A 72,089-nucleotide genomic window follows, 5' to 3' on the forward strand; every position below is an offset into this window, starting at 1 on the left:
CGTCAATCCGAGGTCTAGAATGAGAGTTATGCTAAATAGCGCAATTAAAGTAAACTTTTGTAATAAACGGCGCGATTAGCATAACGCCTATCTAAACCAAGATTTCGTCACCAAAACTTTTACCCACTGTATTAAAATAATATTTTGGGAATTTTAAAGATTTTTAATAATTTTTACCTCGCTCATAACCTGCGGTTATGGCTACGGTTCGGTAAATACCAAATATGCCCTTTTTGGCCAAAACATGAGTTCTACAAGGTCTTTTGACCCGATTCCAGTTGCTACTGGTTCCAAATAATAAATAAAGTATTTTAAGCTTTATAAGCTGTTCGGGAAACTCAGATTTCCTGTAGGACTCGAAAAGCTCTTTAAAAGTCTTTAAAATGACCGAAAAACCCCTACGGGGCGTGATATTAACTTAAAACTCGTTACGGGCATCACGGAAGGTATCCTACTGATACCACAACCTCTTAAGGCATATTGACTTAGAAAATAAGCGTAAGACTCTCATGGTTAACCATTTCGCCTATTTGCGCGCACGGTTCGGCTTATGAAAGTAGTTTTCATAAATTAGCCGATACGGGTCAAATTATATTATTTGAACCCCAAATTCCAGAGTGTGAACCATAAACCCATATAAAACAAGTCTCTGAACTTGTTGGGTCAGAATCACACTCCATTCTCGGTTTTCGCCTTTTCGCGCGATTTAACCATATCTATATATATCGGAACCAACCGGTCTAAGCTACCGCTAATATAAGGACCCGTTAGGATTCTAAGAGGTTAATTAAAACCTTCGTTCCAGATTAGGAGCCCCGGTAAAAGCTATCGGCGATTTAATCGAACTAAGGATATATACTTGCAAAGGTAAATACTTTAACTTATTTCCCCTATATGGGCTTGGGTTACGGTATATTAATACCGCTTGATTGAGCATTATATTCTTCCATCGCTTAGGTGGTTAATTAAATAATTTGATCGGCTCATTTAAACAGTTTTGTTTCTTAAAAGCCTTTGGGGGGTTTAATGACCGTTGTCCCGGATATCCTTGGCATCATTTTACGAAATAGCCACGACCATCGACATCCCGGTGTAGGCGTACACCCGGTATACATTGTCGACATTAAATTTAAAAGACGTAGCCGTTGGTTTTTATACTACGGTTTTACGCAATGTGGTGTGTCTATAAATCTTTAACCCGACACGACCCGGGCTACTGAACGCATAAAAGAACATGTAAAACGTTCACAAGATTTTAATAATTTTCCCAAGTTATAAAAGAGTTTGTGCCTTGTGCATTCAAATCAATTTTAATAAACATTTTCAAATGTGTCAGTTGAATGTATTTACCAGTGTAAACTGACGTATTTTCCCCAAAAAGATTAAGTGCAGGTACTATACGAAATGGGCTGGTATAGGCGTCCTAAGCATCGTACATAGTCTCGCAAACTCGATGCTGCATCTGAATGAACAATAATTTATTATTATTTTGATCCGCTGTGGATATATTCGACTTCTGTAATACATTTGATATTACAACCAGAGGTTGAAGTATATATTTATCTTAAGCTTCCGCTGTGCATTTATATAATTGTGTGGTTTGACTATATTGTTGCCAACATCGTCACGGTAATCCCCCACCGGGCCCACTGGTGAGACACGTGGAAATCGGGGTGTGACAGGTTGGTATCAGAGCCAACATTGAGTGAATTAAACACTATCCTAATGTGTTTAATCTCAATGACACAATTGCACATACTTGAGTCTAGACAAGAACTTAGGACAAATTCGAATTGTTATTCCAATTTTGTCTTTTTCTTTTATTATTGGTATTTAAAGTTTTATAAAGCAGGAAAAATGCCACCTGTTATATTCCGAGGAAGAGGAAGGGGAAGAAGAGGCAGAGGAGATGTCGTGACACATCACGATAACGAAGCTGGACCATCAGGTACAAGACATCCTTCAATGACACGGAGCGAAGAACCACAACGACGAAGAGATCTTTACGAACCCGCGAGGCATTCCACCTCGCACAGCTCGACGCCATCTTATCGGCACTCCTTTGGGCCAAACTCAGAGAATGATCCCAACAACCCACAGCCTTCCTTCATACCTCTACAACGTTCGGTATCGCACCGAAATTACGACGACCCTACTCCATACTTCATAGGTCAGTTTAATCCGGCTGACTACATACAGGAACCTTCAGGTTTTGTTCCACTAGGGCCACAAGATCACTTCTCCGAGGACCATATGGATGAAGATACTGATCCAACTGAACCTGCTCGTGGTACGCCCACGCATCCGATAGAAGTCTCGGATGGGTCATCCTTCCATGGCACACCCTATCAGGGGCCAGACAGTTTCCAAGCGTTGTTTGACCGACATGAGTGGTACTACACGCCACCTCAACAGTCATCACAACAACCGCGACATCCACAGGATCCCTCTGAGGATTCACGCTTTGAGGCAGTTACGCCACCACCTCCGCCACCGGCGCAACCAGTAATGCCTGATCCGCCAAGGCGTAGGAGGACAAATGCTCGTATGTCCACACGAGGAGGAGTGGGTATCCACTTCAGCACCCCTCGACACTCTAGTAGTAGCCACTATCCGCCACTACAAGAAGAAGGACCTTCAAGTCCTATACAGGAGGCGAACTCCGCACCGGCTGCACCAAATTCGCCACCATTTGGGTATGACCAACCCATACCTGCTTACACAGGTCCAACGGCTTACAACCCGTTCGAACCGTCGCAAGCACAATATAACTACAATTATGAGCGCGACCCGTATGTGGTGTCGGCTAGATATAATGCGCGCTACCCCGACGGAGCTCATGGGAACATGGGACCACCGGACTACTCAGCTCATGGGTATCCAATACCTCCCAGACCCCCAGCTCCGCAACACGCGCCACAACCACGATTTTCTCCTCCTGAACAGGAAGAGATACTCCATCGACTAGATCGTGTGGAGAGAGAGTTCGAAGAAGAGAAAAAGAGCCACCGAGGATTTCTCAAAGGCTTGGCGAACCTACTAAAGGGCAAAAAGAAGAAACGTGACCATTAGCCCTTAATAGTTGTACTAATGTAATTTCTATTTTGAAATAAGTCCCTGCGTGGACACTTATCGTATTTCAGTCCCTACGTGGACTTATTTTTAGTCCTTGCATGGACACCTATCTTGTATTAGTCCCTGCGTGGACTTGTCACTTATTTTAAAACCTCTATGGAGGTATGTACTATTTGAAAGACCCGTTTAGGGCAATATGTAATTGTATTTAAGATTATGGAATGTATGTTATGAGTTTTGTTTTAATATGTAGGAAATAAATCAAAACCATTCCTTTTAAATTGATCTGCCTAAATAAGGAATCTTATGAGTGAAACCTAGCCTGGTGTCTTTTAAGATCCGGTCAAGATGGTAGGACTTAATTAAAAGATTCAGATTCCTTGTTAACCGCTGCAAGCATGTTAACAACCATGGCAGATGTGATTCGTTAAAATCACGCGCGTCATTCTTATACAATAATCCTTTAAGGATTTCAAAGCCCAACTAAATGATTTATAAATCGTGGGTTAAATCACCTATGCAAGTGATCAATCTTATTAAAACATCCATTAGTGATGTAGTGCCTGCGGGCCAACCTTATTAAAACATCCATTAGTGATGTAGTGCCTACGGGCCAATCTTATTAAAACATCCATTAGTGATGTAGTGCCTACGGGCCAACCATATTGAAACATCCATTAGAGGTGTAGTGCCTATGGGCCATAATAATTGTCTTATAAAGACAAAAGGCAGTGGTAGTCTATGACTCTCTGTCAGAAAGAGATAAAAAGAACTACGGTTCAAATCTCTATGCCTTTGATTCTCTGAAATCTCGGCTAATAATATAAAACATCCTCGTGATTAGGCTTTATGCCGCCAATATTATTGATATAGCTGAAAGAGGATATATTCAAATCCTAATATCTAGTGAAGTAATAAGTTAACCAAATATGGTCTCTATTACCATGGTTGACAAATTGTCATAAAAGACAATTATATAATAATCTCCCGAATAAAATTTTGTTATCTTCTGTAGCAGATTCAAGTTACAATGGCGGATCCCAATGGAGAGAACAGCCATACAAATGAAGATGACTATGACAATGCGCCAGTGCATCTGACAGGCGCACAGCTAAAGGCTCTGATTGACAATGCTGTTCAGGCAGCTCTTGATCGTCAATATACTGAGTCCCAAGGCAGAACCGTATCAAAACCACCTTCTAAACCAAAGACACACTCCAAACCACCCTCTCAACCCAAGAAAGATGACGACAAACACTCGTCCACTGAGAACAGCGTTCATCGCGATAGAGAATATACTGATGCATCCAATGCTAAGGGTTGCACCTACAAATACTTTGTATCTTGTAAGCCCCGGGAATTTACAGGGGAGAAAGGTGCTGTGGATTGTATCACCTGGCTAGATGAAATGGACACTATTGTGGACATCAGCGGGTGTGCAGAGAGGGATGTGGTGAAGTATGTGTCCCAGTCATTTAAGGGCGAGGCCCTGGCATGGTGGAGGGCGTTGGTGCAGGCTTCTGGTAAGTCTGCTTTATACAAAATGACGTGGGAGGAATTTATTGCTCTCATTAAGGAAAACTACTGCCCTCAGCATGAGGTTGAGAAAATCGAGGCTGACTTTGTGTCACTAGTAATGACGAACCTGGACTGCCAGGCATATTTGACGAGTTTCAATACAATGTCTCGTCTGGTCCCATACCTTGTGACACCAGAACCCCGAAGAATCGCCCGTTTTATTGGGGGCTTGGAGCCCGCAATAAAGGCGAGTGTAAAGGCCTCTCGGCCGACGACCTTCAGGTCAGTTACTGACCTCTCCTTGTCTCTCACCTTAGACGCTGTCCGTCTGAGGACACTAAGGAGCAAGGAGGCTGAGAAGAGAAAACGTGAGGATGATACCTCACGAAGATTAGGATAGAAGCACCGTGGAAACGGTGAAGGCAAAAGAGGGTCGGAGGCAAAGAAAGATGGGCAAGCTGGTGAAAGGCCCAACTGCAAAATCTGCAAGAAACCCCACTCTGGGAAATGTAGATTTGCATCGAACTCACAGTCGCAATCAAAGACTCCTTCCTGTGGACTATGCAAGTCCAAGGATCATAAGACCGTGGAGTGCAAAAAGATCAAGGATGCAACCTGCTATGGTTGTAATGAAAAGGGGCACATCAAGAGTAACTGCCCTAAGTATGCCAAGAAGGCGGAAGAGACCAAGAAGTCAAATGCGAGAGTTTTTCGCATGGATGCAAAGGAAGCGGTCCAGAACGACAACGTGCTTACAGGTACTTTTCTCGTAAATAATACATTTGCAAGAGTACTATTCGATTCTGGCGCTGATAAATCCTTTGTAGACCAGAAATTTTACCAACTACTAAATATGCCTATCAAAACCCTTGATGTGAAATACGAAGTAGAGTTAGCAGACGGCACGATAGAAACCGTCTCAACTGTTCTAGAGGGATGTGAAATATCCATTAAGAACCATTCTTTTCCTCTATCTCTACTTCCCTTCAAACTAGCGGGTTTCGACATTGTGCTAGGCATGGACTGGTTATCCCATAATCAGGCCCAAATCATTTGCGGCAAAAGGCAGATAGTTTTAAAGACTCTGAGTGGTGAATCTCTTACCATTCGAGGAGATACGCAGTACGGGTTACCCGAGGACGTATCTATGCTCAAAGCTTCAAGGTGTTTGAACAGAGGCTGCGTAATTTACATGGCTCAGGTGATAATAGAAGAACCTAAGCCGAAGATCGAGGATCTTCCTGTCATTTCTGAATACCCCGAAGTTTTTCCTGAAGAACTACCTGGGTTGCCACCAGATAGACAAGTGGAGTTCAGAATAGACATCATCCCTGGAGCGGCTCCGATAGCAAGAGCACCTTACAGGCTAGCTCCAACGGAAATGAAAGAACTGAGGACCCAGTTGGATGAACTGCTAACGAAAGGTTTTTTCAGACCTAGTTCATCTCCCTGGGGAGCACCAGTCCTACTTGTAAAGAAGAAGAACGGATCGATGCGGTTGTGCATCGACTATCGAGAGCTAAATAAAGTGACCATAAAGAATAGATATCCTTTACCAAGGATCGATGATCTATTCGATCAGCTGCAAGGAACAAGCTATTTCTCGAAGATCGACTTGAGGTCGGGCTATCATCAGCTAAGGGTCAGAGATGAGGATGTACATAAGACAGCATTTCGGACTCGCTATGGTCATTATGAGTTCCTAGTGATGCCTTTTGGTCTCACAAATGCACCGGCTGCGTTCATGGATCTCATGAATCGCGTCTGCAAGCCGTATTTAGACAAATTTGTCATAGTCTTCATCGACGATATCCTTATATATTCCAAGAACCAAGCTGACCACGAGAAGCACCTCCGTTGCATTCTCGAATTACTACAGCGTGAGAAACTCTACGCCAAATTCTCGAAATGTGAATTCTGGCTACGAGAGGTTCAGTTTTTAGGTCACGTTGTGAGTGAGCGTGGTATCCAAGTGGATCCCGCTAAGGTAGAGGCAGTCATGAACTGGCAAGAGCCAAAGACGCCTACCGAAATCAGTAGTTTCCTGGGGTTAGCAGGGTACTACAGGAGGTTTATTGAGATTTTTTCGAGGATTGCTGCGCCCTTGACTTCCCTGACCAAGAAGAAGGAAAAGTTTATTTGGGGTCCGAAGCAGCAAGAGTCCTTCGAAATACTGAAGCAAAAGCTAAGCAACGCACCTGTGCTGACATTACCGGAAGGTACAGATGAATTCGTAATTTACTGCGATGCATCACACACAGGCATGGGGTGTGTGCTTATGCAGAAGGGCAAGGTTATTGCCTACGCTTCACGACAATTAAAGGTGCACGAAAAGAATTACACCACCCATGATTTGGAGTTGGGTGCCGTTGTATTTGCACTAAAATTGTGGAGGCACTACCTTTATGGTATTAAATTTGTGATTTATTCTGATCACAAAAGCCTCCAGCACCTGTTCAACCAGAAGGAGTTGAACATGAGGCAGCGCCGTTGGATGGAAACCTTGAATGACTATGATTGCGAGATCAGGTACCATCCCGGCAAAGCGAAGGTGGTTGCTGATGCCTTAAGCAGGAAAGAAAGGGTAAAACCTATTCGAATCAATGCCAAGAGCATTGAGGTCAAGAACAATTTAATTGAAAGGATTTTAGCTGCACAGCGAGAGGCTGTGTTGGAAGCTAATTATCCTAATGAAAAGTTAGGAGTAACTGAGGAGCAGTTGACTCTTAGCAAGGATGGAATCCTTAGACTGAACGGACGTATATGGGTTCCGATTTATGGAGGACTACGAGATGTTATCCTCCAGGAAGCCCATAGTTCCAAATACTTAGTCCATCCTGGTGCTGACAAGATGTATCAAGATTTGAAGGCAAACTATTGGTGGATAGGCTTGAAAAAGTCTGTGGCCGCCCACGTAGCAAAGTGCTTGACTTGTGCTCAAGTCAAAGCCGAGCACCAAAAGCCATCTGGCTTGCTACAACAGCCTGAGCTTCCCGAGTGGAAGTGGGAATGCGTAACTATGGACTTCATAACCAAGTTACCCAAAACCAGGAAAGGAAACGATACAATATGGGTCATAGTCGATAGGCTGACTAAATCAGCTCATTTTCTACCCATCAAGGAGACGTATAGCTCCGATATGTTAGCCCAACTTTATGTTGATAAGATTGTAGCTTTGCACGGCATACCTGTGACTATTATCTCCGACAGGGATACCAGGTACACGTCTCACTTCTGGAAGAGTTTCCAGCAATCTTTGGGCACGCGGTTGAACTTTAGTACAGCTTACCATCCACAGACGGACGGTCAGAGTGAGCGTACCATTCAAACGCTAGAAGACATGCTTCGTGCATGCGCGATCGATTTAGGTGGTAACTGGGATAAGAACCTACCCCTAATCGAATTCTCCTACAATAATAGCTACCACACCAGCATAAAGGCTGCGCCTTTCGAGGCATTATACGGTAGGAAATGTAGATCGCCTGTTTGTTGGGCGGAAGTAGGAGAGGTCCAATTATCAGGACCAGAGATTGTTTTCCAGACAACGGACAAGATTGTCCAGATCCGGGAACGTCTCAAGGCTGCCCGCGATAGGCAGAAAAGCTACGCTGATCCAAAACGTAAGGATCTTCACTTCGAAGTAGGTGAAAAAGTGTTGCTTAAGGTATCACCCTGGAAGGGGGTGATGCGTTTCGGCAAGAAAGGCAAACTGAGTCCGAGATACATAGGACCTTTTGAGGTCATTGAACGGGTCGGGTCAGTCGCCTATAAGTTGAACTTGCCTGAAGAGCTCAATGGAATTCACAATGTGTTCCACATCTGCAATCTCAAAAAGTGCTTCGCCGATGAATCATTGGTGATTCCACACACAGATGTGCATATAGATGAGAGCTTAAAATTTATAGAAAAACCTTTGTCGATTGAAGATCGACAGGTGAAGAAGCTTCGAAGAAAGCACGTACCGATTGTAAAAGTCAAATGGGATGCTCGTAGAGGTCCCGAATATACGTGGGAAGTCGAAGACACAATGAAAGAAAAGTACCCCTATTTATTTGAGTAAATCTCGGGTCGAGGTTTATTTTAAGGGGGTGAGGATGTAACACCTCGAATTTTTGTGTCCAATGATGTGTTAACACGTGTCATTTGATTACACGTGCCATCCATATTAAATAAAGGACTAATTTTGACAAACCTTGAAAGTATATAAATTCGAGGGTTATAAATGTCAACAAGGGTAAATATACTATATAGTAACCCTAAATAATGCTTGAACCTTCAAACGAATAAATCATAGATCGTACAGAAGCGAAACGCGAAAGAAAGTGACAGATTACAAGCTACAGGGGTTAACCGTGTCAACATGTTTAATTATACCTCTGAGTGACCCTTTGACGTTCCCAAGGCTTGTAACGGTATTATACACTCACTAAAATATAATATATATAAATTTCGCGAAGTTTCGTTATGAAACGAGAAAGTTACGATCGAATTCGTAGGAGAAGGGTTAAAAGCGTAAATAATGAAAGTTAAGGCTTTCTGAATAATTAATAAACTAACCGGGGACTTAACAACGCGGGTAAATAACACGAGGTCCTTAGTTGTAATTAACCGAGGGCCAAACCGCAAAGTTACCCCCTTCAAACCCGAAAGGTCAGGTAAATCATTACGAAAGATTTCGTTATTAATTACCGGATTCTGATAATCATTACAAAAGATATTAAAAATCTGAAAAACAGGCCTCTCGCGACCCGAGTGATGTTTTGGCCTAAGTTGAGGCGGGCCGCGAGCCTCCTCTTTTACGCGCCTGATATTTGAAACTCAGGCGACCCGCATTAAAAGTGCATGGAACTCCCATGCGGGCCGCGTGGGACGCCCAGATGCAGAAAACTTGTAACTACTTGCCTCTTGGAGCCTTTGAACGACCAACAACCAATAAATGAGGCATGGGCACCCTATGCTGGACCCATATCACTTAGGGACACCTGCCCATGATCCATGATCAAATGTAGACTGAGTTGTGATGATCTTGAGGTCTTTTGAACACTATAAATAGCCACACTTGGCTCATAAGTTCACCACACTTCAAACACACTCAACTGATCATTCCAAGAGCTCTCTAGCATTCCTCTGTGTTCTTAAGTCTTCTCTCAAGCTTCTGTAAGTGATCTAACCCTTTGTGGTTTCACATTTCCTTAGTAGATAGCTAAAAACCAAACCGTCATAAATACGGTTTGACTTTAAAATAAAGCAGTGATGGTTCAGTCTTATGACGAATCAAAAGTAGTTTTGAGTTGGTATTTATGTGGGTAATAAACCCCTAAAAGGGTTCCCTCTGATCACCACTCTAACTATGTCAAATATCGGGTCAAACGCGCACTTAAAAAGTCAACAGAAAGTCATTTTGCCGTTTTCTACATAATCTGTAATGTATATGCAATGGAACCTGTTTTGATAATCATAAAACATGATAATAAGTATATAAACTTGTTTGCGCTCGTTTGAATCGACCGTTTGCTATATTGACCCGGTTCGGAGCCGAATGTCGCAAAAGTTTGACTTTTGCTTTGATTTCAGTTCTGACCCGTTTTAGTAAGGTATAGATATACCTTAGGACTCTCTTAGGACCAGATTACATGATGGTATAAACCTCTGTGATCGGTTCATGAGTTATCCGAGTCTTTTGCACATTTCCGTTAATCGCCTAAAAGTTGACCGTAACGCCATTTTGAAAATAAAACGAGTATTCCGGGCACGTGAACGGACCAGAACCTTGCTTATTAAATTATAAGCATGTCCTTAAAGTTTCACGTCAATCCGAGGTCTAGAATGAGAGTTATGCTAAATAGCGCAATTAAAGTAAACTTTTGTAATAAACGGCGCGATTAGCATAACGCCTATCTAAACCAAGATTTCGTCACCAAAACTTTTACCCACTGTATTAAAATAATATTTTGGGAATTTTAAAGATTTTTAATAATTTTTACCTCGCTCATAACCTGCGGTTATGGCTACGGTTCGGTAAATACCGAATATGCCTTTTTTGGCCAAAACATGAGTTCTACAAGGTCTTTTGACCCGATTCCAGTTGCTACTGGTTCCAAATAATAAATAAAGTATTTTAAGCTTTATAAGCTGTTCGGGAAACTCAGATTTCCTGTAGGACTCGAAAAGCTCTTTAAAAGTCTTTAAAATGACCGAAAAACCCCTACGGGGCGTGATATTAACTTAAAACTCGTTACGGGCATCACGGAAGGTATCCTACTGATACCACAACCTCTTAAGGCATATTGACTTAGAAAATAAGCGTAAGACTCTCATGGTTAACCGTTTCGCCTATTTGCGCGCACGGTTCGGCTTATGAAAGTAGTTTTCATAAATTAGCCGATACGGGTCAAATTATATTATTTGAACCCCAAATTCCAGAGTGTGAACCATAAACCCATATAAAACAAGTCTCTGAACTTGTTGGGTCAGAATCACACTCCATTCTCGGTTTTCGCCTTTTCGCGCGATTTAACCATATCTATATATATCGGAACCAACCGGTCTAAGCTACGGCTAATATAAGGACCCGTTAGGATTCTAAGAGGTTAATTAAAACCTTCGTTCCAGATTAGGAGCCCCGGTAAAAGCTATCGGCGATTTAATCGAACTAAGGATATATACTTGCAAAGGTAAATACTTTAACTTATTTCCCCTATATGGGCTTGGGTTACGGTATATTAATACCACTTGATTGAGCATTATATTCTTCCATCGCTTAGGTGGTTAATTAAATAATATGATCGGCTCATTTAAACAGTTTTGTTTCTTAAAAGCCTTTGGGGGGTTTAATGACCGTTGTCCCGGATATCCTTGGCATCATTTTACGAAATGGCCACGACCATCGACATCCCGGTGTAGGCGTACACCCGGTATACATTGTCGACATTAAATTTAAAAGATGTAGCCGTTGGTTTTTATACTACGGTTTTACGAAATGTGGTGTGTCTATAAATCTTTAACCCGGCACGACCCGGGCTACTGAACGCATAAAAGAACATGTAAAACGTTCACAAGATTTTAATAATTTTCCCAAGTTATAAAAGAGTTTGTGCCTTGTGCATTCAAATCAATTTTAATAAACATTTTCAAATGTGTCAGTTGAATGTATTTACCAGTGTAAACTGACGTATTTTCCCCAAAAAGATTAAGTGCAGGTACTATACAAAATGGGCTGGTATAGGCGTCCTAAGCATCGTACATAGTCTCGCAAACTCGATGCTGCATCTGAATGAACAATAATTTATTATTATTTTGATCCGCTGTGGATATATTCGACTTCTGTAATACATTTGATATTACAACCAGAGGTTGAAGTATATATTTATCTTAAGCTTCCGCTGTGCATTTATATAATTGTGTGGTTTGACTATATTGTTGCCAACATCGTCACGGTAATCCCCCACCGGGCCCACTGGTGAGACACGTGGAAATCGGGGTGTGACACAATTTCTGGTTCAAACACGAGTGGTGAAGTCCTTTCATAAAAACGGGTACGCATGCACTACCTGTTATCTATAAAAACAACACACCCTGCATAATAAGAGATATAGAAAATCGCAATATAAACCAAAATTTATATAGTTATCAACTCATAATTCTATTCATGATTTAAATATTGAATACAAAGAGGTTTATATATATTCTACTAGTTACAATAATAACCATCTAACTTATGACAATTAAATATTTTGCTTAACATTCCCCCGCAAGTTGAGGGCGGGTAACGACCTGCAACATGGATCTTAAAAATTCAAATCTTTGAGTTGATAACGGCTTCGTGAAGATGTCGGAAATTTGATCATCTGTTTTAATAAATTGAACCTTCAGATTTCCTTGACTGAGTTGCTCACGAACAAAATGAAAATCTACCTCCACATGTTTAGTTCTAGCATGAAACACCGGGTTTGCTGAAAGATACGTAGCTCCAAGATTATCACACCAAAGAGTGGGTTTATTCAACTTAACTCCCAGTTCTTGTAGAAGAGACTTTAGCCAGATTAGTTCAGCAACCGTATCAGCAATAGCCTTGTATTCAGATTCAGTAGACGACATAGAGACAATTTTCTGCTTGCGAGCTGACCATGATACTAAGTTTGAACCCAAGAAGATAGCATAGCCCCCCGTGGATCGATGGTCGACCGGGCAACCAGCCCAATCGGAATCCGAATATGCTGTAATAGTAACCAACCGCTCACCCCAATGTGAATCAGCAAAGGCATGTAATGTAGACGTTGAGTTCGATGTAAAACGAAGGCCCAGTTGAGACGTTCCCTTGAGATAGCGAATTATACGTTTGACAGCCGTCCAATGGGATTCGTGAGGTTCATGCATGAACTGACAGACCCTGTTGACAGCGTAGGCAATGTCGGGCCAAGATAAAGTAGCATACTGAAGTGCTCCAACACAATGACGATATCTTGTAGGATCGGGCATAAGTGGGTCGTCCTTGGTTATCGTATCTGCTTTGGCATTTGTAGGTGTTGCAAGTGGTTTCGAATCTTTTAACCCGGCTCGATCAATAAGCAAGCTCCTGAATGTACTTCCGTTGAGATAGGATAAGACCCGAAGAGGTGTGAATAACTTCAATACCAAGAAAGTAAGTAAGATGACCCATGTCAGTGAGAGACACCTGCTGACCAAGTGAGGCAATGATGCGATTAACTGTGTTGGGATCGTTGCCCGTAATGATGATGTCGTCCACGTAAACGAGTAGATAAACCTGTGTACCCAAGTGTTTAAGGATAAATAATGATGGATCAGTTTTGGAACCATGAAAACCAAGATGCTGTAAGACGTTTGAGAGTTTGGTGAACCATGCCCTGGGCGACTGTTTTAAGCCATAAAGGGATTTGTGCAACTTGCAAACATGATGAGGATGTTTACAAACCTCGAAGCCCGATGGTTGATGCATGTAAACCGTTTCATGTAGATCACCGTGTAAAAACACATTTTGCACATCAAGTTGTTTGGGAGACCAATTGTTAGAGACGACAAGAGAAAGAACCGTGCGGATGGTAGCTGGTTTGACCACGGGGCTGAACGTCTCATGATAATCAATGCTAGACTGCTGTAAAAAACCCTTTGCTACCAATCGAGCCTTGTGTCTAGTCAGGTTCCCATGCTGGTCAGTTTTCAACCTGTAAACCTACTTGCAATTAATAACATTAGAATTTGGAACCGTATGAACTAACGACCATGTTCTGTTTCTGTGTAGTGCGTGCAACTCGGCTGGCATGGCTTGACGCCACTCCACGGATTCGTTGGCAAGAGTAAAGGAAGTCGGTTCAGAAGGAACAGTAGTGGTAGTGGCGATATTGGCTGAAGGGTAAAAATTTTTTCAGGGTTTAGGATGTGGCCGAAGGTGAGGAGGTCGGTAACGGGGCGTGGATGGTTGCGAAGGAGAGGAAGTAGGTTGGGTGGTGGTGGTCTATGGAATAGGGGCGGTTTGGACATGTTCGGAAATAGGAGGGGTGGGTAGCGATGGTTCGGTTGTAGGAGTGGATGGGTTATCGAAAATGGTTAATGGCGGATCAGGAATTGTAGAAAAGGAAGTGGCGGTTGTGGAGGATGAAGGAGGGTCGATGGAGGGTTCAGTAAGGGATGGAAAAACATGCTCGTTAAATCGAACATGGCGAGCAATGTAGATTCGATGAGTAGTATGATCAAGGCATTGATATCCATGATGAGACAGGCTATAACCGAGAAATATACATGGAGTAGAACGAAAATCAATTTTGTGTTGGTTATATGGACGTAAGTAAGGAAAACAAAGACATCCGAAGACTCGAAGGAATGAGTAATCGAGAGGACGTTGGAAAACTAGTTGATATGGGGATTTGTTTGAGGAAAGACGAAAAAGTAGACGATTGATGATGTAGACGGTGGTTTGAAAAGCGAATGACCAAAATGTTTGAGGTAGTTTGGATTGGGCTAGTAAGGTGAGACCGGTTTCCACGACATGGCGGTGGCGACGCTCGACAATGCCATTCTGTTCACTCGTATGAGGACACGAGCGACGATGTAAAATACCATGGGATGTAAAAAACTGAGTAAGGTTCCGAAACTCGCCACCCCAATCAGTTTGAACACTTCTTAGTTTGGTGTTAAATTGGCGTTCAACTAGGCGAACAAAATTTGTAAAGGTGGTAAAAACGTCAGATTTTTGCATGAGCGGGAAATACCACATATAGCGGGTATGATGGTCAACACATAACAAAAAATAACGATAACCGTCAAAGGACGTGGTAGTATGGCCCCAGACATCACAATAAACCAAATCAAGTATGTTTTTACTACAAAAAGATGAAATAGGCAAAGTAAGTTTGGATATTTTTCCCAATTGACAAGAAGTACACAAAGATGAACAAAGTTTGTCAGAAACAGGTAAAGAAAATGTTTTAACAATATGTTGAAAAACTCGAAAGTGAGGATGCCCAAGTCGTTGATGCCACATAGTAGATGGAGCTCGAAAAGCAGTGAACGCCATCTTGGAAACCGGTTGAAAAGAAGGTAGGCGAATGGTGTAGAGACCCTGGTTACTAGGGTCCGTGAGGAGGATAGCCCTGGTAGCCTCGTCCTTCACAACAAAAAAAAAGAAGTGTGAAATTCAAAGAAAACGTTATTATCTTTGCAAAATTTGTGAACGGAAAGTAGATTGCGTTGTAGGCCTGGGACATGAAGTATGTGGTTAAGTTGTAAGTTTTTGTTTGAGGTAAAAAAGGATTTTGAATCGACATGAAGAATTGGAAGAGAGTTACCGTTACCAACATAGAGGGAGTCATTACCGTAATAGACGTCCGAGTTGTCCATACTAGCAAGATCAGGAGTACCATGGGAATTAGCGCATGTATCCGAGTCCAAGTAGTATATGAGCCCGCCTCACAGTTAGCATAATTCGCTTGTGGTGATCCACAAGAAGAGCCAGTGTGATCTGGGCACTGTGAGGGAATATGACCAATGCCACACCTATTGCAATGACCGTAAACCATATTTTGAGTGGACGCCTAAGCAAACTGGCGAGAGCCTTGTAAACCACCACGACCACAGCCCCCGCGAGAAAACGCACGGCCCCGACCGCATCCACGGGTCGGTCTTGAAGAAACAGACCGATTAGCATAGTTTGCCTGAGGAGCTGATGGTGATGCCGACGGTTGAGTTGTGGAAGCAAGTTGGTTTGCCAAAAGTTGAAGGTTGGTAATCTGCTGCTGAATCGAGGCCAAATCGGGGGCCTGAGAAGTAGTTGTTGCGGCAGTGGTAACATTGAAGACTTGTGGAGAGGCCGATGATGAAGAAATAGTGGACCGAGTGATATATTCATGATCACCAATCAGGCTATGAAGCTCGTTAAATTGAACCGGTGGGGAGCGGGCAAGAAGGTTGCTTTTCAAACCATGGTATTCCTCACGTAAACCGGCTATAGTAAGCATGACGAGATCTTTGTCTTTGACGGGTTCACCAATATTTGCAAGAGCCATTGCATATGAAATCTTTAAAAGCTGCGTTTTTAGTGTGAACTCATGAGATGAATTCGAAGGAGCATATGCACGTGCTAGACTTAACCACATTTCCTGAGCCGTGTCTCCTTGGATGTGTTGAAACGAAGACTCGGAAACGGTGGATATAATGATCATGCGGACATGTGCATCATTAGCAATCCAGTTTGTAAAATTAGGGTTTGTAGTAGTAGCATTCCCGGTTGTAATTTTCTCTTCCGGGTAAGATAACGTGTTGTCAACATAACAATATAATCCATTGGCCTTTAAAAACGGTTCCGTCATGGCTTTCCAGTAGCCATAATTGTTTGGTGTAAGATTGAATGCAAACTTGTAGGAATTATGAGATACACGTTCTTGAATACTAAAAGCAATAATCGTTGTCATGATGAGTAAAATAGTGATTTTGATACCTGCAAGTCGATGGTTGGCTGATGGTTCATTGGTTCGTCGATGGCAAAGGAGATATTATTCTTCCTTTGAGGGATTATTTACAATATTTAATTGGACCTTCAAAAGAATGTTACAGCATAGTGGGGGCAATATTTAATTGGGAGGCAATATATAATTGGACGGCAAATCAACAGTTGACACGGCAGGCAAATCAACAGTTGACGGCAATATTTGAACCTTCAAAGAAAGAATGTTACGGCAGCTATTATTGTTGGGGTTGTTTAGGGTTTACAAGTTGATAGGCTCTGATACCATATCAACTCATAATTCTATTCATGATTTCAATATTGAATACAAAGAGGTTTATATATATTCTACTAGTTACAATAATAACCCTCTAACTTATAACAATTAAATATTTTGCTTAACAATAGTTAATCATAAATACTCAATTGGTCTCAAAACACTAAGCGGTCTCAAAACACTAAGCGCACGAACTCCCCGAAAATGGAGTGAAAATTTGATCTGACGCACGCTGAGGGTCCTGTCACAGAAATACTTTTAGAGTGTTCCTTAGTACCTTCTGTTTTTGAGTAAAAGATGAGGAGGGGGAGGGTGATGAACAAGTGAATTGTGTAAATAAAATAATTGAAGACTGTGGTTTTTACAAGAACTTGGGTGGCTCAGCTGTTTAAGACTCTCGCTTACATCCCAGAGGTCTTGAGTTTGAATCCTGTTGGTGATTTTTGCCATACTAGACCCCGCCTGAACCCGTCTGAACCATGCTGAACGCCATCACTAGTTTACAGATATAGTTTAACTAGGATCTTTAACTTACTAAGATCTGTTACCCTAAACTCTCTGGCTCCTACGGTGAGGAAGAAATCAGTTAACGGCGTAACACTTCTTTGACTGACTAAGATCGGTTTACATATAGTTTAACTAGGATCTAATAAAGAACTACTGTAAGGGTTCTTTGATTGAGAGCAACACTAGAAAACTTTATATGAATGAAAACTCAAACAGTACCTGAAAAGGACGTATATAATCATTTAATCAAACCGAGCATCATGTTTACATATTACAATTTACAAATCCCTTAAATAAATGAGATAAAATAAAATATGACGACCACACCAAAACACTAGTGATAACGTCCTGAAGAATTTTCATTGCATTTGAACCCAAATGCCAGGACTCGGGATCTCTTTGTGAACCACAAACATAAGATAGTTCCCTGCCGGAGCAATGTTACCAGAGGGTGGAGCCCTTACAACAACCTGGTATCTTGACCTCCCAATAATCTTGGAAGCAGCTCCACCATCGAGTACCAGCAACCTTTGGTTCATTGAAAAGGAATGTGTGTTGAATGAAGGTGCCACCATTGTTACAGAGACGGAGCTTAGATCCACAACGCCCGAAACAGTAAACACAACAACCAATTGTTTGCCATATCGGATTCTACTGTTTGTTACAGGCAAGATTATTTTCGGGCGTAATCCAGAAGAGTTTGAATCCAAGTAAGAAGGAGAGAACGTCTCCAAGCTAAGTTCAGTTGGGTAAAGGACGTTTGAAAATTCATATTTATCATGAGGATTACTTCCACCAACAAGAACACGTCCGTCTCGTAAAAGAACTGTTGTGGAATGGTAAACTCTAGGAATGGTGCTTGGATTTTGCACCTCAAATCGAGAGCCTACTTGGTTATCAGGTCGGTATGCTACTGGGCTTAGAACTGGGTTCCTCCCAAGTTCCCACCCGGCAACCCCTGCTGATGCTCCATTGATGATCAAAACATGGCCATTGGGTAGCAACAACATGTCACCCATGACGCGAGCCAGAGGCATGGTCTCCATGAACCATTGGGGGTTAGGGTCAGATATTTTGATCCGCCCGCAAGTGTCCAATGCCCCATCAAATATCCCCTTATTCGCATTAGCAAATGCTCCTTTTGGTGCACCTCCACAAACCAACACTTCAACCTCATTTACGGTTTCACCTTTTATCCGTAAAGGGAGTAGTACCGCGGATCCCGTGCTTGGGTAACTCCGTGGTTGACCACCGGGCATTGTTGGGTATGTCTTCAGAACAAGGTTCTTTGAGTAGTCAAACAAAATAGCACGATTGTTGGCAAAAATGAAGAGATTGCCATCAGGAAAGAGAAATACAAATGGATATAAGTTATTCTCAGCTTGAGGATCATTTGTTTCAACCAAAAAAGGCAAACTAGGAGTGCTCTCACTTGTAGACATTTTCGGATAGAACTCATAGTTAAACGCTTTACGGCCACCAATGATGATTTGCCTTCCATCAGGCAATAAATGATTGCTTGCGTACCATCTTGATTTACTCAAGCCATTTGGCTTCTCTTGCCAATCGCATGTATCACATGATTTGTAAGTTCGGACAACACGATAACCATCATCAAAACCACCGGTTTGGACTAAGCTTCCATCTCGCATTAAAGTTCCTGAGGAACACCACACGTTTGTGAGCACCATGAGTGGGCGGACGGAATTCAATGCAACATCGTACTCGACAGAATGCGCGGAGCAGTCAGTTGAGTTGGGACGGCATTTGCCTTCTGGAAGAGAGATATTTGATGTTCCAAAGTCAGTGCGGTCATACATGACCACACGATCGTTGGGAAGTAGTTGCATGTGCATGGCGGAGATGCCTATGCTTGGCAGGAGGATGGACCAAGATCCACCTGACCTGCGGCTGGACAGGGCTGGGCATGGAGGAAAATGAGAAAGAGAAAGAGGAGATGATGATAGGCCGGAATGTAAGTAGAAAGAGCCATTAGATTGATTTTGTGTGCTCTTCTTAGTGTTTGCTTTGGTTGTGGTGGTTTTGAATGTGGTGATGGTGGATTAAATAGTAGTGGACGAAGTGAGACACCGTTAATTTTAGAAATTGTGGTCTGAATTTAAAAATCCTTTAATTAGTCAACCTCAATATTATATAAATTCCATTCAATCATGTAACAACAATGAAATATCTTGTCTTAATATTTTAACAATAGAATAGAAAATTAGATGTGGATCCTTTATGTTATCTTGCTTCATTCTCATGTTCATCAATCTTATTAGTTCTCAAGTCTTAAAGTTTAGAATTTACTGTTATATCTATGAGGGATGTTGATCAATCTTATCAGTTCTCAAGGCTTAATGTTTGGGATTTATAGTTATATCTATGAGGACAGCTTGTTCTCGAAGTTTGATTATTACTTGGTGACTTGTATCCTTGAGAAACAATTTGGAGATTTAGCAACAAATTTTCTTGTCTTTATAGAACTTTAAATGTTTGTCAATTCTGTCCTTTCATGGATTTACTAACATTAACGGGATCTACAATTTGGATCCTCTAGATATCTAGAATAAACCCCAATCACTGAAAGAAAACACGTACATGCAGCATAATAATCACAAGAGTAGTTATGATGTCTGGTAGTGTTTGACATTCCATTAATCAACTGATTCTTTTATCCATTCTATTTTATATATTAATTAGTTTAAAACCCTCATTTGCTCTAGATGCAAAGAACTAACCCCTTGAAGAGGAAGTACATACCATATAATTAAACTTTTTGTTTGATAAATCGAGTCAATGATTAATTACTGTTGTAATAACTGGAACAAATCAAACATCTTAATAAAACTGTTGGGATCCACATATATTATTATACTAGGTTATAGACCCATGTATTACATGGGTTGAACAAATAAAATATTTTACATAAGTTAAAGATGATAAATCTCAAACAAAAATTACTTAAGTTAAATCACCCATAATCAAGAAAATGTCGGTTTTTTCTTTGAAATTAAAAAAAAATGCAATAATTTTGAAATAAATTTACACATATTAAAAAGCCAATATATAATGGATAACTATTGCTTAATCAAGAAAATGTCGGTTTTTTCTATGAAATTAAAAAAATGCAATAATTTTGAAATAAATTTACACATATTAAAAAGCCAATATATAATGGATAACTATTGGTAATTATCATTAAAAAAACATAAGGTAAACCATGTAATTTAAACACCTTGAATTATAAATAATTTGATATGGAACGCTAACATAAATAATATGTTAGTACTTCTATAAGTTAAACACTTAAACATCAGCTTGAGTATAGATTTCATTAACGGTTTTTACTTTAGTATAATGTTTTCTTTTCTTTTGTGTTTTTGTGACAAGAATATTTAAGTTTAAACATTTTTAAAATGATCATAAAATTTTTATACTCTGAAGTTTAACGACTTTATTTCTTTATTTTTTTCTTTTCATAATTATACAGAGTGTCATTACCGTAATGAACCAAACTCACATCGTTGGAAATTGATTTCCCACTTAATCGCACAGGGGATTAATAAAACTGGAACAAACAAATCAAACATCTTAATAAAACTGTTGGGATCCACATATATTATTATATACTAGAGAGAACCCTCTCGTCGTGGCTTAGTGGTCAATTTAACGAAAATAATAAAATTTAATAAGATTCAAAAATTAAAAGATATAATATGATGTGTCGGTTATCAGGTTAAACAGTGGCTACATTGAAGGGAAAGAGATGATTGGTTTTTAGGTTAGAATGATAGAAAATTAAATTTTAAACTTTCACTTTATGATTATTTTATGTCTTAGGGTCTGTTTGGTATGGGGTAATGGAATAGACGGGGGAATAGAATGATTGGAATGGATGCGGTAATGGAATTGATCATTAGCATTTCATGTCTTGTTTGGTTACCATGTGCAAATGGAATGAACAATTACCTTTTGTTGTTTGGTATGAGAAAAAAGACGAAGGAATAAAATTAGATGGCGGTGGTCAGTGATGAGCGATGATGGTGCGTGGTGCTAGGTGTCAGTTGTGGCGGCGGCGGTGATTGGCGGTGGTGGTGGTGGTGGATGACGGTGGAGGTAGGTGGCGGCGGTGGCGATGGTGGTGGTGATTGGAGGTCGCAATGGCAATGGTGGCGGCGATGATCGAAGGTGGCAGTGACGACGGTGGGTGGCGGGGACGGAGGTGGGTGGTGGCGGTAGGTGGTGGCAGCGGCAGTGGCGGGTGGCGGCGGAGGTGGGTGACGGCGGCGGATGATGATGGTGGTGGTGGTGGGTGGTGGTGGTAGTAACGTTGGTGGGTTGTGGTGTTGATAATGAAAGATGAAGAGGGAATGAAATGGAAAAAAAAACAAGGGAGACGGAATGAATGATTTTGAGGGAATGAAATGCATTTTGGAATGGACGATTCTATTCCATCGACCAACCAAACACTCTTTTTTTCATTCCCTCACAATGGTCCATTCCATTCCACCACTCATTCCTTTATACAAAACACTACCTTGGTATCCCGCGTTTTAATATCATCTTTATATCTCGTGGAAAGTACTTTTTTTATACCAAATAATAATAATAATAATAATAATAATAATAATAATAATAATAATAATAATAATAATAATAATTATATATATATATATTGTTGATAAACTATGATGAATAATAACTTTATTTTTATAATAATATATAGCTTTTTGTTATTGTTTTTATTTAATATATTATTGTTATTGTTTTTATTTAATATATTATAATAGTTTATTGTTATATTTACTTTTAATAACACATTTTTATTTTCTTCCTTTGTTTTAAATCATATATTTTCTTTACCATTTTTTAATAATTCTTTTTTTAGAACATATTGTTAATGAACTATGATGAATAGTAACTTTATTTTTATAATAATATATAGCTTTTTGTTATTGTTTTTATTTAATATATTATAATAGTTTATTGTTATATTTACTTTTAATAACATATTTTTATTTTCTTCCTTTGTTTAAAATCATATATTTTCTATACCATTTTTTAATAATTCTTTTTTTAAAACATATATTAATGTATCAATTAATTTGATATTTCTTTAATAATTTACGTTTATAACCTTTTTTCTAAAAACTTAAGTACGTGGTTGTTCTTCATTTTTTTATCTTTTTTTTTCTTCCTTTTTTTAAAATCATATATTTTCTTTACCTTTTTTTTAATAATTCTTTATTTTCTTTTTTTAGATCAAATATTAATTTATCAATTAATTTGATATTTTTTTAATAATTTATGTTTATAACTTTTTTCTAAAAAATTTAGTATGTAGTTGTGCTTATTTTTTATCTCGACATCCCGTTATAAGTTTTGTTAAAAACGAAGTTGTACTCAAAATAACGTATTTATTTGGTATTATAAAACAGTATGATGATAAGCTAAACCGTTTTAATGGTTTGACTTTCTAAACAACATGCTTTATTTCAAATTACGTTTGTTTTACCTTATCATTTGCTCGGTTTTTCGCCGCAACGCGCAAAGTCCAAAAAAAAAAACTAGTAATAATAATAATAGTTTTAATCAAGCAAATTGTTAGTTGTATTAATGCTTTGTGTTACATTTGTTTTAATATATAATGTGTATTTACAAATTTTCATCTAAAATACATTATACTTATACAATGTATACAAATATTCTTCGTTCTCATGTCTTATACCTTGTATGTAAACAAACCAATAATAGGGCCTTTTCTCATTCAGAAACTTAAGGATATCTCTCGTACGTTGAGTTGAAATTAATTTCTCGGGGGATTTTACTCTAAAAATCTTAAAATATACGCATCTCGTAGCTAGCTTAAAAAATATGAACTGTTTAAGGCGTTATATATAAAAAATGTGAACTGTTAAAGGTGTTGTGTATTTAAGAAGACCAACACAACTAAGAAATTTCCGTAAGGTCATATATTTGCAATCATTTTCTAAACAAAAAACCACGTACATGCATCTATATACATCTATACAGTACTCATCAAGATTATCCCCATTTATATTATCATCGATCATTTTGTGACAAAAAATTATCAAGAACACAAACTTTGTAATTGCCCTTTTTCGTTTGGAATAATATTTGGACCCGAAAAAAAAACACAAACTTATAACTTATTATTAATATATCTCATACAAATGTCATATCCGGTCATACATAATAATGTTTGCAACCCCATTTTCTTTTTAAAATTTTTAGTATTTGGGATGGTTTTGAGTTTTGATTTTACTATTATTGATTCATTAGTTTTTATTTTGAACTTACTTTTTGAGGATTTTAAACGTTAAGACGTTAACAAAAATTAGAGATTAGTATGCGACAGACTTGGATACAAGAAAGAAAAAGAAATGAAAAAGGAAACGAAGTATGCTAGGTACGTGGTTGTTCATAGACACAATGCAAGGAATGAGAAATATAATAAAAAAATGATAGTGTTTTTAACGATCGGAATTGATTAATTGGAGCTAGAACTACATCTAATCATTGGCGGGAGGAAGCAACCTAAATTTTAATGTTGTTCTATGGACCAAGTATTGTAGGTCCGGCTAGGAGGATCTAGTCGCCTAATCCTTGTGTACAAACCAACCCGGTTGTGCGGAATCCAACCGGAAAGGCAAACCGAGATAGAACACGCAAATACACGACACACAATATTCACCGATTAACACCTCTGTATTAATACGTATGAAAGGTTCAGTTACAAAGCAATGTTTACAAATGTATTTTGCAAACTCTCTCAAACTCTCGTGTGTGTGTGTGCTCTCAACTATGTGCTCTATCTGTTCTATGTGATATCAGACTATTTATAGCAACATACACCACGAAACAGACTCTTGGCGAAACAGGTCTTGGTGAAACAGCTCTTGGTGAAACACATTTGATGAAACACAATTGAGGTTGACGAAACAGACTTGTTTCGTCAACTATACATATGTTTCATCAATGTTGGGCTTGGGCCCAAAGGGTGTTTCGCCAAACAGTGTAAGCCCAATCATTGATTCCTTGTTTCATCGTCTTGCATTCAGCCCATGGACTAATGTTCATGTTCTTTTGATTGTTTGGCCTGTTCTTGCTTTTGATGTATATGACGGAGGAAAGTCGGGTCATCAACCAAGTCTCGTTGCGCGAGTCACGTCCACAAATAATGTATCAACAAACTCCCCCTTGGACACTACTCGCGAGATTCGCCTTTCATGTCTTTTATGTCGGAGGATCTTGAAAGTCTTCACGTCTTTGAAAGCAGAAAGTGTATCAACAAACTCCCCGTATCATGTAGGAAGTGTGTTGACAAACTCCCCCTTAACGTAAGTTCCCCCTTGAGTTATGCTCGTGAAAGACTTGATCTTCAGTGCTTGAGATCCTTGTGGTGTTGATGATGGTCAGCGGCAACTCGATCATCTTCATCTTTTGAGTGCCTTCACGTCGTGTCTTCATTCCAAAGCTTGCCATCGACCATGTTCTCCTTGCCTTTAGAATTTGCACATGCAAGAAATCTAAACGCGTAATGAGAACAACTGCTTGGAATATAGTTAGCATAAACAAATGACACACGTATGACCATGTTTCAATCAAACACCGTTCGACAGCTTGAAAGTTTAATAAATTTGTCAATTTCAGTTATCAACTTTCAAAAACTTGCAAATTTCGACCGTTTATGAAGATTTAGTCAATTCGGTTTTCGTTCAGGTTTTAGGTAACGAAGACTCGAGCTCCAACATCGTACGATCGAAAATAAAATAGAAATAAAATCTTTTTGGCTTTTATAAAGTTTATATTAAAACACACCTAAAATCTTTTTGGTATTTTTGAATATTTCGAAATGTAAAGACTGAAAGCAGTAAATAAATATTTACATACATTCTTTTTGCGAGTTTCGAGGGTAAGAGAATCATATCAGTGTACGGTCATGCCAAAACGCTCTTGTTGTTCAATTAGTTAATATTAAGATAAGCATCCTATAACAATTATCGGTATTGTTGTCCACATAAACTCAACTTATCAGATGTAATCATGGCGAGGGGATACGTTAAGGTATGATTTATACTTACCGACCGGTGTTCATCCACATCACAACACATTCCCGTATCAAGGTATGCACGAGGGTTCATCTTACCGGTGAGTATACCGATTATCATCTGTTTGACCGTATATGATGTGAGATTCTCACTTATTTTGATTTGAAAACAAGCCCTTTGTGATAGAATCACTTATTGATGAGGAACTTGATTTTCATATGCATGAGGGCACAGGAGCAAGTCCGTAAACAGGTCAGTACTTTCGTACAGCAGAGAGACGAACTTGACTCCCGGATAAATGTGATATTTTATCACTTATTTGTTTGGACATGTGATTGTTAATCACTTATTGAGGTCGAATGCAATATGTACACGTATGTATAGTATCATGGAAGATCTAGACTTGCGTCCTCGTTATTTTTCGGTAAAAGATACAACCATGATACCCAGATGATAAGCAGCATAAAGACCGAATATCTCAGAACCTCGGCAATCTATCAAACGAAATTTCGGTACTAAGACCATATGCCAATGAATGGTTCCCACCTGGTCTTCAGTCGATTTAAGATTTATATCACCCTGCACACTTTAAAACTGATTGTGAGCCTACCGATACATCTTATATAGAGCTACTTATCGTTTTTCATTTAAGGTTTAAAGAGGTTTGGATAGACCACTGATGTACTATCATTTTCTCTTTTTCTCGCCAGGAAACTCATTTTTGATTTTCTATTGTTTTTTGTGTTTTTCAAATTTTTCGATGTTTTTGGATTTTCAAATTTTGATTTACTCCCCCTTAAAATCAATAAACTAAGACAAATTTAAAACACAAAGATATTTACAAAAATGATTTTCCGATGTTGGTTTTACTCTTGCTTGACCTTAATGCCGTTTACCAATAATAAAAAGTCAAATCTTGATTTGTCAAATGCTTTGGTAAAAAGGTCGGCACGTTGGTCATCAGTGTGGACCTTAACAACATTGATGAGTTTCATATTGAAACGATCACGTGTGAGGTGATATTAAAGTTCAACATGTCAGGTCAAAGAGTGCTGTATGAGATGACAATAATTCATAAAGCAGCTTAAAAATCAACAAGTATAGGAGAGATTAGAAATTTAAAAACCGTATCCTGCAACTGCTTCATGCATTGCAAGGAATCTGAGCACTCTCCCAAACTGGATATCCACCCGGTGTGGACTTCAAAGTCGATTTTGTAGCTACTGAAAAATCTCTTCACAGCAACACGATCAAAAACCTCCGGGTCCGGCTGGTCTTACACATTGCACCAGCGAAGGCCTTTGTCTTTCTCTTTGAGAAGTAGTGTGCGGTTGTTCAATCCATGCCAAGGCATCCGCACATATTTCATTGGAAGCTTTCCAGAGGACCCGATCAAAAACCATAACAACCAAATTTTGGCACATTTTTCATCTGGTCGAATTTTGCAACTTCATTCAACCACATTCTTTCACCAACATATTCTTCTTCTTTTTCTTTTTCTTTCCTCTCTCTCTCCATCAATGGCAACAACATTTTCCTAGATATAACAATATTTCGGAGCCTTATGTCGCCAATCTTGTGCATGGACGCTCCACTATCAACAATCCTAAGACTATCAATAGTTCCTCCTGGAACATCCTGCACACTCATTCAGAGATTAGTTGGAGAGGGGGACCCAAACCATTGTGGTCTTGGGTCTTCCATTTTCATCAACAACAATAACTTCTTTTCTTTGATGATTTGTGAATTGTGATGGTCCCCCTGATTCAGTAACCGTTTTTGGTTTCCAGGTCTGTTTTGTTTTACCGGTGTTGTTCTTTAAAATTTTAACTTCATGGTTGTCAGAAGTTTTTGAATTGTCTGGTTTTACAGAAACAGATGTTTTGTTAACCACATCGGTTTTAATCGCCTTTTCAATTTTCTTGACCTGTTGGCGTTTGTGTTTCTTTTCCCTTTCTTTTACAAGACGGGGATCTTGTTTTACAGAAACAGATCGCTTACGGTCAGTTTGGTCACGGGGAACATCAACTTTTCCTTTTTGTTTATGAAGGTATGGACAATTTCGAATTACATGTCCAAATGTTCCACACTCAAAACATGATCTTCGTTCAACAAACCCCGAAGTATCATGTGATCGTCTTGCTGATGATGATGAACTTTGTGATCCCGAGGTACTAGGTTTCGAACTGTTTGATTCATTTCTTTTCAACACAGTTGCTTGTTTAACAAAATCTAAGTTAGATTTGTTCTCAAAGGTTTCGATTTTGTCCGTTCCGTTAGATTTCACAAAGTTCACATCCTTGTTCTTTTTCTGATTCGGCTTCTTTTGAGCTTGAGCCGGTGATTTTCCTTTGGGTTTGGTATGATTTTGCTGTTTTTGCACTGTTGGTAATTTCTGATTGCCAAATTGTTTTCGAACTTCAGCCTTTGGAATAGGAGGACATTGTGTTACTGTAACACGTGATCTTGTCTTTCCCAAAAACTTACTTGTTGAATTTTCAAAGACTTTACTTATTAAAGATTGATTAACATTCTTAATAGGAAAATCTTTGTCTGAATAAATCTTATCATCACCAACAAGAGTGTACAGCAAGTTCACACTCTCCGACTCTTTTTCAGACAAGGACTCGATTGCAACAGTCTTAGCGGGTTTTTGCAGGAGGATCACATACAAATGTAATTCTCAAGAGGTATGTCCTCATCTTTGATTACCGCATCAGACTTTGCTGGGATAGCATTATCAGATTCATCATCAGAAGAATCAGCATCCTCAATAATGACTTGAGGATCCTGATTCAGTTCAGCAGAAGACACACATGTATCTGCTGACACATCTGAATCGGATGATACTTCTTTCTTGTATCCGAGTCCTGTTGCAAATTCTTTAACATCTAGAGGAACAGATGGTTCAAAGAAAGTTCTGTCTTCCTCGTCAGGCATTGCATCATAATTGTGTCTCACAGGTGGTGTTCATTTCTTGTAACCTATGCATGTGACATCCCGTTTTTCTTTCTGAACGTCAATGATGTGATCCAACACATAGCTAGAGCTCAAATAACTGTCTAGCTTAAGTTGGATTGCCTCACTTTCGGTTCTCACACAAGCCATCTCTTTTTGCATTATCTCGAGGCGAGTTATATACAAATTAATATCAGTTTGTTTTCTGGAAACCATTTTTGTTAACTCGGTTTTATCTTTCTTTAATTTCTCAATTACCGATTTAAACTCTTTCTCATGGTTTTCATAAAACATGTTGGCTTCAGTGCACTTTGAAAGATCCACGGTCAACTTCTGGTTGTGGATAAATGTCACACCATATTTCTCTTGCAAAGTCTCGTGTTTGCTTTGCAACTCACACCACTTATCATTCAATGTAACATGTTTGTCTTGCAAGTCAAACAAACTAGCTTGTAAAGCATCATGTTTGCCTTGCAACTCAGACATGTTTGCCTCTAAATCAGCACATTTAGCACTCAAATTATCACAATTATCACAGATAACAGCAGTGGGTTCATCGACACATACCTGACTTGATGAACTGTCGACATTAGCCATAAAAGCTGAATGGAGAGAAGACGAAGAATAAGCAGCTTGATCCACCAAAATAGATCTTCTATCAGTTCCTGCTGCAGCTTCATCCAAAAGCTCATCGATATCTGCATCAACTGACGCACTAGATGTCTCACCCACATTATCATCGCCTGAACTCGAGGATTCTTCATCAGAACTTCTGCTGTAACCAGAAGAGTCTTCATCCTCAGAAGATTCACCACCATTGGCGGAAGATTCTCCACCACTGGTGTGAGTTAAATCCTTAACAACTTCAGCAAAACATGGTGTTCCATCTGGAGCATCACCACTTAGCTGGATTGGCCAGTCACAACCTTCATCTACTTGAACCACAAGTTCCTGGTTGGCATTTGATGGTCCTGCTTGACTCTGGTTGTTGACAGGTATCAATGTACGCTCATTGTTCCTGTTCTGGTTCTGCTGGTTGCCTTGATTTCTGAAGGGATTCTGGTTCGCATGCTGTGCCGACCTTGTACATTCCCTTTTGAAGTGACCCCGTTCACCACAGTTGAAGCACTTCACTGCTTGTTTATCAAACCCATACTTGGTGTCTTTCTTGCTTTCCAAGCTGGTTCTGCCCATTCTCTCCATGAAATCCTTTGCCCTCCTCACAGCACTAGCAAAGGCCCACTTGATGTCCATCATCTCCATCTCTTCCTTGTCAATCTGCTGATAGTCTTCCTGTGTCAGATTAATGTTCCCAATCTGACCTTCCACTAACCCACAGTACGCGCTCACTAAGGTGTTAAGCAGCTCCATGTGTTCCTTTGCTACTTCCACACCGACCTTTGAAAAGCTTGAAGTGTCGAGCCGTACTGTATTTGGCTTAGATTGCTGACCAGCAGATGATGTACTTCCATAACATGCCTGTTGTTGAGCAGGAAGTGGATTCCCATACAAGTCTGTGGTGGGAGCTGGCTTAACATGAACTTGTATCTGATTGCCATACAAGTCGGTGCTTGTGACAAACGCCGTTTGAAGTGGAGCATGTGAACCGGGTCTTGCAGACGAAGAACTGGAAGTTCCATAATACATCTCAGGATTGCATGGCACAATGGATTTTGCAGAAGAAGTACTCGAAGTTCCATAATACATTTCAGGATTGTGTGGCACAATAGGTCTTGCAGAAGAAGTACTGGAAGTTCCATAATACATTTCAGGATTTTGTGGCACTGGAACTCTTTTTGCTTTTAAGGTTTCCTCCTGATCCTTGTTCTCTAAAAGCTGCACGAAGTCGTTGATGTTTGTAGTAGCCAAAACCCCGTTATACTTCAAAATCTCCAAGAAACTATTCCATTGGGGAGGCAACGCATCAGCAAACTTCTTCACCACCTCTGCTGGAGTTGTTACTACCCCAAAATTACCCAACTCAGTAAGAAAATGATTAAACCGACTTGTCATGTCTCCCAAAGATTCTTTATCCATACACGTGAAGCCATCGAATTCTTTCTTTAGTAGATCGTGTCGCAATTGATGTGTTGCTTCATTCCCTACCCCTCTGGTCTTCAACGCGTCCCATAATTTCTTCGTTGTCTTGAAACTGACAAACTGATGGTAGATATCTTTGCTTAACACCTGAGTAAGAATGGCGTATGCTTTCTTTTCCAGATCATACGTCTTCTTTTGATCTTCTGGAAGATCGGCAAACGTAGCGGCAGATGAAGCGGCAACCTCTATCGCTTGATCGAAATATGTGGTGAAACGTAACCACAATTCTGTATTTTGCCCAAGCACGTATGTGTTGAACCTCTCTGCCCATCCTGGATATTCATTTAAGTGCATCAACTTTGGAGGTCGATTCAAACTTCCGGTTTCACTCTCGCTCAATAAGATACTTTGAATGCTAGGAGTTTGATTTGATACGAATGCCCATTGACCGGTTGATATGGCATTGGCTTGTGAAGATGTCGATACGGGAGATTCGGCCCATGAGGGAGATAAACTAGTATTTCTATACTTTCCCCCATCCGGAGCTGGAGTACCCCACCATGAGGGAGATGAACTTGTATTTCTATACTTTTCCCCATCCGGAGCCGGAGTACCCCACCAACTTGGATTCATGTTTGATATGAAAAACGAATACCTGAAAATCACACTCAAATCAAACCGTTAAATCACAAATGCAAGCCTTCTGTTTAAAGATTCCAAGTGTTTTGACGAAACAAGTTTCTACGAAAACAGACTTAGACTATGGTATTTTTACGAAACTGATTTTAAACACTTGTGATGACGAAACAGGGCCCAACTTATAATGACGAACAGAAAAATCCTTTATGGGCTTGGCGAAACAAATTAATTATTTTCTCTTGGGCTTTACGATTGAGAGTCAACGAAACAAATTTTAAGAACTTGGTCGTTGACGAAAATGGAATGGTTATGTGGGCCTTTTGATTTTTACTAAACAAAACAAAGTCCTTTGGGCTTTAATAATTCACGAAACAAGGCCCGAACTAAAGTAATTCACTTTTGAATCAAGAATCCCACTTGACGAAACTGAATATATAATTTTTTAATTTGACGAAACGTATTATATGGGCCTTATATTTGAAGAAACAAGCCCACTAAGGAATCGGCGAAACAGAATTCTCTGTTTGGTCTACACAATTGACGAAACAGGGGAATTATTTTCTTTTGGGCCTACACCTTGACGAAACAGGGCCCAAATTGTTTAAGCCCCAAATTGTTGACGAAACCCACCTTATGTTTCGTCAAACATGTTTTGACGAAATGAATTTGTGTTTCGTTGAATGTTTGTTTCGCCGAGAAAGTTGTCAGTGGTTGGTAAACTTTTCAACCCTTATCCTGTTCTGACACAGCAGACACTCCTTTCGGCCTCAGGACATGCCTGTTTCACCAAACAGGTAAGGCTTTGATTATTTTAATCTGTTAACAATTCTCAATGCACAAACCACTTTCCAAACAATTTTTCAAGGATCAAAAAGTGTAACTTTTGAAGAACACTATGAAGATTGCAAGAACACTATGAATTTTCGGTGAAACGAAACTTTCTGAACACGCGATTTTTGCTAAAATGTTTAATAAAAACCAACAACTAACATGAGTACATGATAAACAACAAGGTTTTTAACAAAACACCAAGCAAAAACACAAGATATTTGAAGATTTGACCAGATTTTTCAAGAAAAATAAAAACTTCAAACACCCGAAACACACCCGAAAAACACTCGGTTTTAACAAGGAGAAGAGCCAAGGCTCTGATACCACTTGTAGGTCCGGCTAGGAGGATCTAGTCGCCTAATCCTTGTGTACAAACCAACCCGGTTGTGCGGAATCCAACCGGAAAGGCAAACCGAGATAGAACACGCAAATACGCGACACACAATATTCACCGATTAACACCTCTGTATTAATACGTATGAAAGGTTCAGTTACAAAGCAATGTTTACAAATGTATTTTGCAAACTCTCTCAAACTCTCGTGTGTGTGTGTGTGCTCTCAACTATGTGCTCTATCTGTTCTATGTGATATCAGACTATTTTTAGCAACATACACCACGAAACAGACTCTTGGCGAAACAGGTCTTGGTGAAACAAATCTTGGTGAAACACACTTGATGAAACACATTTGATGAAACACAATTGAGGTTGACGAAACAAACCTGTTTCGTCAACTATACATATGTTTCATCAATGTTGGGCTTGGGCCCAAAGGGTGTTTCGCCAAACAGTGTAAGCCCAATCATTGATTCCTTGTTTCATCGTCTTGCATTCAGCCCATGGACTAATGTTCATGTTCTTTTGATTGTTTGGCCTGTTCTTGCTTTTGATGTATATGACGGAGGAAAGTCGGGTCATCAACCAAGTCTCGTTGCGCGAGTCACGTCCACAAATAATGTATCAACAAGTATACGTATAGATTTCTTTTTCTATTAAATTATTACAAGCAAACAGTTAGAATAAAAAAAAAGGAAGCAACCTATTCCGAATGTCAAACACCACCAAATTACCAGCAACTACCTAATAAGGCTTGAGGGTGTGGGATGAAACCCTTAGGGGCTTTATCAGGACACGTCAGTGTCACCTAGGATCCACGTCAGCCAGGGGGCTTTATAACGTCCTCCTTTAACTTGTAGGGTGTTGGATAAAGCCTCATATTAAACAAAGAGAAAAATGCTCGGATAGTCCCTGTGGTTTCGCCTATTTTCACCTTTAGGCCCTAACTTTCTAAAATTACTTGAATAGTCCCCAACTTTTTGTTTTTTGTTCCCGGATAGTCCCTGGGTCTAACTTCAGTTTATTTTTTCTGTTAAAAGGGTGTGAAATGACAAAAATACCCTTTCCTTAAAAAGGCCAAACCACAGGGACTATCCGGGCATCTTCTTTATTTTTATTTATAAAACCCCACCACCACACTTCATCTTCAACCTCCTCCACCCTCCACCATCACCACCCTCAGTTAAGAGAGATGATGCAGAATCCAGAAGTACTTCGTCAGTTAACTTCACCTCAGATGATGCACGTATATATATAACCTTTTGTGTGAGCGGGTGACATTTTACATGGTATAGTTCGATTGATGAAAACTCCGAGTTGACCATGACCTTTACCTAACTATTTGCAATTCATTTCTACAGCAAATGATGTCTTTACAGCAGCTTCTACCTCAGCTTAACCAACAGCAATCTGCTTTGTAAGTGGAAATCATTTTATTGCGTATTTAACTACCTTGTGAAAATGCAGTTTAGAGATACGAATGATTTAAATATTCGACCTTTAATTGTTTCTGTCTTTTCTGTTTCAGGGACCCTGCCCAGACATGGCTTCTACACCTTGTAATCAGAGATTGCCTATCTCGAATCGGGCCGACTATCCCTTTGTTCGTGTTTTAATCTAATTGAAGTTTTTAGTTCCTAAGAATCGTATATTTTATTAATATATGATTTGCAGACAACATTAAATAGATGAACTATGCAGTTAAAATAGTTGTCAAGAAGTTTAAGAGACTTTAAGGGGAAATAATATAGTTTTAAAATATATGATTTGCATAAACAGGCTCTGTTTCTGATTTTTGATTATTAAGGAATTAGATAATCAATATCAGATAATCAGTTGATATCTGATCGGTTCCATACCCTCTTATAACCTAATTTGGTATTCTCTTGCTCTCATTTAACAAAAAAGTTTTTTATTTTTCCCCATGAAAAATGTATCTTTTTGGTTATCTTGTCTATTAAATTCTTCTTGAATAATCAAAATTTGTCACATCTGATTATAACTTTAAATAGTGGATAAAAAAGCCAATTACAATTTGATTAGTCGATTCATATTAATGAATATAAAAGCCCTATTGGTCTCCACCAATTGAATCATGTACATATGATTTGAAGCAGCTCTGCAAAATGAACAGAAACAAGGGTTTATAATGGTTGGATGGGTTTTTTACTTTTTTTCAGAGAACAGGGTGACTGTGGCGGTGATGGTGGAGGGTGATGGTGGGTGGAGGTTGAAGATGAAGTGTGGTGGTGGGGTTTTATAAATAAAAATGAAGAAGATGCCCGGATAGTCCCTGCGGTTTGGCCTTTTTAAGGAAAGGGTATTTTTGTCATTTCACACCCTCTTAACAGAGAAAACAAACTGAAGTTAGACCCAGGGACTATCCGGGAACAAAAAATGAAAAGTTGGGGACTATTCAAGTAATTTTAGAAAGTTGGGGACTATAGGTGAAAAAAGGTAAAACCACAGGGACTATCCGGGCATTTTTCTCTTAAACAAAATTAAAAAAAGATTTGATTGGATGAAATCAGGTGGGCCCCACTCGATCATGCAAATGGAGCTCGTTTCCATGGTGAAGCCGGGCCTATAGCGCCCCGTCGTAATCCATTTGGGGTGTGTGTGGGGGGGGTGGCGCCATCAAGCGCTATCGCGACTGAGTTGGCAGGGGTGGCGGCCTAAGGATGATCAATCTTGATTCCTTTATAAAAGGGCATGCATGAGGTTATATATATATATATATATACACACACACACACACATAGGGGACCGCTAAAATGAAAACCACCTCCAGTTGTAAGAACCGTGAGAACTATACCATACGGGGCGAGGTGGACATTTTTTTTCATAAACGTAGATGCGTTTATTATAAACACATTTGTAAAAAAATTCAAAAAAAAATGTCGTGTGTGTAGTTTTGAGCACCACAAGTTTGTGTTTTACGGGTACCGTAAAATTTACGGTACCCGTAAAACACAAACTTGTGGTGCTCAAAACTACACACACGACGTTTTTTTTTTGAATTTTTTTACAAATGTGTTTATAATACACGCATCTACGTTTATGAAAAAAAATTTGGTCCACCTCGCCCCGGATCAAAAAGGGTGGTTCCTAACGGATCTTTGTCCTATATATATATATATATATATATACGGGAAAGTTTAAATGAGAACACTCATCTTTTGTGAGAACTATGAGAACAAATCTCATCCACTCATTTATCTTCGTTTATGTTTTAATAAAAAGGTTAAATGAGTAATTCTACCAATCTCCTATTATTTCAACAGGGAACATTGAACATCAAACATCGTATTGATTCCTTTTTCTTAGAATTAGAATTCTACGATTGTTTCTAATTCAGCTTCATCGATTCCTTCTGTGATTTCGTCCATTAAATATTCAGGTATCTTCAATCGATTTTTTATTCAACCATTCGATTTTGCAAATTTTTCAATCCCTATGTATGTTTGAATTCTTCAATCGTTTTATATACTTTGATCTGCTTGTTGATTCCTTTAATGGTGGTATAGTGTGTGTTCTGAACATATGATATGTATCATATATTCATATGGAGATTCATATAATGATTCAGCGATTTAACCTAAAACATACGTTAGGGATTAACCTAAAACAAATGATGATGATGATGATGATGATGTATTTCAGAAATTGGGTTTTGTGTTTCATGGATTTGTGGGTAATGGTTTGATGATGATGTGTTCTTTGTTTGGTAAAATGGGTGATGCACGCTATGTGTTCGATGAAATGCCTAGGCATTATGGTGGACGTTTTTGATTTATGGTATGCTAAAATTGGGGATGTTGAGGTGCAAGATTGGTTTTTGACGAAGCACCTTGAGGAGTTTGGGGTGCTATGATTTCTAGGTATCAATTGGCTTGTTCAATTACTACTTATTTGTCTTTTTTGGTACAATTTGATGATTTGATCATGTCTTGGGTAGTTAATCTATTTTTGCTTATGTGTGTAGTCTAACAATAAAGTTTAAGGAACAATTCAACATTAGAGTTTGAGTATGTTAGCCATAGTGACCTGTTAATGCCCACAAGCCAAAACAGTTAGCTATCATTCAACATATTATTTGATATTTTCCATCCATTAACTAAGAGGGTCAAAAACCAGCAACAACTTTGAGATATCAACGGTGTTCCCATTGTATACATCACTAACACCAGGAAACTGTTCACTATCTTTTATTTCTATTTTACATGTGTTAAGTTGTACTACACATGTTTAAGTGCTTGTTTTACACATGTGCGAGTTGCTTACTGCCACTTATTTGTTTCTGGATTACACATTTTCAACTTGATTACACATGTGTAAAAAAGGATTTGATTGGATGAAATCAGGTGGGTCCCACTCGATCATGCAAATGGAGCTCGCTACCATGGTGAAGCCGGGCCTATAGCGCCCCGTCGTAATCCGCTCGGTGTGGGGGGGGGGGGGGGTGGCGCTATCGCGGTTGAGTTGGCAGGGGTGGCGCCCCCACACCCTCCGGCCTAAGGATGATCAATCTTGATTCCTTTTTATAAATGGCATGCATTAGGTTATATATATATATATATAGTTAACTTTCGTTTCGCTCCCTGTGGTTTGGTCATTTTAACAGTTTTGCCCCAATAGTTTAAAAATAGCCATTTTCCTCCCTGATCTTTCGAGTTTGTCGTCAGTTTGCTCCTTGTCTCTAACTCAGTTAAAAAGTTCAATTAAAAGTAGGGGTATTTCGTTAGTTTACTCTCTGTCTCTAACTCAATTAAAACGTTTAGTTAAAAGTCGCGATAGTCGTGGTCAGCATGTGGTAGTTGCGGGTGGTGGTTGATGGTTGTGGATGGTGGTGGTCGGTAGAAAGAGTGGTTGGAAAGATGGGGATCAGAAAATAATTACTTATATACATGTAAATAAACAACTTATAGGTTTATTTTGATGAAAATACTTACATGTCTTTGCTTTTTATCTATAAAATTACCAAAATACCCTTCTAATTAATGGATTTTTTGGATGGAGTTAGAGGCGGGGAGCAAAATAACGATAAGTTAGAAAAATCAGGGAGGAAAATGGCTATTTTTAAACTATTGGGGCAAAACCCTTAAAATTATTGATATCATAGGATGTTCATATCAATAATGACATCAGGTACATTCTTTAACAGACCTGTGTAGCTAGTCACGTGGTAATGTAAAAAGCAGACCTGTGTAGCTACTTCAACCTGTGAAGCTGAGTACATTGCTGCCTCAAGGTGTTGCTCCCAAGTTCTGTGGATTCAACAGCAAATGCGCGACTACGGTTTTGAATTCCTAACTACTCCTATTTATGTTGATAATTCAGCTGCTTTACAGATCACTCATAATCCTGTACAGCACTCAAAGACAAAACACATCGAGATAAAGTATCATTTCATACGAGACTGTTATGAAAAAAAACTTATCGATGTTGTGAAAATCCACACCGATGACCAACGTGCCGACCTTTTTACCAAAGCTTTTGACAAATCAAGATTTAACTATTTACTAATGGTAAACGGCATTAAGGTCAAGCCAGAGTAAAACCAACATCGAAAAATCATTTTTGTAAATATTTATTTGTGTTTTCTAATTTTTCGTACTTTTTGCATTTTAGGGGGAGTAAAACCAAAAAATACAAAAACATTGAAAAATTTTAAAAACACAAAAAAATCGAAAAATTTCAAAAACACAAAAACAATAGAAAAACAAAAATGAGTATCCTGGCGAGAAAAAGAGAAAATGATAGTACATCAGTGGTCTGTTGAAACCTCTTTGAACCTAAAATGAAAAACGATAAGCAGCTCTACATAAGATGTTTCGGTAGGCTCACAATCATTTTAAAGTGTGTGCAGGGGATATAAACCTAAATCGACTGAAGACTGTGTGGGAACCGCTCATTGGCATATGGTCTTGGTACCGAAATTTCATTTGATAGATTGTCAAGGCTCTGAGATACGTGGTCTATATGCTGTTTATCATCTGGGTATCATGGTTGTTTCCTTTACCGAAAACAACGGGGATGCAAGTCTAGATCTTCCATGATACCATACATACGTGTAAATATCATACAAACATGTATATAATACATGATGCATTCGACTTCAATAAGTGATAAACAATCACATGTCCCAATCAGTAAGTGATAAAATATCAGAGTTATCCGGGAGTCAAGTTCATATCTTTGTCTGTACGATGGTACTAACCTGTTCACGGACTTGCTCCTATGCCCTCATGCATTGAATATCAAGTTCCTCATCAATAAGTGATTTTATCACATAGGGCTTGTATTCATCCAAAAATAAGTGAGTATCTCACATCATATACGTTGAAAACAGATGATAAATGGTATACTCACCAGTAAGATGAACTCTCGTGCATACCTTGATACGGGAATGTGTCGTGAGTGGATGAACATCGGTCGGTAAGTATAAATTATACCTTAACGTATCCCCTAATCGCGAGTACATCTGATAAGTTAAGCTTAAGTGGACAACAATACCGATAGTCGTTATAGGATGCTTATCTTAATACTAACTAACTGAACAACAAGAGCGTTTTGGCGTGACCGTACACTGATATGATTCTCTTACCCTCAAAACTCGCAAAAAGATTGTCTGTAAATATTTATTTACTACTTTTCGTTTCTGTATCTCTGTATATATTTATTTACTGCTTTCCGTCTTTAAATTTGAAATATTCAAAAATACCAAAAAGATTTTAGGTGTGTTTTAATATAAACTTTATAAAAGCCAAAAAGATTTTATTTCTATCTTATTTTTTATTGTACGATGTTGGATCTTAAGTCTTAACCACCTGAAGCCTGATTGTAAGCCAGAAAACAATTGCACCTTCATAATCGGTTGAAAGTTAACAAGTTTTTGAAAGTTAAAATCTAAGTTGATCAAATTTTTAAACTTTCAAATTGTTGTCGGTCGGTGTTTGTTTGAGAGTTGGTCTCATGTGTGTCGTTTGTTTATGTTGACTATGTTCCAAGCGGTTGTTCTCATTAAGCGTTTAGTTTTCTTGTATGTGCAGATGCGGCATCCAATCTAGCTAAAGGCGAAGAGAATGTGTTAAATGACAAGCTTTGGAATGAAGACACGACATGAATGAAATCAAAGGATCAAGATGATCGAATTGCAGCTGATCACTCACCAACACCACAAGGATCTGAAGATTTGAAGATCAAAGGCTCACAAGTCACAAGCAATATTCAAGGGGGAGTCTGTTGATACACTCCCTATTTGTGACACGTAAAGACATCTGAAGATCCGACAACATGTGAATATCGAACCATCCCGAGCAGCATCCAAGGGGGAGTTTGTTTTGTGGAAGCGGCTCGGTTCGGTTCGACTCGGTTCGATTCGACTCGGTTCGGTTCGGCTCAAGACCGACGTCACGACATTCCTCCGTCGTGCGCCCTAGAGTTCAACACGCCAAGTACGAAACGCCGCGAGCTAACATCACCATGACATCATCATGATGATGTCATGATGATGTCACATGTGTATAATTGAAATTCATTTTTCATGAAGTCTACGAAGACTTCAACAGTTCATGGTACTTTGAATGTTTGGAACAATATATCACGAAGACACATGTGACGAAAGTTGTAACCTGTTGCTGTTGACGAAAAACCCTTGGAGAAAGACATGTTTCGTCATAATGTGATAAGTGACGAAAAACCTGCAACAAGTTTCATCGGCTGATGATGTCTCGTCATAGTGTTTCGTCGGCTGCTTATCTTTCGTCGACCATGTGCCTATATAAGCAGCAGAACTGCAGACAGATATATCAAGACACAAGAGAGCACACACTTCAGAGAGTTGAGAAGTTTTTCTTGTGTAACCAGTGTACTGAAACTCTGCTGAAATTTATATACAAGTGAACATTAAACTGTGAATCTGTTCTTGTATTTTTGTGTGTTCTTTGCTTGGTTGCATACCCACTTGGATTTCGCACTTGTAGGTAAACTTGATCCTCCGAGTGGACCTACAATTTTGGATACAGATTCGGATAGTGAAATTAGGTATCCAAAAATTTCAGATTTCTGAATTGTCTGATATCCAATTTTGAAAACCCCTATAAGTATCTGCTTGAGCTCTTGTTTATATAGGTCTCTTAAGCTATTATATTTTATCTCAACACTCCACTTTTAGGAATTCTAATCTAATTGTTACTAGGTTCATTGACGTCGCGCGTTGCGGCGAAACAAAGCAAATGACAATGTAAAACAAACGTTATTTGAAATTGAAGCATGTTATTTTGAAAGGCAACCCGTCAGAATCGGTTTAGTTTATCATCATACTGTTTTACGTCACCAAATAAATACTATATTCTGAATACAATTTCATTTTAATAAAACTTATATCGGAATGTAGAGAGAAATAATTAAACACAACTCGTACCTAAGTTTTTAGAAAAAATTAACAAACGTAAATTATTAGAGAAATTTAAAATTAATTGATAATGGAAATATGATTAAAAAATGAATTACTAAAAGCAAAAAATAAATGATAAAAGAACTATAGTTTTAAAAAAGTAAAATAAAACAAAAGGTATGTTAAAACTTAAAAGCAAATATAATAATAAACTATTATAATATTAAATAATAAAATATAAAAAGAACTATATATTATTATAAAAATAAAATCATTGTTTATGGTCTTAGAAAAATTTAACGAACATAAGTTATTAAATAAATATCAAGCTAATCGAAAATGGAAATATGATTTAAGGAGAAAAATAAATTAAAAAAATAAATAATAAATGAAAAAGAAAATATGATTCTACAAAAGTAAAATAATAATATAAAAATATGTTAAACTTAAAAGTGAATATATTATTATAATATTAAATAATAAAATATTAAAAAGCTATATATTATTATAAAAATAAAGTTACGTTTCATGAAATAATATATAATAAATGAAAAAAATATTGTTTTGCAAAAGTAAAATAATAATATAAAAATATGTTAATTTAAAAATGAATATACTAGTATAATATTAAATAATAGAATAATAAAAAAACTTTATATTATTATAAAAATAAAGTTACTATTCATGAGCATTCATCAACAATATATATATATATATATATATAGCGAGAAGATCATGCGAGAACCACCTCTTATTGTGAGAACCGCGAGAACCAATGTGAACACACCAAAAATGCCTAAAAATAGCTAAAAATCACACAAAAATTTTTTTTTTTTTAATATTTTATATATAAAAATCGCTACTTTTCGAAGCCAAAAAATTTTTAAAAAAAAAAAAAATTTGCAACTAAAAGTAGCGATTTGAGCATAAAAAATATTAAAAAAAAATTTAGATTTTTTTTAGGTTTTTTAGGGGTTTAGTTTTTAGTATTTTAGCTTGGGGGGGGGGGGAGGGGTTAGGTTTTTGGGGGGTGGGGGAGGGGGGTTTAGGTTTTTTTTTTTGGGGGGGAGGGGGGAGGGGCGGGTTAGGTTTTTTGGGGGTTTTAGTTTTTAGCATTTAGCTTTGGGGGTGGGGGGGGGGTGGGGGTTAGTTTTTTTTAGGTTTTTTTAGCTAATTTAGGTTGTGTTCATATTGGTTTTCACAATAAGGGTGGTTCTCGCATGAGCCCCTCCCTATATATATATATATATATATATATATATATATATATATATACATATAGGGTAGGGCTATATAGAAAACCCTATATATATATAAAACCCTAGAAAACCCAATCTCCCGACATTTTTTTTTTTTTTTTTGAAAAAAATAACACATGTAATATACATGTTTTTAAGAGTTTTGGGCCAAAAAATCAAAAAAGCGCCGAAGGGATGATTAAAAAAAAAATTCAGCAATTTCTGTCTTTTGTGCCTAACACATGTTAGGGAACCGGACATTGCTGAAATTTGTTTATTTTTTTTTTTTAAATCCCTTCGGCGCTTTTTTGTTTTTTTTGGCTCAAAACACTTTAAAACATGTATATTACATGTGTTATTTTTTTCAAAAAAAAAAATGTCAGGAGGTTGGGTAAAAATGGGGGGAGATTTGAGTTTCAGAGTTTTCTAAAAATTTAAGGGTTTTTTGTCTAGCGTTACCCTATATATATACATAATACCCTTTATATTCATTTTATAAATATAATATTATATATATTAATTGTCTCCATATATTCATCGTATCTAATAAATAATATTTTCCACCATTTAATTAATTATTTATTTAATTGACATCTAATTAATTTAAAAAGTAACTAATATTAATTATTTCGCAAATAATCAATTCTACTACTCTTCAAACTGTATTACTATTGTAAGACCTGTACATATAAACTATAATATTCATCTTTGATTCGTTGTCCAAATTTTAATTTTTTAGATCCTACCTCCTTAGCAACGTATTATTAATTATAACTCGGATATCTTATATCCAACAATTATATGTTCTAATCATATTTTCAACTAATTAGGTGTGACAACTTTGGGACTATGATCAAATTTTAATAGTTAAAACTGATTTAGGAAGTTATTAATTGTAGGAGGGGAAAACTAAAAAGTTGTCTTGTGTTTGACTTTCTTTTCATTAATGCCATATTTTTTTTTTAATGATCGCAGACAGTACTAGTTAGCTTAAGCCTACCATCATTAGTTACTGGAAAAAACCGTTGTCTGAATACCTACTACGGTAAAACCTGGTTGGGATCGGAATTGAACTTAAGACCTATGGAATCAAACCCAAATCTTCACTTCCCCTCTAATACCAATTGAGCTATAGCTCATTGACTCATTAATACCGTTTAATTTCACTTATTTTTTTAATTCTAAATTTTTTGATATACTTCAAGTTAATATAACTAAGATCAGAAAATATATCTATAATATTTTATAAAGTTATTATTATTTTTTCAAAATAATGTAATGCATTGTACAAAAACTGAGTTGTTTGTGCACCATTATCTGTGTGAGGTGCATATATTCATTTTTATAAGAAATCTTTTAAGTTTTTGTATTATACATAATATCCTAACTCTGGCATGCATATTGTGTTGTCACGTGCAAAATTGTAGATGATCCGAGCCACTTATATCCTTGTAGACCCAAAAAAAGGAGACAAAAAAAGCCAAATGGAAAATGGGAAAAAAAGGTCATATTGTTGGATGTTCACGTACAAGGTATTATACATGAGAATGAATAATACAATACTTTATTAGCCATGTTCTTTAATGCGAATTCTAACAGTTTTATTTAGATATCTTCGGATTTGTTCAAGGTATTACACCAGTCATTAATCATTGGCTGGATTAAACAAACTAGTTGTTTAATAAATATTAATTGATATGGTATGTACTTCCTTTTATAGGAGACAGTTCACTGCATCCTGGGCACAAATATTAAATTGCGAACTATATAATAAAATAATAAAATAGGTCGGATAAAAGAATCAGTTGATTGAAGGAATGTCAAACACTACGAAGCATCATAACTGTTTTCCGGTGTATTTTTTGGTGACATCACAACTGTTCCGATGTTTTGTTTTAGCGGTCGGAGTTTATTCAAAATAGTCTAGAGGCACTAAAACTATACATTTCTAGCTAATTCTTAACGGACACACTATGATAGTAAGGTGCATTCTCTTTATTCTAGAAGTTAATGATTCAAATTATCCGATGTATAGGAATAAAAGTATGTTAATTTGCCGTTAATATAATTTTAGCAAAGATTTTTACGTGTTAAAATAACAAATATAACATATTAGACAAAAAAATTAATTAACAAAATGAAATTTGACTTAAATTTAGTCATTACCAAAATAAAAAGAATAAAAAAAGGCACGAAGCTAAGACACTTGAAGTTTAATTAGTACGTGCTTTACATGAGGTTTTTTTTTCATTGGCATTTAAAAAAGAGCGTTAGTTATGGTTGAAACTCAGTCTGCTCTTTTATCCGGTGGCTAAATTTGCATGTGATTTTTTAGATGGTTGCTATAAAAGGTAGCGAGGCTAAAATTTAGCTCGTGGCTTAATTTACCCCCCCCCCTCCCCGGTTTCATACGTGTATTATTTTTATTGGTTTTTTCATAGAGCTCGTTGTATTTTTTAGGTGTTTTGTTGCCGACTAAAATTTAGCACACGCTGTATTGCGGCTTAGCTGACGGTGCTGATTTGACATCTTCTAAATTTTTTTGATATGGTTGTTTTCACAATGGACAAGATTCAATGTTTGTTTTGGTTTTTTTTGGTAAACGTGTTTATTTTGGTTATTTCCTCTATTTTCACTTATTGGATTGCTCTTATTTTGATTAGGATTGCTAGGCTCAATGTTTTATTGTGTCTTAGCCGGCGATGCTGATTTGTGTAGGTCCCTTTTCGCGGAGGATTACGAACCTAAACCTTGTTATACAAACCTACTAGCGAGTGCGGAATCCAAGCTAGCAAGCAAACCGAGTTAGTAGCAAGTAGAGAAACAAACACACAAGTTCACCGATTAACACAACTTGTATTAATGCAATGAGGGTTCGGTTACAAGCTCAATGTTTACAGATCTAACATGTAAACTCTCAAGTGTGTGTGTGAGTTCCGACAGAATGCTCTCAAAGAAACTCTCTATCTCTCGGTTGTCTTTCTGTCTGTGTGTCTACTGAAACTCAACACATGCATGGGTATTTATACCCAGCTCAAGATGCTATGTCCGAAGGATTCGACAGATGGTCCGAAGGATCATCTGTCGACCACATGTTACACGAAAGATCAGCATGGACCTCGAAGGATCATCCTTCGAGGTCTAATGGTCGAACCATGGTCGAACCATATCTTTCGATCACCTCGAAGGATCAGGTGTATCCTTCGAGGCTATCCTTCGATCAGAACATCTTTCAAATGTTGTCCAAGTCAAACCGGAGGATGGTTGACTTGGTCAACTTACAACACAAATCAGGACATCGTTTATATCAGACCGAATACAGACAAAGTACAGACACAAGTGCACCAACAAACTCCCCCTTGGCTGTAGCTTTGTCTTTGATCTCTAAGCTTTGTACATTCCCTTTTGAAGTGGCCCCGTTCACCACAGTTGAAGCACTTAACAGCTTGCTTATCGAACCCATACTTGGTGTCTCGCTTACTTTCCAAGCTGGTTCTGCCAGTACTTTCCATCCAATCCTTTGCTCTTCTCACAGCACTCGCAAAGGCCCACTTGATGTCCATCAAGTCCATCTCTTCCTTATCAATCTGCCTGTAATCTTCTTGTGTCAGATTAATGTTTCCAATCTGACCTTCTATCAACCCACAGTACGCGCTCACTACAGTGTTAAGCAGCTCCATGTGTTCCTTAGCTACTTCTACACTGATTTTAGAAAAACTTGAAGTGTCAAGCTGTACTGTATTTGGCTTTGATTGTTGACCTGCAGCAGATGATGTTCCTCCATAACATGCATATTGTGGTTGTTGAGCAGGAGGAGGAGGAGGTGGTTGTATTGGATTTCCATACAGATCTGTGGTTGGAGACGGCTTTACAGGAACTTGCACTGGATTGCCATACATATCAGTGCTTGTGACAAACGCCGTTTGAAGTGGAGCATGTGAACCGGCTTTTGCAGATGACGTAGTGGAGGTGCCATAATACATCTCTGGATTCTGTGGCACTGCAACTCTCTTTGCCTTCAACGTTTCTTCCTGATCCTTGTTTTCCAGAAGCTGCACGAAATCGTTGATATTTGTGGTTCTCAACGTTCCGTTGTACTTCAAGATTTCCAGGAAGTTGTTCCATTGAGGAGGCAATGCATCGGCAAACTTCTTTACCACCTCTGTTGGAGTCGTTGTGACTTCAAAGTTGGTCAGCTCAGTAAGCAGGTGATAGAAACGGCTTGTCATATCTCCCAAGGACTCCTTATCCATACATGTGAAGCCATCGAATTCTTTCTTCAGTAGATCTCGTCTTAGTTGACGTGTGGCTTCATTACCTACTCCTCTTGTCTTCAATGCATCCCACAGCTTCTTCGTAGTCTTGAAACTGACGAACTGATGATAAATATCCTTGCTCAGTGCTTGAGTGAGAATAGCGTATGCTTTCTTTTCTAAGTCATACGTCTTCTTTTGATCATCAGGAAGATCGGCAAATGTAGCTGTCGAAGAAGCAGCAACCTCGATAGTTTGATCGAATTCCGTAATGAACCGCAACCACAACTCTGTATTTTGACCAAGAATGTATGTATGAAAACGATCAACCCATCCTGGATATTCATGAAGATGCATCAACTTTGGAGGCCTGTTCAAACTTCCGGTTTCACTTTCGCTTAGTAGAAGACTTTGAATACTCGGAGTTTGATTTGAAACAAACGCCCATTGACCAGCTGGAGTGGCATTTGCTTGTGAGGATGTAGAAACTGGAGATTCGGCCCATGATGGAGATTGACTGGTATTCATGTATTTTCCACTGTCTGGAGCCGGACTTCCCCACCAACTCGGATTCATGATAGGTAAGCAAAATAAATGCTAAGTAAGAATGATCCGAAAGATACACAACCGAAAGATCCTGGTCGAAAGATCTGAAATCACAGAAAGTTGTTAACAATAAACAGATCACAATCGAAAGATATAATCTTGTTCGAAGGATCAACAGTACTCGAAGGATTACTGTTGACTCTCGAACAATGATCTCGAAAGACTCAAGAACACGAAGGATTCCCTTTTGAAAGATCCTTATCTTTCGTGTTAAATCCTTATCTTTCGATCAACAGATCTCGAAAGATTCACCAGTACGAAGGATCCTAATCTTTCGGACACTAATCTTTCGAAAAGATTCCTTTCTCGAAGGATATGTTTCAGACTTCGAAGGATGGGTCGAAGGATATTAATCTTTCGAGCCCTCCTTGGTCGAAAGATATCGAAGGATGATCTTTCGATGTCGAAAGATATCTTTCGAGAACTCTGACACAATCTGATCTGATGTGAAAGGTTGGTGAAAAGGTGACAGGTTGGTAAGGTCAACCTTTCGGCAAAGGGGATGTCAGATCAACTTTCCCACCAACTTTTGAAAAGATTGCCCAAAAAGGAAAACCTTATCTTCACACTAGTCACCGGAAACCTTGATCGGAACTTGACCGGAAATACCAAGTTACTTAAAACAATTTTTCAAGTTACCCAACCCCACTTTAAACACTCCCGGTTAGTTTAGACACGTTTTTACTCAAATAAAAAGCAAGAAAACAAGTAAAAACAGGTGCAAAACCAAGTGTTTCAACACACCACAACTTGTAAAAACCCGGTTTTAAACAAGGTAAAGAGCGAGGCTCTGATACCACTTGTAGGTCCCTTTTCGCGGAGGATTACGAACCTAAACCTTGTTATACAAACCTACTAGCGAGTGCGGAATCCAAGCTAGCAAGCAAACCGAGTTAGTAGCAAGTAGAGAAACAAACACACAAGTTCACCGATTAACACAACTTGTATTAATGCAATGAGGGTTCGGTTACAAGCTCAATGTTTACAGATCTAACATGTAAACTCTCAAGTGTGTGTGTGAGTTCCGACAGAATGCTCTCAAAGAAACTCTCTATCTCTCGGTTGTCTTTCTGTCTGTGTGTCTACTGAAACTCAACACATGCATGGGTATTTATACCCAGCTCAAGATGCTATGTCCGAAGGATTCGACAGATGGTCCGAAGGATCATCTGTCGACCACATGTTACACGAAAGATCAGCATGGACCTCGAAGGATCATCCTTCGAGGTCTAATGGTCGAACCATGGTCGAACCATATCTTTCGATCACCTCGAAGGATCAGGTGTATCCTTCGAGGCTATCCTTCGATCAGAACATCTTTCAAATGTTGTCCAAGTCAAACCGGAGGATGGTTGACTTGGTCAACTTACAACACAAATCAGGACATCGTTTATATCAGACCGAATACAGACAAAGTACAGACACAAGTGCACCAACAATTTGTCATCTCCAAATTGATTTTTTGATATGTTTATTTTCACAACGGCTAATTCAATGTTTGTTTTGGTTAATTTTTTTGTCAAACATGTTTATTTTGATGATTTCCTCTATTCTCGCCTATCAGATTGATCGTATGTCGATTACAATTAAGATCACCAATCCATGTCTATATTCTTTATTAGCAATTCCATCATAGGACAGACCGAATCGAGAACCATTAAAAGTTTGACAAAAAAAAGTATATAGAAATGCTTTAGTACATTAGTGCCACAGTAATTCAAGACCCACGATGATTAATTAGTTTGTATCCTTTTTTTAAATAAAAATGTCACTGTAAATTAAGGCGACTAATTTGCTAAACAGCGAAATGAATGTTATTAGGTGTGAACTCATGTCACATATCATAAACGTATGTTCAAACCATGGTTATCAAATGCGCTAGGCGCACTGAACGCATATATGTCTCGCTTGTCGCCTACGCAAGAAGCGCAAAAAAAGCATGGTACTGAGATAAAAAAACGCAAGTAAATAAAAACATAAAAATTAATATTATGTATTAAAAAAACACTTTCTTCAAATTCTAAAAATATTCCAATAACACAATCTTATAATAAAGTACCATAATCATTTTAAATTACCAATATATCTAATAGCAAATTTATTTGGACTTGAAAACAAATAAAGTTCAAAAAGTAAAAAAATAATAAAACTTCAAATCCAAAAGTTCATCAATTATCAAAATCATCAGAGTCGTCACCGCCATCAATTGAATGATCTTTTTTAGCAACATCTACTTGGCCGGTTTTCCTAAGAGTCTTCATCAACTAATGTCTATGAGGTACTACCGTAGAAGGCCATGAAGAATGCTTTGAAGTATATGCCCTTGAAGTAGATGGTTGTGTAGTAGATGTCTGTGAAGATCTTGTTTGTGTATACGCTCTCCTGCTTTGTTTGCTTCTCCTACAACATCTTAGCTCAAATCTCCATCATCATTAAAAAATTTGTCTTCACCCATCTTCCATGCCAACCACTCAATTCTATCATGGATTTCATTCAATGAAATGGGATCATAGGCCACATCCGCATTGCGTCTATTCTTTTTCCACTTGTTGTATTTAACATACACAAGATCATGCAATTTATTATGTTCTAAACGTTTCCTCTTCGAATGGACCAATTAAAGAATTGTAAAAATATTAGATACAAAATAAAATCAATCAAACTTCATAAATAAATTTTAGAGATTGGACTGTTTACATGCTCAAAGGTGCTCCAGTTCGTTCATACCCGGATGAACTGTATGTTAAACATAGCACCCTAATCAGGGGCGGATCTACGTGGGTGTTAGGGGTTGCCCGGGATGCCCCTCAACTTTTTTGGCGAAGTGTAGTTTTCGTTTTTGTTATCGTTTTATTTATACCGGTTCGATTCCTGGCAATGCCCTAATGGGGTGTTGGGGCTCTTCACCGTGGGTAATCACCGCCAGGCAGCTATGGGGCTAAGCTAGCTTGCGGAGTTGCAATACTCTGGCGGGTGGGAGGTCCATGCAAAAATATTTTATATGGAGCTTGCTACTTATAACAACTTTTTTATTCGTTATTTTTTAAACATGTAAATGATTAGATAACATTTTTCGTCATGTAAAAATATTTTTTTTCAAAGTTATTTTTTTTTTAAATTTGTGATGAATTATTAGTACATATCAGAAAATACAAAAACTTATGCTAGGACCCAACATGAACCGAGTCGAAAAGTTTTATGTTCGCTTGTATGAAATTGGAGCAATTAAAAACCAGTGACTCCCTACATATAAAATATTGGATCCGTCACCGAGTGTACGTTAAAAAATGATTTCTCCGTTTTATGAATGTACGGCAAAAAAAAAAAAATAAGGATACCCCTGAATTTTTGTTCTAGTTCCGCCACTGACCGTAATAGCTAGTTGTTGCAAATTTGGAGTGCATTTTCCCGTACAACACGTCCACCATTTAGCTCTTACATTAATCAAATTCAACAAATATTATACATTTAAAATTAAAAAAAAAATAATTGAATAAAAACTATGGTAAGTTATCATGTGTTATTTTACCTTGTCGCTTCGCAATTCAATAATAAATCTACTTCGGCTTCTAAAGTAACGAAGGAGATCGATCAAGGCAAATACGTTTTCATGGATAAAACATATAGCAATTGCCTTCTTTGGATTGGACATCAAGGCAACTTTCCTAGCTGTAGCTTTTTGCTGTTTGTCTCTAATGATCAATGATATATCCTATTCGCTGTTCAGAAAAAAAAAATCGTAATTCTTAAACTTTCAACAATTCCTCCTAAAGTAGATATTTGTAATTTATAAACTCTAAATAAGCCTATGAGAGGTAATACAGTTTGACTAGCTACAACGGTTAACAAGTGAACCAATTATCTGACTATCCATTTCAAAATAATAAGATCGGATATTTAATTCTCTTGTTTTTAATTCTCTTGTTAAAACAATGTCACATAATGGATCCACTTCTTTTTAATTCTCTTGTTAAAATAATAAGATCGGATATTTCATGGTCGTTAAATGATTGAGTGGAATGTATATAATATTGAGGTTGACAAATGGATTCTTAAAAAAAGCATACAACATTTTTTACAAATTAACAACTCAAGACCTTTATTACCCAAGCAAGGGAACAAGGATCAAAGACGACGTTTTCACTCACCTGTTCAAAATCTATTTAAAGCCCCCATCACCACCTTCGAAAACACACCAAAACCAATTCAAACACTAAAAGAGTACACAAAGTAAAACTAATGGCTCTTTCAACTCACGTTCCCTATCATCATCTCCTCTTTCTCTTTATCCTTTTCCTCCATGCCCAGCCGTGTCCTGCCGCAGGTGGATCTTGGTCCGTCCTCCTGCCAAGCATAGGCATCTCCGCCATGCACATGCAACTGCTTCCCAACGATCGTGTGGTTATGTATGACCGCACTGATTTTGGAACATCAAATATCTCTCTTCCAGAAGGCAAATGCCGTCCCAACTCAACTGACTGCTCAGCGCATTCTGTTGAGTACGATGTTGCATCGAATTCTGTCCGCCCACTCATGGTGCTCACCAACGTGTGGTGTTCCTCAGGGACTCTAATGCGTGATGGAAGCTTAGTCCAAACCGGTGGTTTTGATGATGGTTATCGTGTTGTCCGAACTTACAAATCATGTGATACATGCGATTGGCAAGAGAAGCCAGATGGCTTGAGTAAATCGAGATGGTACGCAAGCAATCATTTATTGCCCGATGGAAGGCAAATTATCATTGGTGGCCGTAAAGCATTTAACTATGAGTTCTACCCCAAAATGTCAGCAACTGAGAGCACTCCTAGTTTGCCCTTTTTGGTTGAAACAAATGATCCTCAAGCTGAGAATAATTTATATCCATTTGTATTTCTCTATCCTGATGGGAATGTCTTCATTTTTGCCAACAATCGTGCTATTTTGTTCGACTACTCCAAGAACCTTGTTCTGAAAACATACCCAACAATGCCCGATGGTCAACCAAGGAATTACCCAAGTACAGGATCTGCGGTACTACTCCCGTTGAAAATAAAAGGAGAAACCGTAACTGAGGTAGAAGTGTTGGTTTGTGGGGGTGCACCTAAAGGAGCATTCGTTAATGCAAATAAGGGGATATTTGATGGGGCATTGAATACTTGCGGGCGAATCAAAATATCTGACCCTAACCCCCAATGGTCCATGGAGACCATGCCTTTGGCTCGCGTCATGGGTGACATGTTGTTGCTACCAAACGGTCATGTTTTGATCATTAATGGAGTATCAGCAGGTGTTGCTGGGTGGGAACTTGGGAGGAACCCAGTTCTAAGCCCAGTAGCATACCGACCTGATAACCAAGTAGGCTCTCGATTTGAGGTGCAAAATCCAAGCACTATTCCTAGAGTTTACCATTCCACAGCGGTTCTTTTACGAGACGGGCGTGTTCTTGTTGGTGGAAGTAACCCACATGATAAATACGAATTCACAAATGTCCTTTACCCAACTGAACTGAGTTTAGAGACGTTCTCTCCTTCTTATTTGGATTCAAACTCTTCTGGATTACGCCCGAGAATAGTCTTGCCCGTGACAAATAGTAGAATTCAATATGGAAAACAATTGGTCATTGTTTTTACTGTTTCTGGTATTGTGGATCTAAGCTCTGTCTCAGTGACAATGGTGGCACCTTCATTTAACACACATTCTTTTTCAATGAACCAAAGGTTGTTGGTACTCGATGGTGGCGTTGCTTCCAAGATTCTTGGGAAAACAAGATACCAAGTTGTTGTGAGGGCTCCACCCTCTGGTAACATTGCTCCGTCTGGGAATTATCTTTTGTTTGTGGTTCACAAAGAGATCCCGAGTCCAGGCATTTGGGTTCAAATGCAGTAGCATTCCCACTGTTTTGGTGTGGTCATCATATTCTATTGTATGATTATTTATTTACAATTTCTATGTGATATGCAAACATGATGTTGTTTGATTAAATGAATAGATTTGTCCTTTTTTCAGTTTTTGAGTCTTCATTCATTTAAAGTATTATAATATATTTATGAAGTGTTTATTCATATAAATTAGTTATTCAAAAAATCACTTGTATAATTCTCTTACTTTTCACGTTTCATAACATAATACTTTTGTTTATTAGGTGAATCTACTTGTGTAAATGCATGTCTTGTGTGCACATGAAGGTACACACAAAATGAACGTACAGGATGTATTTAATTTGCGGAACTAAATTTAACCGTTGTATTTAGGGCTGTAAACGAACCGAACGAACACGAACAAGACCTTGTTCGTGTTCGTTCGTTAAGGAAATAAATGTGTTCACAAACGGTTCATGAACACTTACCGAACGAGATTTTATGTTTGTGTTCGTTCATTAAGGAAATGAGCGTGTTCGCGAACGGTTCACGAACACAAATAAATTTGACGAACGCGACGAAGGATAAAGACAGATGGCCCAGAGAGTAGCACTCGAACTTGAATCTCTCATTGTGGAACGGAGGTCGATTATATTCGTGGATGTAAATAATGAGAAATGAAAGGGAAATGATGCATAAACAAACAAGGTGAAAGTGGGTTTCCTAGTTTAATTATTAGGGAAATAAAATAAATAAATGTTTAATAATATAAAAAGTACAAATAAAATATAAGAAATTACAAAGATCTTAAATTAAAACACAAACATACGAACATAAACGAACGAAAATCAACGAATGTTCACGAACACGTTCACGAACACCTTACCGAATGTTCACGAACACAATCGAACGAACGAGACCTCTGTTCATGTTCGTTCATTTAACTAATCGAACGAAATTTCTTGTTCATGTTCGTTCGTTTATTAAACAAACGAACATAAACGAACTTCCCGCCGAACGGTTCACGAACTGTTCGCTGAACGTTCGGTTCGTTTACAGCCCTAGTTGTATTTATGCCCCTATACTACAAGAAAAATATCTTAGGACGACTTTTTTTCAACTTATAGGAAGGATATGTTGTCTCTATAGACTTTTTTCACCTATATAGACGATTTGTTGTCTCTGTTAGATTTTCTCTATAGCTCCGTCCTTATAGACCAAAGAGTCGCCCCTATAAGTGTCGTTGTTATAGACAAATTTATTACAACTCTGTACAAAAAAATAAATGAAAAATAAAATTAATATTTACCAAATAAGAAGAACTTATATTAAAATAATTTTTAACTCAATCAAGACGATATGTCGTCTCTATAGGTTTTCTTAAGAAAAATACTTAAGCCCTATAGAGGACATGTCGTCTCTATAGGTTTTCTTTAAAAAAAATTAAAAAAAAAGTTTAAGCCTTATAGAGACGACTAGGTTTTCTTAAAATAATAAAAAAAATGCTTAAGCCCTATACAGACGACAAAATTATTTACCCTATAGGGACGACTTGTCGTCTCTATATGTTAGATTATTTCTTCTCAAATTTTTTTGTTGGATGGTGGGAAATTTTGCCGCCTAAATTAAAATTCACTTTGACCAGTCAAATTTTTAGAGACGACATGTCGTTGCTATAGGTTTTCTTTAAAAAAAACATGTTTAACTCCTATAGAGATGACATGTCATCTCTATCTCTATAGGTTTATTTTTCGAAAATAAAAGAAAATTAAAATGGTTTATAGGGACGACATATTGTCTCTACAAGTTTTTGTTTATAATTATATAATTATATAATAGTCTAATTTGTATCATTTCTAGGCTATGAAGGTTGTACCTTCTGCTTAACTGGTCTTTCTTTGAAGAAACATTGCTTTTCTTTTACAACTCATACCCCCAAACTCATGCATACACGTCTACAGAGAGTTAGGACGGCGTCGCCTCAGAGAGAGAGAGAGAAGCAGGATCACCCACTAGTTATATAATAAAATTAAATGACATAGATCTACAGTGTTAATTTACTGATAATTTAGTTGATTTGTTAATCAGTTAAATTAATGAAATATTTTTAGAAATATTGTTTTTTATTTTCATGAAATTTATAATTTAAAATTTTATTATTTTATTGTTAATTTATAAATTAAAATTAAAAAAAAAACATTACTAGTGATGGACATTTCCACTAAAATCCATTACTAGTGATGGAATGAAGCTTGATGACATGGCGGAACTTGATTGGATGTTGTGAGTGATGGAATTTCATCACTAGTGGAACGCCACCTATTAGGTATGAATTTTACCCTCTTTTGTTATTGATTGTGATTTACCCTGTTGTCTGGCTTTGGCAATATCTTTTGTTATTGAAAGCAAGTCTAGGTTTGTTGAAAATTAGGGTTATAGAGTTTAATTTGGTGATTCATAGAAGCATTTGTAGTGAAATTTGAGTAAAATTAGGAACAAAACCTATGTTTCAAACTCCCAATTTGATTGAAACTGGTAAGAGATTTATTGCAACTTCATATGATTGTTTAGTAGTGGCTATGTATAGTTTTTCAAAGAATGTTAATTTATATTTGATTAATTGTGTGCTTCACATATCCAGTATGTTTCAACTGATTCAAATTTTGAGTTTACATATACTTGCAAAACTGGAAGCATATGGTTCATCACTGTAGATGATGATAATTGTTATGCTACTTGAGTATAATAGAGGAATGGCAACCAACGTACAAGCTGAAATATACTTTCCTACTTCCATGATGGATCCAAACAAGTAGAATGTTATGTGGGACCCATATCAGGATGACCAAACCAAGGCTTCAAAGGGTCCGAACAAGGGTTCATTTCATGGGATAGTTTCGATCAGATCGGCGGCAATAAAGGCGGTAAGCTGGTAACTGGCGATTGGGGGGCTTCTGTACGAGTGGCAATGAGTTTTGGCTCAACATTTTCGACTCACGATAAGTTCAGGTCACATGTTCTAGGGTAGCGCTCGGGCAGATGTCCTACTTTGTTTACGTTCAATCAAGGTTGTTCCGTTTTCTCGTCATCAACGCTCTTGATTCGACTTCTTCAGAGATAATCATGACCAAGTGTTGAGTGTTATTGGAGGATGCGTGAGTTATGTTTTTTTTTTTTTTTTTTTTTTGCTAATTGAATGAATTTTACGTAGGGTTATAAAGAGGTTATGCATAGATGTTGTCGTGAATGGAAGATCAAGGAGGAAACAATGCATCGTAGCTTATCAGTGTTTGTTTTCTCCTCCTATTGTGGAGGTCCAGATGCCGGTGAAGACTTGGTGTATAACTTATTACATAATAAATGTGAGTAAACCTTAAAAGTCATTTTTCTTTACTTGCTAAAATACAACTAACTTATAAATACCCATATACTATATATATATATATATATATATATATATATATATATATATATATAGGGGAGGATTCATTGGGGAACACTAAAAAAGTGGGGAACCAGGGAACACTTTTAAAAATTATACTTAACATGTTAAAAATTATTTTTTTCTAAATTTTTTTCAGCGTTTTTTCTTATAAATACAAGTAGAAAAATTTTTAATAAAACAAATCAAAAACTAAAAATATAAAAAAATGTTTAAAAATAGTTATAGCTTATAAAATTAACTTAACATGTTAAAAATAATTTTTTTTAAAAAATTTTTTAGCTCTTTTCTTTATAAAACTGAGTAGAAACTATTTGAATAAAAAAGAATTATTTGTAAAAAAAAAAGAATTTTTAGCCTTTTTTTTAATATTTTTAGTTTTTGTTTTTTTATTAAAAATGCTTCTACAAGTATATATAAGGAGAAGCGTCGAAAAAGATTTTTAAAAAAAAATATTTTTAACATGTTAAGTTAAATTTTTAAGAGTGTTCCCCGATTCCCCACTTTTTTAGTGTTCCCCAATGAACCCCACACTATATATATAAATATAGGGCCAGGATTTAGAGAAAACGGTGAAAAGTGTGAGAACGGTGAGAACGCTTATGGATCGTCCGATCAAAACAATCTATGGACTAGATTGGCGCGTGACGTTTTCGTAAATAACATCAATTTTATTACGTGGATGCGCTTCATTAATGGGTAAAAGCGTCTTTTGACTACTCCAAACAAAATGTCATCTCATGAAAATAAAACGCCAAACAAAAATCACACACCATTCTAACTAAAAAGGCCATTATATATAAAACGCCAAACTTAATTATAATAAAATCTCGCCTAAAAAACCGTCAGAAATGCTATATATACAACAACTCAGACATTCAATTAAAAGCACACGCAAAACCCCAAACGCCATATTTAATATATACCATTCGTCTGATAAACGCCAGAAAACCCAAACATCAAATATCTTCTAACCCAAAACGTTTATTAGAAATTCAGTTTGGTTGTCTGTAAGATTTCGCTTAATGTAATGGACAAAATCATTAAGTAAAGATGTTGTCCATTTCATTGAGTAAAATCTTATTGACTTATCCTCAACTTCCATCCAATTTATAACGCCAAAACATACAAAAACATTACTGAGGTTTGTTGCCAATAAAGTTTAGCTGTATGGGGTGGACAACATTGTCAGTTATCTTTCTTAACTGAGGATTAACAATGTCGTCACCATACAGCAACACTTTATTGATTTTAGCATGATCAAATTTACAGTTTTAAGATGGTTTATTTAGTGGCGTTCTCTTTCTCGGTAAAACGCTAAAAAAGATAACATTTTGGCTGAAAGGTTGTAAACTCAATAACATTTTGCTGCATGAGATGGACAAATATTATAGAAAAAGAGGCTGATTTCAGACTTTGTGCTTTCAAACGGCAACAAAAAAGCTACTTCAAAAAACAAAAATAAAAAAAAAAATCATACGAAAGTCGAAACAGCCAGTGAAGATGCTTCAAAAGAAGAAAGAGACTGGTGACAGTGAAGATTTGGAAGATCAATATTTATTTTGTTTAATTCTCTTTTTCAGTTGATTGTTATGTAATAAAAACGTCATATCTAATAAAAATGCCAAAAAGCCAAATGCTTGTCAAAACGCCAACATGCCATAAAACGCCACAAAAATTACCAAACCATAATAAAATTACTTTGGACAAGTATTATAAAAAACCAAAAAAAAATGAAAAAAAATAAATAAAAAACAAACTTGAAAATGTAACTAGAAACAGTAACTATAAATCAGTAATAATGAAGATAGGGAAAATTTAATATATTAGAATCTAAAACGCTAAACTTGAAATATGGGACGTGTTACAGACTTCAGAGATAAAGCTCATCAAAAAACAATAATTACAAACAGTAACTGAAAAGACGAATACTTTATTATAATAATGCATCGCCTAACTTAGGCGCCAAAAAGACATCCTATAAAATGATACGTCTCTGCAACTTCCATTTGATCAAACCAAAAAAACAAACGCCAATACTACTAAATACCACTCACTGTAAAACGCTAAAAAATAAAAAAAAAAAATCAAAGATGGCTAATATGCTTTCTTGGATATTCAGTATTGTTCTTCGTGAAGTTTCACTGAATGAATTGTTAGAAGAGGGGAGTTACTCAGTAAGATTTTGCTGCATGAGATGGACAAAAATTCAACAAAAAGATACTGATGCAGTTATATGGCATTTTATATTTTTTTGTTCTTGAAGAAGGCTTGGATGAGGAGAAGAGATCAATGACACCGAAGAGTGTGATGATTATAAAGATGAAGATCAAGATAAAGAAAAAGCGAAAAACCCACTCACGCGTCATAGATCTATGTCCCCAAACATCAAAAAAAAAAGACACTTCAACAGACGAGTAGGCAAAAAAATCAAACCGATGACAGTGAAAGAAGAGAGAGACTGATGACAGTTCTTGTACTATTAAAGAAGAGAGAGACTGATGACAGTGAAGATTGTGAAGAGAGATCCGATTAGGATTTTTAATTTATTTTCTTCACTTGTATTTTTTTTTCCTGTGGTTGAAATATAATCTAACAATTGTAAAACGCCAAGATAACACAAACGCCAAAATGTATATAAAAAATAGAGTTAATTGCCAAAATCGTCCCTGAGGTTTGAGCACATTTGCCATTTTCGTCCAAAATTACACTTTTGTACCATTTTGCCCCCCCACGTTTGTAACTTTTTGCCATTTTCATCCAAACAACTAACTTAGTTTATTTTTTCTGTTAAGTTGAATGATATTTGGATGAAAATGGCAACTATAAACCACAGGGACGAAAATGGCAAATGTGCTCAAACTCTTTTTAATTTCTTTTATTTAGTTAATTTTGTCACATATATAATAAAAAAGAATATACATGCAATTTTTATATGAAAAAAAATAATACTTTTCTCACATATTTTTTATAAATTTTCATCCAACCACTAAGTTAACTTTTTTCTATTAAGCCGAAGGATGTTTTAAATTTTATAAATTAATACAGAAATTAATTTCCAATTGTTTATATAGATCAATTTTATAAAAATAAATCTACTTAAACCTCTAATTTTTATAAAACTAAAATGCTTGTGACCTTATAGAAAAATGTCAAATAAACAAATGTTATCATATGTACCAAGTTTTTAATTCATCTTCTACTCTTTTAAATTCGCTCCTAACGAAAGATAAAAGTCAGTGCCCCCATCAAACAACGTATCGTTACTAAACCTTAAAATTACCCACCAAATAGTAAGTATAATGCCATCTAATATTTTGTGATAAACACTTTTCATGACGAGCTATTTTCTTGTTAAACTCTCAAAAATAGAATCGAAATATTCATGTTACTAAGAGAAAGAAAACAAAGTTCTATTGAACAAAAGACAATATATAATAACCTTGATACAAAAAATTAATTTATAAAATTTAAAACATCTTTCGCCTTAATAGAAAAAAATTAACTTAGTGGATGGATGAAAATTTATAAAAAAAAATATATGACAAAACTATTATTTTTTTCGTATAAAAATTGCATGTATATTCTTTTTTATTATATATGTGACAAAATTAACTAAATAAAAGAAATTAAAAAGAGTTTGAGCATATTTGCCATTTTCCTCCCGTGGTTTATATTTGCCATTTTCATCCAAATATCCTTTATCTTAACAGAAAAAATAAACTAAGTTAGTGGTTTGGATGAAAATGGCAAAAAGTTACAAACGTGGGGGGCAAAATGGTACAAAAGTGTCATTTTGGACGAAAATGGCAAATGTGCCCAAACCTCAAGGGTGATTTTGGCAATTAACTCGAAAAAATAATAGAACAATGGGCCATCTTGTTTAAAACGCCTTGAAAAACGCCATTCAGATAGATTTCCTGACCCCCTGAGTTCCAATGGCATGCGATTTGAATAAACGCCATAAACGCCAAAATGTTAATACAATGAAATCATTAAACGCCATTAATTATTGAATTTGATTAATGCCAAAAAATCTGAAACCCCAAAAATTAAAACAATATTGGGAAAAGCGGAACTGGAAAAGCAGAAGATGAAAGGACAAAAAAGCCCCTCCGCCCTTCTCTCTGCCGCGTGACATGTGTTGGCCCAGGATGTGTTCTCACCGTTCTCACACTTTTGAGCATTTATATATATATATATATATAGGAGACCGCTAAAATGAAAACCAACTCCAGTTGTAAGAACTGCGCGAACCACTTTCTAGCCATTAGATCAAGATGATGGATGGATAATATTAAAAGTATTTAAAAATAATATAAAGTATTTTTTGTCTTATTATGTCTTTAATATTTTAATTGAAAAGGGTATTTAAGTAAAATTACTTTTTTTTGTCTTTTTATATATATTATATTTAATTGCCTTTTTGTCATATTCATTAATTAATTTTTATTATTTTTATTTTTTATGCATAATTTCTTTATTAAAAACAATTTTAAATTCAGATTTTTTTTAAAAGATTTTTATACTTTTTACAATTTAAGTTTTACATTAAACTTTTTACGTTATACGTTTTCTTGACGTGCCGTTTTTAACGCAGTTTTTTAACGCGCCGTTTTTCAAGCGTCGTTTTTTACGCGCCGTTTTTTTAAGGCGTCGTTTTTCTCAATCGGCGTTTTTTTAACGCGCCATTTTCTACGCGCCGTTTTTCTGAAATTTTTTAACACGCTATTTATTTATGCGTTTTTACGCGCCGTTTTTTCAAGCGTCGTTTTTTTAAAACGTCGTTTTTACGCAGGGCTTTTATAAATGTCGTTTTTCAAGCGTCGTTTTTTACACATTTTTTAACGCGCCGTTTTTTACACGTTTTTTTACACGTCTTTTTAACGCGCCGTTTTTTACACTTTTTACGTTTTTACGTTCAACTTTTTAAACTTTTTACGTTTTAAGTTTTACGTTAAACTTTTTACGTTAAAAATTTTACGTTTTAAGTTTTATGTTTTACGTAAAACTTTTTACGTTTTACGCACCGTTTTTTTCGCTCCGTTTTTTTCACATCGTTTTTGCGACCGGGTTTTTACGTGCAGTTTTTTATTCCCGGTTTTACGCACCGTTTTTTAGCGCGCCGTGTTTTACGTCCCGGTTTTACGCGCCGTTTTTTTGCCCCGTTTTTTACGTCCCGTTTTTATGCGCCGTTTTTACGACGCGTTTTACACGCCGCTTTTTTACGTCCCCCGTTTTTTACGTGCGGTTTTTACGACCCGTTTACGCCCCGTTTTTTCACGCCGTTTTTTGCAACCGTGTTTTTGCGCGTTGCTTTTTATGCCCGGTTTTACGCCCCGTTTTATACCGCGCCGTTTTTTACGTCCCGTTTTTACGCGCCGTTTTTACGCCCCGTGTTCACGCCCCTTATTTACGCGCCGTTTTATTACCCGGTTTCTAAGAGCCATTTTTTTGCGCCCCGTTGTCACGCGTCGTTTTTTGCGCCCCCTTTCTTACACATGCGTTTTAAACTTTTTTTACGGTTTTAAACTTTTTCTTTTACGAAAACTTTTTTTACGGTTTAAAATTTTTTTTTTACGAAAACTTTTTTTTACGGTTAAAAAGTTTACGTTTTACGTTAAAATATTTACGTTTTACGTTAAAAGTTTACGTTTTAGGTTAAAAGTTTACGTTTTACGTTAAAAAATTTACGTTTTACGTTTTACCGTTAAAAAGTTTACGTTTTACGTTAAACTTTTTACGTTTTACGTTTTTACGTTAAAAAATTTACATTTTACGTAAAAAGTTTGCACTTTAACCTTTTTTTACAAAAACTTTAATTAATTAATATTATATATAGAATATAAAATGGTTATCCAAACTACAAACCACATGCTCTCGTTTGCGCTGAACTCAACTGAGTGGACCACACTGTACCCACCATCCTTCTTCCTCATTCTTTCTTATATTATTTATTATTCAACTGTGTAACCTCAGTTTCACCCCTCTTGATAAACCAACATCCCCCTTTCACTAACCACTAGCCACCATCTCAACAACAACAACAACATTAACTCATACTAAAGGTACCGGCTTTCCTCTTTTTTTTTCTCAATTTCCAATTTGGGTTTTTTTAATTTAATTACCCTTCATTCCTGATTTGGGTTTCATGTTTTCCCCCAATTCTTTATCTTATCTGCAAGATTTCAGTTTAATTGTTAATATCCAGCGTCGACCACAAGAAACACGGATCTAGAAGGATTGAAAAGAAAAAGAGAAGAAAAGGGTTGGGGGTTTACCGGAGAATTCGTCGGGAACCAGGAAGTACCACTGCTGTCGGCAACCGGTGTCTCCGATGCTAGAGAGAGAGAGAGAGAGAGAGAGAGAGAGAGAGAGAGAGAGAGAGAAAGGACGACACAGAGATGAAACTCCGGAGAAGCAAAACTCCGGCGAACTCGTGACAACCAGAGATGTGGTGCAACCGGAGAAGCAAAACACCGGCGAACTCGTGACCTCCCTGCTTTCCGGCGATGGAACTGAGTATCTCTCTTTCTCGTCGATTTCTTGGACCAGCCGTCGCTCACCACCACCACCCGACGATGGTAGTGGTGGTCCGTTCATCCATCGAAAGAGGGGGTGTGACCGAAATACCGGCTCCGGCAGTCGGCCGGTGTGGCTGTCAGACAGAAGACGAGGGAGATGAGACAATAAATTAAGAAATGTTTCTCTCTGTGTGTGTTTATTTGGAGAAGGTGAGATATGGATGTGAGAGATTGAGAGATGAGAGACGATGATATAAATCTAAGAGATGATAGAGGATAGAGAGGAGATAGGAGAAAGATTAATAAAATGTCAGTGAATTTAAATGAAGAGAAATGAAAGATTTGATATTTGGAGTAAAGGACCAAAATACCCCCTTTTCTGATTGGTTGAGGGTGGTTCTCGTAGTTCTTACAACTGGAGGTGGTTTTCATTTTAGCGGTCCCCTATATATATATATATATATATATATATATATATATATATATATATATATATATATATATATATATATATATATATATATATATATATATATATATATGTGTGTGTGTGTGTGTATGTGTGTGTGTATATATATATATATATAGAAAGTGTAATGTACATTACGGCTTAACGTACATCACGTACGACAACATGCGTAATTTTACACTATAACATGCGTGATTTTACACAGAGTTTCCAGGCAATTCACGACTCAATCTGGGTTCAATTCGGTTCAAATTTCTTTTCGTTTCAGTTCAAATTGGCCATTGTTCGGTCAATTTCATCGAAATGTGGTCTAATTCATCATTGATTTAGAAAAGTTTCTGCAAAAACGTCGACATGAAATAAAAAACAGTAGAACAGAGGATGAACACGACAAAGCTTTTGCTTCAGACCCTAGAACAGAGGATGCAGGAACATGACCAAACTTTGATTCGATTGGAGTCAGAGGGCAGTAACAGTGGTTTCAGATCGTAGAAAAGCGGTTGCGTTTTTTGTTCTGGGAGTAGGGAATGCCGACTAACGTGCGTGATTTCATATGTCCAACATGCGTGATTAGTTTTTCTGAGATTTATAACGTGCGTGATTTTCCATTGAACGTGCGTAATTTCTTGACGTACCGGTCGTACGTTAAGCGGTAATGTACGTTAACTGGCCTATATATATAAAGGCATGTTCCATTTATTAGTTGTGGTGGGTATTGATTGGTGTAGTTAATAGGATTTCCTTTCTTTGAATCACAAGCAAAATGCATTGCTCAGCTGTTGTCTGGCAAGAGAAGTTTGCCATCAAGAGATGCAATCCATTGAAGATTTCTATAAATTTAGAGAGTCTATGTATGTAATTCCTAGGCATAATACGCACAATATAGCCGATTTTTAGGTAACCATGTTCGTACTCCATATGCATACCAAGAGATGAATTTTTCTGATAAGTATGTCACGGATTGCGTTTTTAGTAATACCAAAAAATACATTATTGTTATTATTATTTTATTTTATTTTAATTTTTAATAAGGTCATCTAAGCCGATGCTGAACCTTCTGGTATATGTGGGAGACTCGTAACGATTTACTTTGTCATAAGAATGAGCCGATATTTCGATAACATTGTGGATGACATCTTGGCTCAGTTATTTTAATTTTAAACAATAAAAAACAGGACGAAACATCAAACTTTATCTAGGATACTTGGAGAAATTTCCTCCATAGTTTTTTTTGTAGGTTGTATGTCTGGTTGTCTATTTGTTTTAATTTTTGCCTCTTTAGCTTGTATGTTTCCAGCTGCGCGCTGACTGTTTTAATGTGATTATTTGTTGCTGGCGAAAAAAAGAAATCGATGCCGAACCTTGAAATGGTTTTAAAACCTCTTTTGAATTATATGCAGAGTGGTGCTTCAATTTAACTCAGATTACTCGTTTAAAATACAATTGCTATAGGACTCTAGACGGCTCTGAGGTAGCCTTGCTATTATAGTATGTCAAAATCTTACATGTGTATTAATGATAAACTTATCGTATAAAGCTATGCTTGATAGATAAATATACTTCGAGTCAATTTCGGGCCTATGGCGCAATGTGCGTGGGTTCGTTTTCTAGTTATTTATTAATTTAGAATAAAAAACAAAACAAAGTTATTTACCCTATAGGGATGACCTGTCGTCTCTATATGTTAGATTATTTCTTTTAAAATTTTTCGGATGGTGAAAAATTTTGCCGCCTAAATGAAAATTAATTTTGACCGGTCAAACTTTTTAGAGACGACATGTCGTCTCTATTAGTTAAAACATTTTTTAAGATTTCTAATTCATTAAACTAGAGAATATAAAAAATACATATATATATATATATATATATATATACAGGGTAGGGTTCCAGCATGAACAACCTCCCAAGAGTGAACTGCGTGAACAGATATGGACCTTTGATTTCCTTTTAGTTGTTAAGGGTAGGATTGTAATTATATAAAAAATTAGATTTAAATCATTATTTTAATAATTATATAAAAAATTAGATTCATTATCCACATTATGTTTATTTATTAATAAGATAATTATCAAAACAAACAACAAATCACCAGATTTCAATTTTAATTTTTATTTCAGATTTCATCACCAGAATTCAAATTTTGATTTTTAAGATCCACGTAACCTTCATATTTCAACGGTATATACATGTGTACTTGGATATAAATAGAACACTACACATGTGTACTCAGCATCGTACATATGTGTACAGTAATTCACAGGTGTACATCAACATTCAATACAAAAAAAAATTCTGAGATATCACAAAAACAGACGATATGTATATCGAATTAAAAAGAGGGCAAAATCAAAATACACATGTGTACATCGCATTTAAACAAATAATTATTTTAATAATTGAATTAAATTACATCTTTTCCTAATCCTTGATTTGATTTGTGAGAGATTTATGCAATCAATTCAAGATTGAAATTACACATGTATCCTTTTTGTATTTAATTAAATGAAAATTATTAACCAAATAATTACCATCATGCCACTCACTTTAATCTTAAGATCATAAAAATTAAGGGCCCAGATCAGTTCACGCAGTTCACTCTTGGGATTTTGTTCACGTTTGAACCTAATCCTATATATATATAGGGGAAGGTTCAAATGAAAACCACTAGTTATTGTGAAAACTCGAAAATTAATTAAAAAAAATCCAAAAAAGCATACAAATTTTTTTTTTTCAAACCAAATTTCGCAGGTTTTTTTATATAAAAAAAAAATTTCAAAAAAAAAAAAAAATTTGTAGTGCGCATGTGTAATACTACACATGTTGTGTATTATTACACATGTGCACCACACAATTTTATTTTTATTTTTTTGAAAAAAGGTTTTTTTTATATATAAAAACCAGCGATTTTTATAAAAGAAATGAATAAAAAAATTGTGTGTTTTTTAGGCTTTTTTTAGTTAGTTTTCGAGTTTTCACAATAAAAGTGGTTTTGATTTGAACCATCCCCTATATATATATATATATATATATATATATATATATATATATATATATATATATATATATATATATATATATATATATATTCACCCTATAGAGAGGACATGTCGTCCTTATAGGGTAACTTAACTCAAAAAGCACGAAACCACTTTAGAAACAACATGTCGTCTCTATGGGGTAATCTATAGAAACGACTTATGTCCTCTCTAAAGGTGTCGTCCTTATAAGTGTTTTTTCTTTTAGTGGCATCATGTCAGCGAACCTATTTAAAGTCATATTGTCAAAAATATAATATGAAGGCAAGAAATTAGTAAACAAAAAGAAATTTGATATCAAAAATACCAAACTTTGGGTAAAAGTTTTATTAAACTTTTCTTTTTGAATGGCTAAATCACATCAAATCCGTCTTTGGCAGGGCTCAAACCCCTTACTTCGACGAAAAAACCACCTTAACTTCAATTGTTTTGCCAATTGAACCAAACCCCAATGAAATATTAAAGAGTTAATTACTGTTTTCGTCCTTGTGGTTTGTCAAAAATCACTATTTCAGTCCATTAGTTTAAAATTTGCGATTTCAGTCCCTGTGGTTTCACTTTCGTAACCATTTTGTTGATGCACTTGTGTCTGTACTTTGTCTGTATTCGGTCTGTATATAAACGATGTCCTAAGTTAGTCTGTAAGTTGACCAAGTCAACTATCCTCCTAGTTTGACTTGGCCAACAGTTAACATATGTTTGATATGTTTGTCTGCATCGAAGGATAGCCTCGAAGGATATTGTTGATCCTTCGAGGTGCACGAAAGATAGGCTTCGAATGATAGACCTCGAAAGGTGATCTTTCGAGGTCAATGCTGATCCTTCGATTACCTTGTCCTCGATAGATGATCCTTCGGACCATCTATCGGATCCTTCGACCAGACATCATGGGCTGGGTATATATATACCCATGCAGTGTAGTGTGAAAGATAGAGATGCACACTTAGAAAGACAGACAAGAGAGTTGAGAGCATTCTGTCCGAAACTCACACACACTTTGAGAGTTTGCAAACTATTTGTAAACATTGTGCTTGTAACCGGAACCTTCATACGTATTAATACAGTGGTGTTAATCGGTGAACTCTTGTGTGTTTGTTTCTTTTCTTGCTTCATCTCGGTTTGCCTACTAGCTTGGATTCCGCACTTGCTAGTGGGTTAGTATAACAAGGTTTAGGTTCGTTATCCTCCGCGAAAAGGGACCTACAAGTGGTATCAGAGCTTGGCTCTTTACCTTGTTTAAAACCGAGTTGTTCGAGTTCTTGGTGTGTTTGGACACTAGGTTTAGCACCCGTTTTGGTGGTTTTTCTTGCTTTTCTAAACTGAAAAACGGTTTCTAAACCTTCGGGAGTATTCAAGGTTGGTTTGGGTAACTTGAAAACTTGTTTTTAAGAGACTTTGATTTTTCCGGCCTTTTTCCGATCATATATTCCGGTGACTGGTTTGGATAAGATTGTGTCTATTTTGGGTAAACTTTTTGAAAGTCCAAAAAGTTGGTGAAAAGTCAGGTCTGCACATACCTTCTGCCGAAAGTTGTGCACCAACCCATCACCTTTCCCACCTACCCGTCAACCTTGTGTCAGTTGTGTCAGAATCTTCCGAAAGATATCCTTCGACTTCGAAAGATCATCTTTCGATCAGAGACAGCTCGAAAGATTAGCATCCTTCGAGTAGTCTTTCGAAGTCTAAGAATTATCCTTCATGTTTGGAATCTTTTCGAAAGATAGTAGTCCGAAAGATAAGGATTCATCTCGAAAGATAAGGATCTTTCATTGTGAATCTTTCGAGATCAGTATTCGAAAGATAAATATCTTTCGAACTGTGAATCTTTCGTGATATTGGTCGAAAGATAAGGATCTTTCATTGTGAATCTTTCGAAGACTTTGCTCGAAACTCAACAGAAATCTTTCGATCACTGTTGATCATTCGAACTAGTCTTGATCTTTCGAACAGGTTTTTATCTTTCAATTCTTATCTGTTTTTGCACTTAACAGTTTGTGGTGTGTAGGTTTAGTACGTATATTTGATCAAAATGAGCTGTACAAGTCCATGGGATTGGAGTTTGGACTCACGAAACAATCAAGAGTTAGTGACTGCTGCAGATTGGGCAAAGAGTATGATTCCACAGCCATCAATCAGTCCAAGTCAATGGGCTTTGGTATCCAATCAAAGTCAAAGTCTTCAGAACCTTCTGATTAGTGAAAGTGAAACTGGCAGCAACAATCGTCCACCTAAGTTGAACCATATGAACGATTTTCCATCATGGAAAAACCGTTTTCACACATATGTTCAAGGGCAAAGCACTGATCTTTGGACGTGTTTCATCAATGCGTTCAATACTAATCTTGAAACTGCTGCGTCAACTTCAGAGGGTTATGCAAATATGCTTGAAAATGACAAGAAGGCTTATGAATTGGAGAAAAAGGCCTTTGCCACACTTACTCAAGCACTCAACAAAGACATCTACCATCAGTTCTCATATTGCAAGACCACGAAAGCATTGTGGGATGCCTTAGTTGCTAGAGGAGAAGGCAATGCAGCTGCTCGAAAATCTCGGCATGATTTGTTGAAGAAAGAGTTTGAATCCTTTCAGTTTTTGGAAAATGAGACTCTGAATGATATGATCACACGTTTCTATCATTTGATTAGTGAGATGTGTGCTTATGGAGTTGTCGCTACTCAACAAGAAATGGTAAGTAGATTTGCTGACGCCTTACCTCCAAAATGGAGTTCTTTCATTGAACTGTTGAAACATACTGGAACTCTAGATCAAGTCAACATCTATGAGTTCATTCAAAAGCTGGAACATAAAAATGATGAAGAAATTAGGAAAGCGAGGCGTGCTCCAGCTCCTCAGAATACCGAAATGTATCTTCCAGGATTCGATGTTTTGGCAAGATCCGCTGCAGCTCAGCAACAGCAACCTAAGCTGCAGACTGCATTTGTGTCCAATACAAGTTCAAGTTCCTTTCCGTTTCCTCAGTCAACAGCTGCTCCACCACAACCTCAATTCGATCCGAGGTCTTACATTCCTGTTCCAACACAGCCACAACCACAACCTCAACAACAACAACAGCAAGCTCACTATACAAGCAATCCTCAACCTCAACCCCAAGGTCATCACACAATCCGAGTCGACAACTCAAATCTTTCACACCTTAGCATTGAAGTCGCTAAGGAACATATGGAGATTATCAACACCATGGTCAGTGCATACTGTGGTTTGGTAGCAGGTCAGCTTGGAAACATCAACATGACCAATGAAGATTATGATCAGATCGACAAGGAAGAAATGGAGTTGATGGATATTAAATGGGCTTTTGCTAGTGCGGTTATAAGGGCGAAAGATTTTATGGCACGAACTGGAAGAACTTCGTTGGAAGGAAAGAAAAACACGAAGTATGGGTTTGATATTAATGCCGTCACGTGCTTTAATTGTGGCGAGAAAGGGCACTTTAAACGTGAGTGCACTCGACCAACAAAACACGGCAATCACAACCCTTTCAGAAACCAGACGAATGTGAATGCCCAAAAAGAAAACCGTGAACGGAGGATGGTGGCAGTGAATAACAATCAGGGACAGCCTGGAACTACCAATCACAATCGGGCTTTGGCTGTTCAAGCTGATGAAGGATGTGACTGGTCAGTGCAGTTTGGTGAAGGTGATCAGGGAAGTGGAACTGCTTTGTATGCTAAGGTCATCGAGCAGGTTCAAAAAGAAGAATCTTCTGGAAGCGATGACAGTTCTGGTTATTCTGGCAGTTCGGATGAAGAAGGCTCTGTTTCTGGGGATAATCACTCAGAGCCGGATGAGGAGGAAAAAGGTGAAGATATTCAGGATCTTCTGAATGAAGCTGATGAGCTTAAATGTCAGAAATCAATTCTGATTAGGAAGGCTGCTGCTACATCAACGGAAATGGAAAAGCTATTTTCTGAAGATGGAGCTTTTTCTTTTCAAACTGCCTTTATGGCAAATGGTTCAGCCTCTACTAGTCAGGTAACTTCTGAACCTCCTGCTCCTAGTATTTGTAAATCATGTGCTGAGATGAAGCTTGAATCAGAAAAGCTTCATAGTCATAACTAGAATTTGGTTGTTGAACTGTCGAAATGCAAAGAGGCAAACATGGCTTTAACCCGGAATGAAAAAGAATTTAAATCTGTAATAGAAACTTTAAAGAAAAATGTATCCGAGGTTAACAAAGTAGTTTACCACAAGCAAGTGAGTATAAATGAATATATTAACATTGTGGAAGAAACTAAAAAGCAATTAGCCATTGCCCAATGCGAACATGATGCGATCAAACAGAAATTGGATAGTTATTCTAACTCCAAATTTGTGCTTGATCACATCATCGATGTTCAACAACTAAAGGGAAATCAGAAAGGCATAGGGTATAACAAATGTCCGCCCCCCTTGATGAACAACTATACCAAGATGCCTGATGAGGAAGAAATGCCTCGGTATGAACCCAGTGTGCCTCTTGATGTTGAGGAGTTTACTACTGGCCTTGGGTTCAAACCGGACAATTCTTCAAACACAGCCTCTGAAGAACAGGAAACTTCACCATCCATGAAGCAAAGTCCTCCAATTATCGAGGACTATGAGACATCGGATGATGAATCAGAAGTGGCTGTAAGTGATCAGGATAAATCACTTAGCAAGATGAAAGGAGTAGATATTCCACGAGAGAATCACATCCTTTGTGATCCTGATACTCCTGAGGTTCCATCTGTCAAAAAGCAAGTGATTGATCCTGTCAAGGTTGATAAGAAAGATGTGTCTACTGTTAAAAGCAGTAATGTGTTGTACACTTTGGTTGGAGATAATAAAATCTACTCAGATCATGTTTTTCCAATTAAAAATGTAAATAAATCTTTGATTGATAAAGTCTTTGAAGACAATACAAACAAATTTTTGGGAAAAACACTTCCGGGAATTGTGGTAACACAATGTGATCCAATTCCTAAGGCTGAGATTAGGAAACAATTTGGTAATCAAAAATCTCCAACCACTCAACAACCGACTGCTTCTAAGGGTAAACAACAACAACGAGCTCCAAAGCCAAAGGCTAAGGTTGAATCAAAAGGAGCTCGTTACGTGAAGAAAGGAAAAGATGTTAAGTTTGTAGCATCAAAAGGTACAGATAAAATTGAGACTTTTGAAAACAAATCAAACACTGATTTTGTACAACAAGTCAAGATTTTGAAACGTAACAGTGACAACAATTACACCCAACACACAAACGGGTGTGATGAAAGAGCAAGTACCTCAGGTTCTACAGGCTCAACATCTGGTAGTCGATCAAGTTCTCCTAAGTCTGTTGAAAGGAGAACTTGTTTCAAATGTGGAGAAATTGGGCACATTATCAGAAATTGCCCAAATGCTCCAAAGAAGAAATTGGTTGAAAAAGCTCCACCTGAAACAGTTCACCCTCAACGTCGGTCAGTTTCACCTAAACAAGATAAACGAACTGTAAAAGAACAAGAAACTAAACAACGACGTAAGAACATAAAAACTGTTGAAAAAACTTTAAAATATGAAGTTAAAACAGTACAAAAGGAACCAAGTGTGACACAACCTGGAAAACCAGAATCTTCAAAAACTGGTAGGCACAGACAAACTTGGTTACCTAAGTCGGGTGACAATTCAGGGGAAGCAGTTGTTCTTGAAAACCATCAAGAGATAGAGCTTACGTATCGTGATGCCAAGGGACGACCCAAGACCACTAAGGCTTGGGTCCCCATTCTCAACTGATGTGTTTAATTGACATGTGCAGGATGTTCTAGGAGGAACTATTAATAGTCATTGGATTGTTGATAGTGGAGCATCCAGGCACATGACTGGCGACTTACGGCTCCTATACGACGTGAGAAATATAAGAGGAGGGTATGTTGCTTTTGCGGGTGATAAAGGTGGGTACATCACTGGAGAAGGAAGTATCTCCAATGGTATCGTGTGCTTTGATAAGATCAATTATGTGAAGCAAATTGATCACAATCTTCTCAGTGTGTCGCAAATCTGCGATAAAAAGTTCTCAGTGATTTTTGATGACGCTGGCTGCTATGTGCTGAAACCTGG

The 72,089-nt window shown here is 37.2% G+C and overlaps 2 protein-coding genes and 1 long non-coding RNA gene across 3 annotated transcripts; 2 read left to right on the forward strand and 1 right to left on the reverse strand.

The window, feature by feature from the left end:
* Positions 1–17,549: 17,549 nt before the first annotated feature.
* LOC110879564 (aldehyde oxidase GLOX1) lies at positions 17,550–19,349 on the reverse strand. The gene has a single exon (XM_022128037.2). The coding sequence runs from the start codon at positions 19,187–19,189 to the stop codon at positions 17,693–17,695; it is 1,497 nt and encodes a 498-aa protein (XP_021983729.1). The 5' UTR covers positions 19,190–19,349; the 3' UTR covers positions 17,550–17,692.
* A 14,029-nt stretch (positions 19,350–33,378) lies between these two features.
* On the forward strand, positions 33,379–33,758 carry LOC110874943. Its single transcript, XR_002556372.2, has 3 exons — positions 33,379–33,457; positions 33,573–33,628; positions 33,740–33,758. It is a non-coding gene; the product is annotated as an uncharacterized LOC110874943 (long non-coding RNA).
* A 17,156-nt stretch (positions 33,759–50,914) lies between these two features.
* On the forward strand, positions 50,915–52,690 carry LOC110879562 (aldehyde oxidase GLOX1-like). Its single transcript, XM_022128035.2, has one exon. It carries the CDS (start codon positions 50,946–50,948, stop codon positions 52,569–52,571), a length of 1,626 nt encoding a protein of 541 aa, XP_021983727.1. The 5' UTR covers positions 50,915–50,945; the 3' UTR covers positions 52,572–52,690.
* Positions 52,691–72,089: the final 19,399 nt, after the last annotated feature.

The sequence above is a fragment of the Helianthus annuus genome, chromosome 9, assembly GCF_002127325.2.
Source record: "Helianthus annuus cultivar XRQ/B chromosome 9, HanXRQr2.0-SUNRISE, whole genome shotgun sequence".
Classification (NCBI taxonomy): domain Eukaryota; kingdom Viridiplantae; phylum Streptophyta; class Magnoliopsida; order Asterales; family Asteraceae; genus Helianthus; species Helianthus annuus.

Bases quoted from the DNA above. Each gene is read 5' to 3' on its own strand.
- LOC110879564 (XM_022128037.2), bottom strand. From the start codon at position 19,189: ATGCACATGCAACTACTTCCCAACGATCGTGTGGTCATGTATGACCGC.
- LOC110879562 (XM_022128035.2), top strand. From the start codon at position 50,946: ATGGCTCTTTCAACTCACGTTCCCTATCATCATCTCCTCTTTCTCTTT.